This window comes from Protopterus annectens, chromosome 10.part0 (assembly GCF_019279795.1).
Source record: "Protopterus annectens isolate FY-2018-M chromosome 10.part0, PAN1.0, whole genome shotgun sequence".
Taxonomy (NCBI): domain Eukaryota; kingdom Metazoa; phylum Chordata; order Ceratodontiformes; family Protopteridae; genus Protopterus; species Protopterus annectens.
In genome coordinates this window covers 213,461,183-213,533,271 of record NC_056744.1, presented here as the reverse complement: position 1 = coordinate 213,533,271, position 72,089 = coordinate 213,461,183, and positions in this window count along the sequence as shown.

Here is a 72,089-nt window from a genome sequence, read left to right as displayed (position 1 = left end):
CTTTGCCAAAGTAGAAGATTAAAGTTTTACTCTATCCACTGTAAAAGTGTTTTGTACTGTGAAGCAGCCTGTTTTAATTATAAATAAAGGCTGATGTGAGCATTGCTGCCACTAAGCAAATCTAAATATTTTATAGTTATATTAACAGCTCTCAAGTGCACAAGTATGTTACAAATTTTCAGACTGACAAACCCTAACTTAATGTTATCGTAAAAAGAACAGATATTTTATCATTATCACAACTGGAATACTAAATATACCCCTTCAAGTAAATTTTAATTTTGAATACTGCCGAGACAAGTTTACCAATTTGTTTTATTAAATTATTAGTAGATCACATGCTCACATTCTATCACACCAAAAGTGGCTGTCCTTACCGCAGCCTTTCCAGTACTTCTACTAATTTTGGGCAGGTATGACTGAAGCAGTCACAGTTTAGCCACTACATTTTTACCAAAAGCTGTATGCATCACTAGCCTGCACAGTTTTACAATGGCGATATTTAGAAATCTTTAAAATCCTTTCTATCTTTCTCTGCAGTCCACATGGAAGCTTCTCCTCCCCCTGCCTGTGTGCTCTCTGGCTTTAGAAGGTACTCTGTAAGACATACAGTTGTATTTATTGCTGTTTACACTGCTAATAAGCACTGTCTGTTAGTGCAGATTTAACTGTGTTTGCTAAAAGTTGCTTTATCTGTACAAGCTACTGCATTTACTCCTAATACTACATTACAGTTTTTTTAAAAATGTTTTCTGTTCTGCTTACAGAGCGTAGTTAACTGTGTTTATTAAAAGTTTCTTTATACTTCCGCGGTGGTGCAGTGGTAGCATTGTTGCCTCACAGCAAGAGGTTCTCCCATTCGATTTTCGGCTTGGGTTGGGAGTGCCTTCTGTGTGGAGTCTGTATGTCCTCCCCGTGGTCAAGTGGGCATTCGAAAGACATGCGTTGAATGGGCATGCCTTTGTTGAAGGTTGGGCATTGGGCTGGCAACTCAACACCATAAAAAAAACAGCTGCCAATCATTAGCAGACTGGAGTTCTGCTGTGGTGACTCCTAACCTGGAAAAGCCGAAAGACTAACAACAACAACAACATTAAAAGTTGCTTTATCTGTATAGGCTATTGCATTTACTCCTATTGCTTCATTACAGTTTTTTTAAGAATGTTTTGTGTTCCGCTTACAGGGCTTAGATAACTGTGTTTGCTTATATTTGCTATTTCTGTACAACCTACTGCATTTACTTTTAGTGCAACATTATCTGTTTAAAGTGTAGTATCTGCTCTCCTTTCATGACTTAGTCAATTTGGAATACTGTTATTGCAACACTGGTTATTTCTTGTCTGTATTATACCTCACTTATCCTCTGATTCTCTAGGGTTTTGTTAGGTCTGGTCTCTCATGTATCTTTTTTTCCTTTCTTGGTCTAACCTTTTGTATGTGTTCCCCCTTATCTCTTGAAGCTTCTCCCGATGGGTTAAACACTCTGTGGTCATCCTCTCCCCAGCAGACTTGACCAGCAAAATACCTTGTGAAAGAGTTATAAATCTGCTTAAGCTACCTGCCTGAAGCAGCTCCAAAAACCAAACTAAAAAGCATAGCTTTCTAGCTCAACTGTAGGTGTTCCTTCTACTGCAACTTATACATACTTTGAATCTTTTTTTAAAACTATCTGCTTTTAAAAAAGTGAACTGCTCCTTGTTATTTAAAGTATTACTACAGGGCAGGTGAGCATACACACAGGTTAGTTTTTCTGGCTGTAGTAACTTTGGCCACCAGGAGGCAGCACAATGGCAGCAGTCTACCATATTCCTTGCTGTTTTAACTAACAATAATAACAATAGCTTTTAGTTTAATGTTATTTTAACTCTCAATTGTTCCAGTATATGTAGATTTAATGTTGCCAGACTCACTCTAGAGTGTTATTTAACCCCTAGTACATCTTCTGTACCATTTGTCTCCTGTTTTTAAATTTATATCTGCAAGATTTCCATCTTTGGCTTGCTCTCTTTTTACCTCTTCAACTCTGATTTTCACAGTTGCTTCCTTTCTAATTGTAATTTTTAGTGCTGTTTCACACTGCTGACTTGACCCTGTCAGTACTGGTTCCAACTAGCTAGGCCCCTGTGATATCCATCTCCAGTCTCCCTCCAACCCCTCTCCCAGTTTCCTTCACTTTCTTTTCTTTCCAGCCCCTCCCCCAGACTCTTTAACTTTGCCTTCCTTCCTGTGGTGCCAGCTTTACCTCTATGAACCACTCTAATCCTTTCCTTATACCACTGCTAGAACATCCCTTGACCCCTTGCATACTTTCCTCTGAACTTACCTTCCACTCCACTGATTGTTTTTTTTTTTTACCTTGATTCTTCCTTCCCTTGGTTCTACCCACTCCGTTTGCCCTGCAGGCTCACTCCGCTCTCCTACCCTACCCCAAATCTCACCCACCCAATACCCCTACACTTATACTTAGTTAGCCACTCCCACCACTTCCACCATCCAATCCAAACTACCCATCATACCCCCAAAATCCCCTCCCACAGTTCACCCAGTAAAGTAAGCCTACCCTTCAGAGTTTACTGCCAAAGACAACTTATCCTGAAAAACTACCAAACAATTAACCTAAACCATAATATCTTACTCAAATAAACTAACTTGCCAACTTAACTCACCCCTTACTTCTACTCTAATAACCATCATAACCCTCAAACCTCTATCCCCACTTACTCAAATAATACTTCTAATTATCTTAACTTACTTAGACTATATCACTAAACCTACTAATGCAAACCATTCTCCCCATTTCACATCACTACACTCTCCTCTACAAAGTACACATCTACTGTTACTCGTATATCTCCCAGTCTCTACCCCCTCAACACTAGCATGCTCTTCCCCTATAGACTCCTACCTAACTCTAAAAACTGTTCCCAAATACACTAGTCTAATGTCCACAAAACTCTCTACCTGTATACTACATCCCAAACAAACCAAATACCTCATCCATCATCTTATCTCTATCCTTCCCTCCGGGGACATCCACCCAAACCCAGGCCCCTCTACCACACTGAATCCACCCCTCCAACCCTAAACCTGCAGGCAACAGGTAAACTCTTCCACTTCTCAGCTCTAAATGCTCAGATCCTATGTAACAAAATTCCAAACCTTCATGCCTGGCTTCTACATAACCATACCAATATTCTCTCCATCTCAGAAACCTGGCTTAAGCCCCACATACAAGATTCTGAAATAACTCCTCCCAACTACCAAGTATTAAGGCATGACAGAACACAATAAAGGGGGGGTGTAGCACTCCTTTACTAGACATCCCTCTTAGTCACCGCCTATACCAAACCCTTTCCCAAATTTGGCAAGGCAGAAATAATAGCAGCCCTAATCCACCTAAACAAGCATAAACTCATATTTGTTCTCTCCCTCTATATTCCCCCTGGAGACAATATCTCATCCCTTGAAGATATTCTCTCTTGGGTCTCTACCCACATTACACACGAAAAGATAATCCTGGGGGATGTGAACATAAACTGGGCCACAATCCAATCTCCCACTAATTCACTCAATATTAACTTGTATAACTTTACACAAATAATCAATTCCACTACCAGGCCTTCCAAGAACTCAATTACTGGAAGCACAATAGACTGGATTCTAGTATCCCATCCTCACTATATTTCTGATAGTGGTATTGTCCTAGACTCACTAGCTGACCACATCCCCACTTTTTCCCACTGCCTCCCCTCTTCCATACAACTAACTCACATGTTTATTTCCACTCATTGCCTAAATAACTTCAATTCTGAAACCTTCTCTAATGCACTAAAAACACAAACTGGAACCCATTAAAGACTCTTCTCCTAGATAATGCACTCTCCTACTTTAACTCTACTTTCACAAACCTACTGAACTCCTTTGCCCCTCTAAAATGTATAAAAAGTAACCCTGTACCCTGGTTAACCAAAAACACCTTAGCTACTATACGACTCTGTGACAAAGCCTGGACACATTACCATAATAATAAAACCACTATTGCACTAAACAAATATAAAACACTATGAAATAAAGTAAAAAAAAAAACTATTACCTCAGACAACAAAGCCTATTTCTCCACTCTCCAAACCAACCACACCACCAATCCCAAATTATTTTGGAAAGGAATCTCATCTCTCCTCAACCCAGGAAAAAGAAAACCCTTGTCCCAACCCAGATGCCTCTGACATGGACTTAGCCACCCAATTTAACTCTTTCTTCATAGAGTCCATTAGCAAGCTAACATCGTCCTTCACCAACACCTCTATAACCCCTCATCAGTGTGCACCCATCCCTTCCTCCCCTAGCATCCCTTGCTCCCAACCTTCACCTTTCTCTATCAATCCCATCTCTATATCCACCATAAAAAAACTTCTAAAATTAAAACCTGGTTCCATTGCCCCTAATGAAATTCCCTTCTTCTTCCTAAAAGTAGCCGCAGAAGCCTTTGCTCTCCCTATCAACATACTAATTAATTGGTCTGTCTCAGAAAGCCAGGTCCCCTAGCTCTGGAAGAAAGCCTTTATTATTTCTCTCCATAAAGGTGGCAACAATAATGACATCCCAAACTTTCACCCTATCGCCATCTTATCCCCTATTTCTAAGCTACTTGAAAAGTATATGTACCAACTCTTACCCTACCTCATCAATAATAATCTTTTTACCCCCACACAACTTGGCTTTAGACCCATTCATAGTACCTCCACTGCCCTCCTCTCCTTCCTAGAAACAATCAACAAAGCCCAAGACTCCGGTCACTTCATATCCAATCTTTTCCTTGACCTCTCTAAGGAATTTGACACTATTTCCCACAACCTCCTTCTTACCAAACTCTCTAAATTTAACCTATCCCCTTCCTCTACCCAGTGGTTCTCAAGCTATCTCACAAACAGGCAACAAGCAGTTAAATGGAAAAAAGCTACCTCACCCTTCCTTAATACATCCACAGGCATTCCCCAAGGTTCCATTCTAGGCCTCCTATTATTCAATGTATTCATAAATTAATTCTTCCAAGCCATCCCAAACTCCAGTCTCATCCAATATGCTGATGATTCTATTATAATCTGTTCCACCCCTTCCATCACAACTCTTAATAATCTAACACAAGCCACCTTATCTTCCACCGAACAGTGGATGCTAGACAACCATCTAGCCCTTAATGCAACCAAAACAAAACTTATGTTCTTCAATGCATCCAAAACCTTTTCCATAGAAAAACAATCCTTCATAATTACCAACAAAAATAATAACCCCCTAGAACTAGTCTCTGACACAAAATTACTAGGAGTTATCGTTGATGATCAACTAAAATTTGACAAGCATCTATAAGCAAATATAAAAAAAACTCCCAAAAAATTAGGTATGCTTTACTGCCATAATTGCTTTATCTCTCCCACCACCAGGATTACATTAGCTAATGCATACCTCATCCCATCCCTTTTATATGGTGCGTCTGTCCTACCCAGCCTACAATCTTCCCTCAAAACAATACTCTCATCTTGTTATAACAAAATAACTAAATTTGCAGCAGGTCATGGAGCCTCTTCCAACCACTGTAATTCCCTTCACCAACTAAGTGGGCTAGAATTACCATCACATATACCTAGTTCACCCAAGCACACAAAGTCATTCATAACCCATCTCTCTGCCCCTCCCTAGCAAATACATTTGAAATGCATAGGCCAGATAGACTCCTAAGATCCAATTCCAAAAACCTAATTAAACTGCATAAACCAACACGTCCTGCTGGGAATCACTGGAACTCTCTCCCTTCTTCCATCCACACCATCAGCAGTCTCTCCTTGTTTAAAACCTCACTGCACTCACACCTTACTTCACAGTGGAAATGCTCTTGCTCTCATCCAACCTAATTCTGACCACACTTTCTTCCTAACCTTCCAGACTTATTTGTTGCCTGTCACTACCTTCTAAAGTTCTACAACCTTGGGATGTATTCAACCAACAACTAAAAAAATTACCTCATTGCAATTGTCTAAAAAAATATATTACTACTTATTGAATTAACCTGATGTCATTTTGCTAATGAAAATCTATTTTTTTATTTCTGTATTATGTAAACATTTATTTGAATTGTATGATATGAATTTGTACTACCCGAAATATGTATTTAACATTTAATTGAAATGTATATTATGGATTTGTGCTTTTTCTGTACTATGTATTTGCATTTCTCTGGAGCTTTTCTCCCCAGGACTCCATTGAAATCAACCTCCTTGTAGCCCAATGGACTATCCTGGAAAACAAACTGCAAATAAATAAATAAATAAATTGTTTATATACCTGAGCAACATGAAATAATTTATGGGGGGAACTCACCTCCAGCTGTAAGTGTAAACTCAAAATATGACACGGATATTTCTTAATAATGGAAACTTCTCTATTTCTTGTTTGCTGATTTTACTTTGATCTTTAGTACAACAATTATTATTACCTGATATATTTAATTTTTTCTTTACTTTTTGTCATAGCCAGGCGTACAGCACATATTCCACAACATATACTGAAAATTATTAATGTTTATGCAGTAAGTTGTTTTATCATTTCATCTTTTACAAATTAAATTCCATATTAAGCATGATTTATGGCTATGTGTTTGTTGAATGTCATTATTTTTAGAACATACTGTTAAATTAATGATCTTTTTTTTCTTTTTCAGTAGTGAAAAGGTATACTGCCCAGAAATGTGCACTTTTTTGGTCTTATGTCTGGGCTTGTAGTTGCAAAGACAGACTTACCTTCTGGAAGTTGGGGTACAATTCTAAAAATCCAAGCTACGCCTCTGCCCTACTGCTAAAGATTTTATAAACCTGATTGACCATTATTTTCATTTGTACAGATTGTTAAAGAAATTTCTGCCAAAAAGTTTATGTGACACAGTTTTTGATGTCAGTCTTTTTTTACAAAGCAGCTTTTTTATTTTATTATGACTGAGCAGTTATCTTCTACTTTTGGTTTTCCATACAACTTTGGCAACATATTTTCCTTTAACCTTACATGATATTTCTTACCCGTATCTGTTTATCCCCACTTGACGTAATTCAGTTCCTGATGTACCTGCTAACTGTAGCATCCTCATTCTAGTTTCTAACAAATGTCATCCCTGACCATTTTTGTGACCTGTTCTGTATTCCACACATTAAGCACAAATGCAATTCTTCCTTCTTCAAACTGAGTTTATCACTTTAGTAGTATGGAACACTATTTCCATACTAGTAAAAGGCACCAAATCAAATACCGCACAACAAGGATAAACACAGGACTATTTAGACAAGATAATAAGTAAAAAGTAATAAATATCATAAACAGTCTGTGAACCGGCAAACAATAATAACACTTCGAATTTGTAAAAGAATTATTTTATAGATAAGCGCTTTCACTTAGAGCTTCGTCAGACCACTGAAACAAAATTGGTCACAGATTCATTCAAATATAGTCCACCACCCATTCAAATACAATTACTACGCACATACCATTTAAAAAAAAATATTACTTCTGACATAATATAAGCAATGAAACAAGCAAATATAAGTTAAAAGTTCAGTGCATCTAGATAAAATTAATATACTTGTTATAACTGTATTAAAACCATATGTATAAAAAACTAGATAAACATCTTAAACAACTCTAGCTATATAATGAAAAATATAAATATATAAATGTACATAAAAAATTCTTGTACCTGTTTGATCATTCATAGAAATGCATGAATAAAATATCTGGATATTCAGATACATCTAAAAACAGATACATGTCCCTACAACAACCTATACCTCATCTAAACAAAAAACATATTATATAAAAGGTGTATACAAATAAATAAACTACAACTTTCTTCTCATACCAACAATAGATAAACCCTTAAAAAGTTTTACGACAGGGAATATATCTTGCAGAATCTATTAGCCATGAACATTGAGAAGCCTGTATTTCAATGTTAACATAGACTATTGCATATGTAAGTCTCCAAAAATGCTGCATATGTAAATCAATATATATGCATTGCATAAGCTAAACTCAAGAAATATATAATAAACACTCTTATACCCTAGGATTGTGGGAAAATACTCAAAAACAACATATAGGTAAGCTCTTACAGAGTATTCATAACAGGCATTACTTCACTGTAAGCTTCCTAGATTTCAGGGTAGGTTTAATCAAGGCCCTTTTGTTTAGGCCTTTCCCCCTGTCAGCTCTCAGCTTCAGTATCCATTTAACTTCTCTACTTTCTGTTAGATTCCTTATATCACCTCCACGCACTGTGGATATAATTTTATCAATAACCATAAACCTAAAGGTATGATCTTCTCCCATTGTCATAACATGTTTCGCTAAAGCATTATTCATAGACTTAATCCTAATATTATAAATATGTTCTCTTATTCTATCCTTAAACATACAGTCTGTTTTACCTACATAATATGACCGACATGCACCCTGATACCGGCCAGCACTTCTCCTTTCATGTTAATGCTAATTGCAAGGATATGCATGTTGTATATCTTGCTACCTGTTCTATATGTCGGTCATATTATGTAGGTAAAATAGACCGCATGTTTAAGGATGGAACAAGAGAACATATTTATAATATTAGGATTAAGTCTATGAATAATGCATTAGTGAAACATGTTATGACAATGGGAGAAGATCATACCTTTAGGTTTATGGTTATTGATAAAATCATATCCACAGTGTGTGAAGGTGATATAAGGAATCTAACAGAAAGTAAAGAGTTTAAATGGATACTGAGGATGAGAGCTGACACGGGGAAAGGCCTAAACGAAAGGGCCTTGATTAAACCTACCCTGAAATCTAGGAGGTTTACAGTGAAGTAATGCCTGTTATGAATACTCTGTAAGAGCTTACCTATATGCTGTTTTTGAGTATTTTCCCACAATCCTAGGGTATAAGAGTGTTTATTATATATTTTTTGAGTTTAGCATATGCAATGTATATATATTGATTTACATATATAGCATTTTTTGGAGACTTACATATGCGCTAGTCTATGTTAACATTGAAATACAGGCTTCTCAATGTTTATGGCTAATAGATTCTGCAATATATATTCCCTGTCCACAAATGCCTTTGAAAATTCTCACTAGGATTATAAATATCAGACCCCCACCTACTAAAATAAATCATATTATTTACAAGGGTTGATCATATTTCACAGATAAGGAAATCATTCAGGTCTTCCAGGAAGTATATGAGGAAATCTATGGCCCCCAAATCACCAGGCCTTCAAGACTCTTTCCTAAATGAGTTACATTTTCCTAAAATAAGTAAAAATCACTTTAATTTATTTAATTATTTATTTTATTTTATTTATTTAAGGCACCTATAACCAGAGATGAAATCTCGATGGCTATAAGCAAACTGAAGCCAGGGAAAGCCCCAGGTCCAGATGGTTACATGTCAGAATTCTACAAATCCTTCAAGCAAATACTTGCCTCCATTCTGCTTAAAGTTTATAATCACATTATTCAGTCTGGCATCATGCATCTATATCTTAATAACTCTAAGACCATTTTTATACCTAAATCTAATGACAACATTACTAGCACAAATGACTACCATCCAATTGCCTTAATTAACATCGATATAAAGATTTTATTTTCTATCTTAGCAAATAGACTAAAAAGCATATTACCACATATTATTTCACAGGACCAGCTTGGTTTCACGAACAATAGGCATGTATGGGACAACACTTTAACCATTGAAGCCATAACATATATAACAAATCTCGACAAATCCCCCAAATATGCTCTTTCTGTTGATGCCCAAAAAGCTTTTGACCGGGTAAACTTAAAGTTCCTCTTTAAAACCCTGAAATACTTCTCCATCCCTGATGAATTTATCAAAATGGTTAAAACCCTCTACACTAAGGCTTCCACTTCCCTAAATATAAACAAAAAAAACTCCATACCAATTCAGATTATAAATGGAACAAGACAGAGTTGTCCGCTCTCACCCTACCTTTTTAATATTTATCTTGAAGTTCTATTGTTAAATCTAAGTCAGAAAACATTCCACCGTTCAATTTACTTATATAAAATACAAGTGAAATACACTGCCTTTGCAGATAATTTAAACATCTATTTAGAACTTCCCTCAACGGAACTTGAAAAAATTCTAAACTCTATAGACAAATTTTTGCAAATCTCAAATTATGCCACTAACCCAAACAAATCAATAATCTTTCCACTAAATCCCCTCGGACACAAAGAATTTTTCATTCCAGAAAAATCAGTCAAAGTTAACTATTCCCTAAAATATTTGGGTATAACCTTCGCTCACCCCCAACAAGAGCTAATAAAGTGTAATTTGTACAAAACTTGGACTAAAATCACTGAGCATCTCACAAGATAGAAGAGTTTAAATCTTTCTCTTCTCTCAAAAGTAGCTATTATAAAAATGAATATTCTCCCCAAACTTCTTTTCCACTTCTTCACTCTTAACCAAAACATTCCGAAAACTTTTTTTTCAAAAATAAATGTTGCACTAGAAAAGTTTATATGACACCCTAAAATGTTAGAATCAGCTACAATAAACTTATACTTCCCAAAGATAGAGGAGGAGGATTGGCCCTTCCGGACTTTCTGTCATATTACCATATAATTAATGCCAGTTGTATTATACACATTGCTTTCTACAATCAAACAAGGACTGGAACCCCTTAGGGATAAAAATGTACAATGCCCATATAAAAGCGTCTAATCTCAATCCTAGAGGAATTCTCTTTCTTAACAATAAAACTCTTAAAGAGCATAAAATTCATCCTATATTAATAAAAAAACATAAATGGGTTCCAATCACTGATAACTTCCCTTGGCTTGCGACACTCCCTAACGATGGCCCAACCAATTCATCTTAATCCAAATCTTAAATTGGGTAACAGCATGCTAAATCTTGATAATTACCATCTCATTAAGAGCTGTACAGTCTGGGACTTCTAGTCAGTTAAAGACTTACCATTTAATGAAGTCATGCCCTCTTTGGCAGTAAACAAGAAATACTATATAATAATTAAACAAATATTTTACCTAATTTCTTTGATCACTGATACAAGGTCAGCTACCTCCACAGAGTACCATCTTTATCAGTCTCTAATAACCCAATTTCTATCAAGGTCTAAAATGCTTTCCTAGGTCTATAGTCTAGTAATAAAAATAAAACACCAAGACAAGTTATTATTCTCTAAATATTGGGATGGAAAAAACAAGGAAATTACACGTAGCCAAAAGCTTGATGTGGTTGATGCTACAATAAAGTTAACCCCTTTCAAAAAACTAATTTATACCCAGTTCATGATAAACAATAAAGCATATCACACTCCAGCATTCCTAAATAAAATTAACCCAAATACTTCACCTTTTTGTCCAACTTGCCCTAATTCTGTTGCAGATATACTCCACAGTTTTTGGTCCTGTAAAAACGTGTATAAACTCTGGTGCTCCTTAAGAGCACGACTGGAGAAAATGGGTTACATGAAGTCAACTCTATCCTGGGAAATGGCGCTATTAAATATCTATCCAGGTTCGTTTAAACCTGAAATTAAACATGTCCCCGGGATTCATGAAGCTTGCACCAGGCGCAGGCATAGCGTAGGCAGTATAATGCCAAATATGGCCGTCAAGTGATTCAAGTACGATCCAATTCCACGTGCACTACCGGCGTACGCCAGAACTGCGCAGCCCCCGGCTTAGGTATGCTAATCACTCCATGTGCAGTGTCGCACCATGCAAATGAAGGCATATAATGATTCATGAAGTGGTGCAGGCATAGCGTAAGCCCACGGAAATATAAACCAAAAAACACGGTTTACATTTTCCCAAACAGAACATCGGAGCTATGGAAGAGGGCCAGGCCCAGGTATCACAACGTTAACATATGCCAATGGCAAAATACACAGCCAATGGCATAAGAAAAGATGCACAACACGTAAATAACAACATTTAATGTCATGTCCACAGTAACGCACAGCACAACCGCAGGGCATGTGTGTGGAAGCTGTAACATAAAGAAATAATATAAAAATGTCATAAAATCGCAACATAATAGAAATCAGGTTTACAGCATAATACACAATGGTAGGCATGGAACACCACAACCAAGGTGCAAGGGTTGCTGAGGGCCTGCGATAGTGTTCGGCACGGTAACTATGAATAAGTAGTCAATGCCATGCAAATGAGGCAGATAATACTGAATCGCAAATGTCCCGCCGGTTAAAGGTTGTACCATACGGTGCAGCGGTATAACACTGAGGAGTGGCTCAGAGGAGATACATGACATCAGCAGAGGGGTGTACCACTGTAGCAGTAAGCACATTGGAGCAATGCAAATCTGGCCTGTCCGCTGCTAAGCAAAGCTGCAGGACAGGGGTGGGGAGGAAGGTATAGAATCGTTTAGCTGAGAGCACACATGGTGCCCAAAAGCACATGTGTACGGGGATGAAAACGTGTCCGAAACCCAGTAATCGGACGCACGAGCCACAAACAATAGCACAAACAGGAAGGTCAGGGGAAGAAAAGAAGGAAATGCGGAAGTAGGATAATTGGAGTACTAATGAGCAATCAACACCAATCAACCCACGATGGCCAATCGACGGCAGCTGACAAGTCTGCTTGCAGAAACCTGCAAAACAGGATAGGGTAGGCATTGGAATGCAAAGAAAGGAGGGGAGGTATTGGATTGCAAAGATAGGAGACCTGACACAGCAGAGCAAAGCAAACTGACAGCAGACCGGCAGTAGCACACATAACGCAAGATACGCCAGGTCCAGGAAAGTACAAATGAAAGTAGGCTGCAGGATGCACGCCAGAAAATGGTAGGTGCAACATGCAGAAATGTGAAGGGAAAGTCAAGAGGTAATCCACGGCAGGCAAATGTAATTCAACACCAAAGGCACCACAATAGTAGTTCTGGCAGTAAAACACATAAGATACCCTGTAGCTACGATTGTACATACACACCCTATGACATCATCGGTGTTCACAGCACAATAGTATAAAGTGTGAAAGCACCCAACACACACCTGTGTATTCCCAAACACTGCACCATAGGTGTAAACACACAGGGAACTTTTAAAATGTACATGTTGGGAGCTGCCATAGCTGTGATTCATCAGCATGTGTTAGAGACTGACGGTGTTGTGGAGGATGATGCCGACAACCACCGCAGGCCTTGGAGGAGAAGGAGAGTGTTCAGACCAAGGGTAACCTACCAGGGGCTACATGACCTATAGATAGTAGAGCGTTACAGGGTGGACAGGGACATCTTACAGCAAATAGTGGAGCTGTGCCAGCCACGCCTGAGAACCAGAAACAACAGAGGGGAACCCACCCCAGTGGACATGAAGGTATGTGTAAGCCTGCGAATACTGGCCACAGGTACCTTTCAAAGGCCAACTGGAGATATAATGGGTATCTCACAAGCATCAGCATCCAGGGTACTACATCAGTTCCTGGATGCCATGTTACCACATGCCAATGAGCAGATATACCTCCCCCGAACTTAGGAGGAGTTGGCCAGCAATATGCGCCACTTCCACCGTGTGGCACACAACCCGGAGGTACTGGGTGCGATAGACTGCACGCACATACAAATCAAGTCACCACCCGGTGAGCATGGTAGGCACTACATAAACCACAAGGGATTCCACTCCATCAACTGCCAGGTCGTGTGCAATGCCCAGGGCATTATCATGGATGTGTTTGCTGGCAGCCCTGGAAGCTACCATGACTCCCATATCTGTCATGCCTCACAGCTGTATCAGGTATTTGTCAGGGGGGACATCCCACATGGCCATCTTGTGGGGGATGCTGGCTATGCACTGGAGCCGTGGATGATGACTCCCATCAGAAATGCACACACACCCATGCAAGAACGCCATAATGAGGCACACGCACAAACCAGAATCATCATAGAGCGTGTGTTCGGGATGCTGAAATCACAGTTCGGGTGCTTGGATACATCTGGTGGGGCCTTGCAGTACTCTCCAGGCACGTGTGCACACATTGTCATAGTATGTGCCATGCTACAAAATATGATCCTGCGGAAGCAGCTGCAGCAGGGACAAAATAGTGAAGGCCCTCATAGCCCACCGCAATTGCCAAGGCCATTACAGGCACAGAGTGATTCAGACCATGAACACACTGTGCCAGCCCCAGTAGGCAGATGGAGGTGTGCCCAATATGCCTACACCTTGGCAAAGAGAGAACGTATAGCACATACTCTGACAGTGTAGGCCCCTATGGACTGACACCTCTCCACCTGCACAGACAGTAAAATGGATGGCACACAAACATGACCACCTGCAAATTGTTATGTATAGGTGGCCCAATGTGTGACTCCTACATAGGCAGCCCTCAAACATTGTAAACACAACAGCTAGTGGAAAACGGAATGCCAACACCTGAAGAGTACATGAGCCTTACAGCATATGGTGGTGCTGTGTGCCTGTCACGTTCCCCGCCAGATATATATATATATATATATATATATATATATATATATATATACATATAGATATATATATATGTACACATATGCATATATATAATACAGATAGAAAGGGCAATAGAGTGATATATGGTGATATAGATGGATTCAGCGATATCTGCAAATATAATAGATAGCTCAACGACATTCATAACACCTTGGAGGTACAAATAAATAGGATACCACCAACTATGGAATGTGTAACATACCGACATGCATAACCACGAGGCTGAAAGACCGATAGAACACAGTACCGGAACAGTACAGCCGCGAGTAATAGTATGATGATATGAAGGGACATTTAGTCACTGCTGCCGGTGTTGTGGTCCATGTAGGTACTGTGTTCAACTGTGTTTGTGAGTACACAGCACAGACACCACAAGGGATGCTACATGAGGGCGTTAAACAGAACAATTCCATACAACGTGCCATCAGTGGTAGGGTATGTCCAACAAGGACATGCCATAGCAGGGGATAGTATATGTTGATATACTGTCACAGCACGCATGTGTATGGGCATATAACGTTAATGACATATCTAAGGTGGTCCCACTGTGCAAGTATGCTTTGCATTATGGGATACTATGTGAAATATGTGTAATGTATAGTATTGTAGATAGATATGACAAATATTCTACACAGCATAACAGGCATATCATGCATACCACAGGTATTGTCTACTGGCATGTACAATAACAGGATACATATGGCTTGTAGGCATGGGACATTGTAATAGCATGATAGCTAATCTAAATGGAAGGGCTACCAAGTAACCATGCACAAAGGACATGTAATAGCTTCACAGGTGCATAGTGGGGTACTATGCAGTCTGGCAAGTCCATGTGTAAGCACAACTACAGTGTTCACACTAGTGGCACCTCTCTAGGATAGTGTCCTCTGAACAGCAGAGCCATGTGTCACCTGCACCTCTGCACAGTACAGCCACTGCAGTGATACCAGGCCTACACGTGTCTCCCAACCACCAAGGGAGGTATCACATGAACAGTGCTACTGAGTGTCCCTGCGTGATGTACATAGGACCTATGTTCCAAAGCATGGTGAGTGTCCTGTTTGGGAATGTAACCCTCAAGCACATCCCACTCATTGTGGCATGTGTGCACATATCCATGAGCATGTTGCTCACAGTGGCTTTTGCTTATGTCACGTATGAGGAGTATATCCATTAATAATGTTGTGGACATGGGCCCTGTCTGATCAGCAGAGGTCACCCCTGAGTATGTAGTATGCAAATGTGTACAGATGTGGTGTCCGTAGTGCAGCCGCATACTTAAACTGTCAGAGCTCAGTAAACATCATGGCGTGTTAATGTTGTGGTATGTAAAGCTGTAGCTGTTGTGTAAGGTACACCCTAAATGGGGTGGTGTACCCTTGAATGTGTGTAGATGTCTTGAGTTCAGAGGTACAACGGGTGTCTATGTAGCAGCTACATACCCAGTATAGATAGGTGTGGCCACGTAGAAGGATATCCACGCCACAGTGGCAATACGGTAACCACAGTAGTGGGTGCAACATATGTGTGTACTGCAAACATTTACAATGTGATATGTATGTAGGGGACTACCATCCATGTGATAGTCAGTGGGTGAATGGTGTAATGCAAAGGTGATGTGCATGCACCTTGTGTCATGCAGCTTGATGCCATGATAGTCATATCATGTATCTGTCACAGCGACACCCATATGGATGGAGTCAGTATTAGCTGGTGGAGCAATCATGGTGCTTTGTATGCAGGGATTTGAAAGCTAGGCAGGGAAAGTCCCCTGTGCTAGCCTGTTCCACAGGGAAGCATATACTGAACATGAGGGGCCCTATGACTGAGGACTGTGGTATGCCAAATGTACCTGATATGTAGTAGGTACTATGGTATGCTGGCCTCACTGTGTGTGTCCTGTCCATTAGCCACATTGCATAACATCCTGAGACATAGGGTATGATGTGCAGGTGGATGTGTATGTTGTCAATACCAGAATGGAGAATGGTGCTGAAAGGCAATGAGAGGACAATGTAGGATGTGTGGACTCCCATACCATCAGCAACTGCCCTGGTAACTGTATGAAAGGAGTTCACAATGTGTAGGGGCCATGCTCTGGCCCTAACAAGCCCAACCCGGGTGGCAGCAAAGGACGGGAGCCCAACAATGTCTCTGTGAATGACGTCCTTGATGATGTGCCCCATAGCCATGCAGAACAGTCCAGTCAGGTGTGTAGGACTATAGTCCCACTCGTGCATTGTGGTGCCACCTGTGTGTAGCGTGATAAATGCTGTTGTGTGCCATTCAGGGGCTACAATGTCTGAAACAAGGCTATTACTGAATATGGTGGCCTAGTGGGGAGACATGTCATTCAGAGGTTGGTGGACATCACAGCCTGGGACGTTGGAAGGTGACATGGGGCCAGTGTCCCAGGACATATAGAGTGTAGGTCAGTACTGTGTAGGTGTGACCACAGGGACACCACAATGTTCATGTATGGATTGTGGCCCTGTAGTGAGTGAGAGGGTGTAATGTTAGCATTGAATCCATCCTCCAGCATGTTGCCAACATCACCTGGGTCTGTAATGTTCCTGAGTGACTGTTGTATGTGACAGCAGATGTGGGTGTTGCCATCGACTACTGACATACCACCATAATGCCTGGTGGTACACCCCCAGAATGTGTGGCAGTCATGTTTACGTAGCTAGTCTTGGAGTATGTGATGAGGGACCCTGTGGCCCCACCACGACTGACCAGTGAGCCACCCCACACATGGGAATGTACACCACTGTGCAACAGCCTACACCTGTTGTTGTACATCATATGTCCATGGAACATGACCACCAGAGTGGCGTCTGTTAACTGGTGTGTACCATCATGGCTCTGTGTGGAATAGCATGATCCATGCAGTTGTGTACATGGTACTGAAGTGCACTGGGGTATGTGTCAGCATTTGTATGTGCATTGTCCATCTGCACGGGTGTCATGACGTTAACAACCGCTGTCAGCAGACGTCTATAGTAGGTGTTGTAGTACTCATGTACTGTGTATGCTGTGATGGGTGTGGTGCCGGGATGTGGCTAACAAGGTTGATTAGCATATGTTTGGAATCCACCAATGAGTGGATAACCCCAGGTGTGTAACACCAGTCACATGGTGGTAGTGTTCATGCCAAGGTTAATGTAGGTCTTGGAGGTGGTGTGTATGGGTTGATCCAGCAGAGCGGAGGTTATGACTCATGGATGTGTCGGTACATGAGTGGCTATCCCAGTTAAGTGTGGGGTAGTGTCAGTCACACATCAGTAGTAGCTGTCTGAGGCCCACTGTCCAATATACCAACAAAGAAGGTATGTTAACCATGGGGTATGATGTTGATTCTGTAGCTTGTTACAATGTGTATAGCGGTCCCGGACACAGTTAGTTGCATGTGGAGCACCTCTGATGCATTGTGCTAAGTAACTAGCCAGGATGTGTGCAAAACATAGTGGGATATGGGAACCCCTCAGCTGTGGGTGTGCCGGTCCAGGTATGTGCTGAAAGGTATGGTCTGGCTATAACCTGTCATTGCAGGTGTGCTCTGCAGAGCCTAGAGGCAGGTACCAGTCACTGCAGAGATGTTTGAGTGGTGCATTATAAGGTGTGCCTTGCCTGCGTGCATTACAGAGGAAGATGCAAGCATTGTGTCACATGACCCCATGTTGTGCCTGCCAGTTCCCGTTCTGCCGGTGACAGTTATTGGAAACTGTGTAAGACAGGCAGTATAGAAGCAGCAAGAGCCTTACATGTGAGCTGTACTCCCAGGGCTGACAGGTGCAAGTCATCTGTGCCACAGCATTGTGTTTGACCAGGTCAGTCAAAGCGGACAGATACCAGATGCCTGTGGAATGACAATAGGAGCATAGGCAACTGTTGAAGTGACACAGTCGGTTGTTGTGCAGTGGTATCATGTCCGGACGAATGCAAAATGCTCCCCAGGGCGTGGCCCACACCCTCAGGGCTATAAGACTGGTGAGCTATTGCATGTCCCTGCACATGTAGTCTGTGAAGTGGCATCACAGGGCAGTTACACTAACATGGAGAATGACAGTCACATCGTACCTGGTGAGGTGTGGCATGGGTGCATAGTTATGTTGCAGAAGCAGTTACCCGACAGCAAGATGTAAGCGACTATTGCCTTGTGTAGCCTGCTGTGTGGAACTGCAGTGTGGAACTGCAGTGTGACTCCCTACAGAGTCACCTATGACTGGTGTGTTGCGAATGTTATAACTCCCTATTGGCTGTATGTGATGGGCACACATGAGTCTGCGGGCTATAAGCTGGTGATGCTGTCTTCCATGATGGGGGCTACCTCTGGTGCCTACACTGAGTATGGAGACGTTCTGCACAAGTTGTCCTCGTAGGTGTGGCCAGTGGTGTAGATCATGTGAGACTATGTGATGGGTGGGGTGTGTTGCAAATGTTACACATCCCCAAATGACTGTCAGGTGCAGTCAGGGTTGGTGACAGTATTACCCCCAGCCATAGCTGTCAACCTCCTGTCCCCAAAATGAGGAACATTAGCCCTCATAATGTGTGACAAATGGGCAAAATGTGGAACACTTACAACTGGCTTACTAACAGCTTCAACTAGGAAGGGCATATGATGGCTAAAATAGGCTGGCTTTACGTATAAAAAAGATATTCTAATGAATTAATATGATTCCCATCTATTTAGCCATGGCTAGCAGGTAAACAATTTCCAACAATGAATGTGTGACAGACCCTTTCAATGTGGAACCTTGAGGAACATGCACCTTTTAAGACCCCAAATGAGGTACGTTCCTCGTAATGAGGTACAATTGAGAGCTATGCCCCCAGCACGGCTGCAGAAGTGCATCCCCCACAGGCTGTAGTGTCGTATGTTGGGAGGTGAGCATTGAATGTGTACATGAGACAATTGCTCTATTGCCACATGTACGACATATCCCTCATATAGACAGGCAATAGCACTTGTACGTGACAGTTGGACATGCCTGTATATACAACCATGTCCCACAGGATATGTGCGTTATGTGTGTACAACAGCTGTTGTACTATAAGCAAGCTGGGAAGTGTAGGACAGCCAGTGTACCTGTGGGAAATGGTGTGGAATGGGTGCTATAGTAATCAGTAGCTCATGACATGCTCACAAGTTCTGAACAAGTGCCTAGCATGACCATACAATACAGATAGGGTGTTGGATAATATCAACCCACAAGTGGTGATGACAGTCATTATGGGTGGCACCACACTATACCCTGCTGAGTATGGTGTGCATGTCCATGAACCATTATCACTGTAGATGTTAGCAGTATAGATGTACAAGAGAGCACGGATATTTGATTACAAATACCTTTGTATGTCACAGGAGTGTTCCTCCAGTGGCCTGTTGACAGACTCACAACTACAAAAGGTGCAAGAGTGACATGTGCACATCACATCAGTGCCAGCTACAGTAGAACAGGGTTAATGTGTTGTACCCCACCCTCAATGTAGCCCATACCACACAGACAAATGTTAGGCATCTGTGTATGTAAGGCTGTGAATGGCCATGACCTATCAGTATAGCTGTGTCAGTGTTGTGAAAAACATACAGAATGGGCTGTGTGGGTGAGGTGTGTGACATATGTGCACAGTCTGATGGATGATACCAGCATTGTCACCACTAGGTGAACATCCCTGTACCCATAAACTACTACCTAGGCTGTGGTCAACATTATGGACACTGTGTAAGGGATGGTGCTGTGCAGTGCACCCCCTGACTTGGTGACATCTCCAGGCCCCTTAGGTAGTCATATGAGGTACCCATGTCATGTCAGGGTGCCATCCATGAGCACGGAGATCACTGGACAGGCATATACAGCACTGTGGTGACCAATATTGGATCACATACCACCTTTAAGGGGTAATGGCTATGCATGGATGTGTGATACCAGCCTTCACAATCCTCACCTCCACTATGCAGCATGCTGTCTACCTTGCAGAAAGACATTTGCTACACCTTGATGATGGACTTGCTACATGTCCATATCCTGATCTATAAGACATATGTCATGGACAGCCACCATCCTAATACTAGGATCGCCACAGGCTGGACAGATTCCTCTGCCATATATGTGACATACTCCCACCATACCATGCAACCCTGTCCATCAAAGCTGCACATGTCATCCCAGTCATACATGGTGTGATGGCCGCATGGTAGATGTACTATCAACTGACTGGATCAGTAATGTGGCACTGATGCACCTTGCGGTGGCATAATGGCTGTCTGTTACAGCTTGGAAACCGTGCCCGCACATGCTATGGTTGATAACCATCCCTGCAAATGTCGTCTGACTAGCCATTGTCCCATGTCTATCACATGTGCAATACAGGCGATCCATGGCAGGATGTTGAACAGTTGTACAGTGTTGTGTAGATGTATATGGCAAAACACATGCATGTACAGGTGTCCATGCGTATGTGTGCATTGTCACTGCTCAAGTCCATTACGGCTGTGTCTGTGTTGATATGTGACATATACACAGCATCCAGGTCAACAGCATTACCGTGGACACATCCAGGCATGTGCAGATAGGTAAGAACACAAGTGCAGGAAAATAGACATGCTCACAGCAAGACAGCATTTACATGGAGTATGAACACTGTAATGAGGTGACACACATATATGGTGATGATATCCAATGCATAATGGGTGTGACATGTGTGTGACATAAACACGTCAGTCATGTCAGTGTCATGATGCTTTGCAAAGATAACTGTGCAGATGTAGTAGATGTCATAGAAATGTATTGCAGCAGTATCTCTGTACATCTTTGAAACTGTGACCTGTCACCATCATTATGTCTTACAGATAATTCCCCGTACATGCCTCCCAGCATACAGCCGCCAGGAGGATGATGTCCTCATCCCACAGCTCCATGACAACTATGACTTGTTGTTCAGCCATGTGCCACAGCATGCCCAGCAGCGGGATTATCTGTGGCAGGATCTATGCAGGAGGGTGAACGATGTGGGTGGCCATAACTGCACCTACCAGCAGGTGCGCAGGCACTGCACGGACTTGATACGACATGCAAAACAGCGTGCCACTGCAATCTCCAGGGAACAAGCTGGAACAGGTGGTGGGCCACCAACTCAGCCCCCACTCACACACACCGAGGAGCTACTGGCCAGTCTGGGGACACCCAGGGAACAGCATCCAGAAACACTAGCTGCCATCATGGAGGTGGGTGTCTCCCAACCAATGAGCCTGGAGTTGCCTGGTAAGTCAGTACTGCACATATGGCTATTATATCCCATGTAGTTGCATGTGTCATTGTACATTATGTAAAGTAACAACATATGCAAGGTATGTGGACACACATGCTGCATACTACAGTATGCTACGCTGTGTATGCACACATGTGCATACTATATGCTATTACACAGGTGAATGTGTTCACATGCACAGTGCAACCTGTGGCTGTCATACAGTCATGGATAATGTTCATACTGGTGTGTCACCCCTATACAGGTACCTCTGGCATGCCACACAGACATGAGTCCGTTGCAGGTGAGACTGTCATCGGTATCAGGCATGTTACAGTGTAGATCTATTTGCCATGTGGCCAGTTAACACTTGCACATGTGATGTTTGTTCCAGTCACGATATGCAGGTCGCATCACCCATCATTCACACAGGCCACCCATGTGCAATATATACAAATGAAATGATACATCGACTTGAAACCACAGTACTTGTCATTGCAACATGTGTGGTCAGCTGTGCATGCAACGGTGGAGGTGTTCTACAATGGAGGCATATGTAGTTTGCATTGGAACAACATGTGTGGTACTCACACAGTACCACACAGTGAGCTGTGATATGGGCAGCCCACAGGTGTCACCATTGTGTCATATGCCCCTGCATTGGGTGCACATATTGTGATGTGCCACCTGACATGTCCCAGACACGTAGTGTTCTGTCTGCAATATTGTCACATTATTGCATGACCTATACCCCACATACCAAACATACAACCCGTTGTCTGCATAGCCCTGTGGATTGTGACATATCTGACATCTATGGGTGTATGTCATATGGGACAACACAGACATGTGAGATAGATGATCATCACACACAATTGGCCAACACATGTGCACACATGGCCATGGGGGATGGCCAGAGACATGTAGCCACAGAGTACATGGGATGTGCATACACCCTGTTTCACATTGTCCACACATGGTCCAATTATAGCCTTAGTTGACCGATTATACAGTTGATGTGGTACACTGGACAACCTAAAAGCCTGTGCACAGCTACTGGAGGTGTCACTGAAGTCTACCATATACGATCTGTTAAACATCACGGCTGTGTTGCAGTTATGGCTATGCAATGTGTACATATTATGCATTCTACAGCAACATAGATGCCTCATGATGCCATGCAATGGCACAGTGTCTGTACTTCACACTGTATAGCAATGTAGACGGCTCACACTACCCTCCCATGCTCATGCACATTTGATAAACATGCATTCTATCTGTAGGGCGTACACACAACACTGCAATATGAAGGCCATTATGATGCTGTACATGTGTCAGGACACCATTGTGTCAGACATGTATGCATGTTAATGCACATGTCAGCAGATTACATGTCAAGGTCACGTCAGCCATGTGTACTGTTATCCTGTTCTGGGCCACATGGTGTATCACGGGGATGCATGCATACTACCATGATTGTGTGAACTGCATGGCTACTGATATGACACCTGCTTGCTGTAGTGTGCACCCCAGGGAGGTATGCTTACTAACACTATTAATGTCTGAGCTGCATGCCCTCTGCTGTATCGCAGGCATGCTGCATGCCATCTGACAAATCACATGCATGGTGTGTCTGTGTGTGTCTGTGTTGTGTGTGTGTGTGTCTGTGTTTGTGTGTGTGTATGTCTGTGTTTGTGTGTGTATGTGTGTGTCTGTGTTTGTGTGTGTGTGTGTGTGTGTGTCTGCGTTTGTGTGTGTCTGTGTGTCTGTGTGTGTCTGTGTGTGTGTGTCTGTGTGTGTGTGTGTGTGTGTGTGTGTGTGTGTGTGTGTGTGTGTGTGTGTGCATGTGTGTGTGTGTGTGTGTGTGTCTGTGTCTATTGTACTTTACAGTATTTCTTTGCATTCACAGGTGATGTAGGTGCGTTACCCTCCTGCGGTCCATCTGATGTTAGTGTCCCCACAGATACTAGCGGTGATGAACATATGCATGAGGTACAGGCAGGGTTGTCAGGGGCTGAATCTGTGCCAATGGTTACCATCCCAGCTATGTCCCCCTCTCCCCGCACACAGTTCTGCTGCCAACACATACCGCATCACCAGTGGCCATAGAGGAAGGACAGTCAGCGTCTGTTAGCATGGAACAGGAATGTGTGGTGGCTACAGAAGGTGTGTCTGCACACCATGGTGTCAGTGTAATGACTGCAGATGTGCCACACAGGCATGTGGCCAGTGCTGCTCATAGGAGGACCTCTGGCAGACATGCACCTGCAGGACAGAGCGCAGCAGCTGGTATCACCAGATGCATGTTCCAGACTGTAATGGCTGCACAGGCACGTGCTGAATGGCAGAACAGAGAAGGGCAGAGGCTGCAGAGGGCTGCTATCCATACCCTAAATGACAACATCCAGGCATTGGCAAATGCTCAACAGCAGATTGCTGATGTTCTGGATAGGTGATTGGGTGAAATGGTCGGAATCCTTGACCGAGGCATGGCAATCCGCGAGTGGGAGCTGTCTGTGCTGGAACATCTGGTAGGAGTGAGGCGTAGGCCATGTGGACGTAGGCCAGCAACACCACCTAGTGTAGGCCAACATGGGCGTGCCACCTCACATGCCCGCTCCCATAGTGGCGGTAGCAGTAGCAGTGCAGCTGGTGCTGCGCTGTCAACACCAGGACACAGTAGGCCACGTGGACGTGGCCCTGGACGTTCTCAGTGGGGACACGGTTCCAGCGGACATGTGTCGTTGGACAGTAGCCACTCTGTACCTGCACCTGGTAGTGCCCGTGCAACCCCAGGCAGGCACAGGTCACTTGGCTGTGGATGGACACAGTGAGCTGCACAACCTGCTCTGTAGAATCTGGGGCTGTCAATTATACCCCATGTAGGCCTCACAAATGGCAGAACTGTGTACACACATACAAGCACACAGCAAACACAACTGTAGGGTTCCACAACATCCACATGCATTCTGAACAGACATGTCCAATCAACTCACCGGCCCTTACACACACACATGATGTTATCCATTGGTGCAGCCTATGCCCCTGGCAAACATATCACCCTGTGCATATGATGAAGCCTGTGCCACATCCCTGTCATCCACACCATCGGTGCGGGGTTATGCACAAATATTCTGATGCACAGGGTGAACAGAATAGTGAGAGGTGTATGTAATATTACCTGTGTATGCATAGTGAGGGATGTGTATGTTGCAGTGGTTGTGTGTGAATACTGAGAGATGTGTATGTGACATAGGTTGTGTATTGTCGACATGCACCGGTCATACCATGTAGTGCAGGTGCAGCATGCATTGTGATGTGTTCACAGTATGTGTCTTGGTTACATCTGTAGCACCATGTTGGTTGTGATACCCTGGTTCCCTCCTATGGTGTACTTGCATGTGCCTACAGGTAGCAGTGTTTGCAGTCCCCCACCTGTAACTGTGGATTACTCACAGGCACATCTGGCAATATCAGCATGCTACATGTACCCTCAACCTGACTGTTGGAAACACCATGACACAGATGTCCGCACATATACTGCACCTGACGCATGTGGTCAGTGCCACAGGCTACACTGGACAGAGACGTGACATACATAGCAGGACACATTACAGGTATGGTGACATGGTGCAGGGGTTGTACACAGCGGTGTGGCCAATGATGATGTGAGGTGTCACTTGGTAGCTGGAGGCCACACTGTGCAGCAGTAGGACCCTGTAACAGTATGGGAACATGGCCACATTCACGGGGTCTACACTACTATAACGCACACCCCATAGTGTGCAGGTGGGGACCCTTGCCTATGTGGTCATCACCCTCACAGTACTATGCACCCACACAATGTGTCACAGAGAAGGAACATGCACAGGTAGCCAGTATGACTGGGACCTATGGCATCAACAGGGTAGTGCACTGCATCACCATTACGGGTTCGTCACCACGTGGGGTTAGTGATCATTTATCACCGTATATTAACATACACCCTCACACCAAGCACCAGACATACATACAGACACGCACACACTGTGGTGACCACACATGTGTATACGGACAGCCGATGTGTGTGATGCACCACATTGGCCGACGTCATGCTTCCCACACTGACGTATGTACAGATCTCTACAATGGTGTACAGGGATGTGTGACAACTGTGACATATTCCCCACGATATGTGGCATCTCTGGTCACACATTCGGACACACATGGCAGTGCTGGGAATGATACACCTGCCATATGATGACACGTTTGATAGACATGCAGCGGTATTGATTGCATTATGTGTACCAACGCTATAGCTGGCAAATGTGCTTCTATATGCACACGGGAGGTTGTAGGTGTTACAGGTGCCATGTGACATATAGTTGGTAACACCTGACCGCTGTGTATGCATTATGTCAGCACCGTCACGTAACAGCGACATAGCGTACTGTTTGCACATGGCATGATAGGATGGTGTGTGACACAACTGTGAGCCACCCCATGCACACATACATCTACACAGGTGGTTCACCACGTTATGTACACAAATCCCTCCATACGTGCTGTTTGTATGTCACCGTATGCAGGTGTCAATGATGGGTCTGCATTGCGACTGCATGTCGTAGTTAGGTGCAATTATGTTACGGACATCGGCCACTGCACATGCATGGTTGCTGCATGCACAGTACAGATGTCACATGTGTCTCCTGTTGCCATGTTTGTATGCATTGCTATTGTTGGACATGTGTGTTGACATACATAACACATGGACTGTGGTATGATATCATGGGTGTCACAGGTGACCAGTACAAGGGTGTGTCCCGGTCAACATTGCTACCCCCTGTAGTGTGAGCATTCAACAGACATGGACCCACCTTCCATTTGCATGTGTAGCATTGATTAGGCCACGGTTATGCACGAGGTACATCAAAGGCTATGTATGTATGTGTTGTGTGTGCAGTCCATGCACACATCCACACAATCACATGTATGACATATCCAGACATGTGTTCATTGGTGTACAAAAACAGTCATGTGTCACAGCTGTGTAAGGGCCGTGGTATGTCTTGAGCCGACCTGTTCATGTATACTGGTATCATTGCAATGCATAATACCTGTTGGATCCCTGTTGGTACATGTGTACTCTGCACAGCTGGTGTACACCTCTGTACAGCCCAGTGGTCATGTGTCACATGGTGTTGTGGTACTGTAAGGCTGTGTAGTGCTGCACCGACGACATGGTGATCACTTGACAGCTACAGTGTACACTGCAGTGTGTACGTGTGTGATCAGCACCTGTGACAGCTGTGATGGCAGCTGTGTGTGTACAGGTCACTGCATATGTGACCGCCCTGTGCATGAGGACAGTTATACCTTACTGTGCCCTTCTGTACTGTGCCCTTCTGTGTGTACACTCCATCTGCATGCACGACAGGCCTTTGCAACAACTAAGTGTGTGAGCATGCCCAGTATGCTGTTGTGTAGATGGACACACAGTACAGTCCATGTACGCAGTTGTGTAGATGGACACATGGTACAGTCCAATCTGAGACCTTCCGTGTTTACACTCCATCTGCATGCAAGACGGCCCTTTGCAACAGCTAAGTGTGTGAGCATGCCCAGTATGCTGTTGTGTAGATGGACACACAGTACAGTCCATGTACGCAGTTGTGTAGATGGACACACGGTACAGTCCAAACTGAGACCTTCCATGTTTACACTCCATCTGCATGCAAGACAGCCCTTTGCAACAGCTAAGTGTGTGAGCATGCCCAGTACGCCATTGTGTAGATCGACACACAGTACAGTCCAAACTGACGTATATTACCAGGTGTGCGGCCATGGCCAGTGACACCTTGTGTTGGTGATGTTCCTCTGTGCATGGGCATGGCCGTTGACATCCTGTATTGCCATGGTGGTCATCCAGGCAATGGATGTCCGTCTTCAACGTCAGGATGGATGCCTACCGAGTACACACTGGGTGACTATCTGGAAGGGTGTACTGTCTGTGGTGCGTACTGTGTCTATGTATTGTTGTTGTAGTGCTCCATACATGTATAGTTGCCCTGAGTACACCACTGCCATGTGGTTGTATACGTCTACCATGGGACAGTACTATGTCGGATCGTACACTCTCTCTACAATCCCTGCCGGCATCCTGGCATTTGTGGATGTTGACATGCGCCTAGAAGAATGCCTGTGGGACTGCTGTGTTTAGTAATCTCGGTAGCGCATTCTGTAAATGCGTCATGTGGTAGTGTGATAGGGTAGTTAGGTGTAAGTTCGATTCCCAGCCCTGCCAAGTGTGTGTGTGTGTGTGTGTGTGTGTGTGTGTGTGTGTGTGCATGCTCCCGTCGGCCTGGGGACTCAGGTTATGCTTTTAGATGCTTTGCACCACAGATATATCCTGCTGACATCTTTGCCTTTGCGGATGTTGACACGCACCTAGAAGAATGCCTGTGGGTCTGCTGTGTTTAGTAATCTCGGTAGCGCATTCTGTAAATGTGTAATGCTGTAGTGTGATAGGGTAGTTAGGTGTAAGTTCGATTCCTAGCCCTGCCAAGTGTGTGTGTGTGTGTGTGTGTGTGTGTGTGTGTGTGTGTGTGTGTGTGTGTGTGTGTGCATGCTCCCGTCCGCCTGGGGACTCAGGTTATACTTTCAGATGCTTCGCACCACAGATATATCCTGCTGACGTCTTTGCCTTTGCGGATGTTGACACACACCTAGAAGAATGCCTGTGGGTCTGCTGTGTTTAGTAATCTCGGTAGCGCGTTCTGTAAATGCGTCATGCTGTAGTGTGATAGGGTAGTTAGGTCTAAGTTTGATTCCCAGCCCTGCCAAGTGTGTGTGTGTGCATGCTCCAGTCCGCATGGGGACTCAGGTTATGCTTTTAGATGCTTCGCACCACAGATATATCCTGCTGACGTCTTTGCCTTTGCGGATGTTGACACGCACCTAGAAGAATGCCTGTGGGTCTGCTGTGTTTAGTAATCTTGGTAGTGCGTACTGTAAATGCGTTATGCTGTAGTGTGATAGGGTAGTTAGATGTAAGTTCGATTCCCAGCCCTGCCAAGGGTGTGTGTGTGTGTGTTTGTGTGTGTGTGTGCATGCTCCTGTCCGCCTGGGGAATCAGGTTATGCTTTTAGACGCTTCACACCACAGATATATCCTGCTGACGTCTTTGCCTTTGCGGATGTTGACACGCACCTAGAAGAATGCCTGTGGGTCTGCTGTGTTTAGTAATCTCGGTAGCGAATTCTGTAAATGCGTCATGCTGTAGTATGATAGGGTAGTTAGGTGTAAGTTCGATTCCCAGCCCTGTCAAGTGTGTGTGTGTGTGTGTGTGTGTGTGTGCATGCTCCCGTCCGCCTGAGGACTCAGGTTATGCTTTTAGACGCTTCACACCACAGATATATCCTGCTGACGTCTTTGCCTTTGCGGATGTTGACACACACCTAGAAGAATGCCTGTGGGTCTGCTGTGTTTAGTAATCTTGGTAGCGAGTTCTGTAAATGCGTCATGCTGTAGTGTGATAGGATAGTTAGGTGTAAGTTCAATTCCCAGCCCTGCCAAGTGTGTGTGTGTGCATGCTCCCATCCACCTGGGGACTCAGGTTATGCTTTTAGACGCTTCGCACCACAGATATATCCTGCTGATGTCTTTTCCTTTGCGGATGTTGACACACACCTAGAAGAATGCCTGTGGGTCTACTGTGTTTAGTAATCTCGGTAGCACGTTATGTAAATGCATCATGCTGTAGTGTGATAGGGCACTTATGTGTAAGGTCGATTCCCAGCCCTGCCAAGTGTGTGTGTGTGTGTTTCCAGCTGCATGACAACAGTACATTGCTTTTACAGTATTCACTCACCATAACATCTGTGCGGCGTCTTTGCCTTTGATGCTGCTGTCTACAGGCTAGACGTATGCCTGTGTGATTTCTGTTATCTACTACTCACGGTTGCACGTTCTGTCACTACGTAATGCTGTTGTGTGGTACAGTGGTTACATTCGTGTTCTGCTCACAACCCTGCCACTTGTGTGTGTGTGTGTGTGTGTGTGTGTGTGTGTGTGTGTGTGTGTGTGCGTCTGTGTGTGTATGTTTGTATCTATATATATATATATATATATATATATATATATATATATATATATATATTTTTTTTTTCTGCCCATAACTCTGCTCTTGCATGGACAGCTGACTGTTTCATGTATCACATATTTGCATAGCTTTCACATACCAATGGGGTATGTTGCAAATCCCAACATTGTCCATGCAACGTCCGTGTTACAGGCGGTGTTACACGCCCTTACAGGCGTTTGCTGTATAGCTTGGCAGACATCTATCCTTGCTGTACTCTCACTCTACTGCACCGGAGGCTTCATGTATCATGGCCTAGTTTTGCTGTGTGTATGTCTATTTGTGCTGTGTGCATGGCTGTGGGTATGTCCCACTATCATCATTTGTAAAGGTGACAGCCCTATAGGTACTTCATGTAGACTGCTGTGTCATTTGACATGTCAGCACATACCTGCGGACAGTACTGAACGTCTTACTGCAGCGCTTTTCATACCTTCTGCGTTATCTTGCAGTCGATAATGCTGTTTCCTCACACATGTATCTGTTTCTGATCATACCACTCCACCTCCTAGAGCAAACATCTGGACAAAGCCTTAACTGATAGTGGGACACATAGGGGCAGTATTGACATGTTACTCTTACAAACGTAGATAGTTGACACAATAATAGGTTTTGCATTAGTATGACTTTTCTGACGGATTTGGTGTCTTAAACTCACATTTGTCATTATTTTATGACTTCAGTTATCAGGAATTTGTCAGAATGGTACTGATGCTACGTGGAACACACCAAACATATGAGGCAGAACTCTGCACATTCTGCGTAAATCTGTACAGTTGCGGAGTATGTGTCTGATACAAGATATCAACTTTCTGACACCAATACACACACTGTATGGTGGCATCACAGGCCACATGCCATTACATTTATATTGCAGGACACACCCACCTAGAGGGTTGTATTCCTCACACAGGCCAACAGCTGCTTATCCACACTAATTAGTCTATCATGTACCGTATGTGTACGCCGGTATTTGCGCTTTCCGTCAGTGGCAGAGCTCACGTACGAGTATGGGGGATGGGACATTGTAATGGTGACACTGTATGACACCCTGAGGGACACATTTCTTTTGAGTCTATTAACCTTCCACATTGACTTTCACAGGGCATACATTGTCATTCACATTTTTCGGAGTACATGCGTATGATTTGTACATGTTTTGTCATTTGTCCTGATGTCTTTCTTCTCACCTGTCCACCTAGTATCACTAGTTCTGTACATGTATTTTGGACAGGTTACCTTCATACCCCTAACCTGTACACATTATGGGTAAACGCCCTGACGTTTGACCTTTGCTCTTGTTACATTTGTCATAGTAATGTGCCTTTCTGGTAAATTACTGGCAAGGCATTACGAACTGTGCGGTTAGATAATAGTGACTGACATTTCTATGTCATGATTAGTAACACTCATAACATTCATATTCCTGGCTACGCTAGTATTCTATCAACGTTCTGACTTTGTCTGGGGTATATCTAATATAGTCCCTATTTGTATTTCATGTACTATGCCTTAGTGCAGCTGTCTTATTCTGACAGTTTGCCAGTTATGGTTACCATCTTGGTCGTACGCATGTCCATCCATGATAATCGCCTACATGACACTGATATAGGGCCCTACATATTCTCACAATGGTTTACGCAATATCCAGTGGATGGTTTGCCCCATTATTGAGAATATAGGCGTGTGCTATACCCACATCACTCCCATGGGGCGGGCCTACTAAATCTCTGCCAAACAACACCTAGGCCCATTTCTGCATACCCATGATTCCCATACCTGACACCCCTCCACAGTACCCATTACACATGTTTAATGTGAGCGATACTGAAGTGTGGAGACACTTATATGCACTCCCCACTCTCCGGATATCAGTTCGTACGTCATACATTCTATCGACACATGTCATTACCCTTGCACCTGCTACTGTTGAATGTACAGCTATATCGTATTTGCTGGCTGAGGTCACTTATTTTGCATCAATGATGGTTGATACTACGTATGGATCAATTTTTGGGGTCCTGCAATGGACACCTATATGCATGTTTAAAGTGTAGAACTTGCTGGACTGTCACTTTCTGGCCAATGGTTTGGAAGGCAGCGGTTTATTCACCTTTCGTGCATGTCTGTTTGTCTACCCATATTAGCTATGCAGTGGCCTATTTATGTACATATGTCATATCTACAGGACATATGTGTGTTGTGTATACATATATACATGTACAGTCCTCATTTCATAATTTGCTTTGGTTTACATCTGTGGATTATGTGTATACACATATATCTATATCCATACCATACCTTTCCACTGTACAGATTGTCGCAGAGTGTACAGCTGGTTGTCTCTTTATCTTCGGTGTGTTTTGCATAAACTTGTGTCTATCTGGCAATGTAGTGGCATTTCATTTAAGACTTATGTTGGGAAATACTGGCAAGCAGTTCAGGTTACGACTGCATACCCTTCAGGGAATCCATGCTACTGACACACCCGTTATTCTATCCACTTTCTATGTTTGTTCTGGCACATATCTGGGGTTTGTCCCTATTTGTACCGATAGTTTGCATGCCTTTGCCCGGTTTCATTCTTTACAGGGTTAACAGGTTTGAGCCATGTATATCTAATGTGGGGAAAACAGCATTCATTTACTATGATGTGAGCAGATCACACACGCACAGGCGCACTTGCATTTACATGTTGTGGGATACATCTGTTTAATAAATGTGTGCTTGCGCGGCCTTTCATACGTCTGACCGTAACACTTACTCATCTGTAGTCCAGTTTACGGACTGGTGTGAAACACACGGTTCACCTTTACGTATTTAACTGTGTGTACAGCACGAACGCATTCATTACACTTTACAGGGATATCTGCAGTGGTCGTAGGTCAACCGGGACTGCATTCACATTGGACGGATGCCGGAAACAGTATTCTGTTGCTGTTCTGCTTCATTGATATGCATACCCATAGTACTTAGCTACATCAACATACACCTCACCGCTTCACTTACAACACAGGCATCCATTCCCCTGCTGTGGGAAACGCGGTACTACATATTACACATTCTGTATTGCCTACCGCTGTGGACCCCAGCTGCATTGTTAATCACTCCGAGGATATGCAGAACACCAGGGTATATAGTCGTATCACATACACGTTTCTGATTGTCAGGGTGTTCATGTAGTGATCTGGGTATGGGCTTGTCCACCTGGTGAACGGAACTTCCCTGGCCAAGTTCAAATGTCAGATGAAGCATGTGGACAGGGAGCATCTCCCTATTATGAACATTTTACCTGTATTTATAGACACGTGTTTGGGCACCTATCAGGAGCTTATTCTGTTGGCTGTACATATTATTGGTGGAGTTGTTATGGTCCATACTCCATGGTGGGGGGGGGGTTCCCATTCACATTTGACTATTACCTGTATTCATTCATACGGGGATTATTTTCTTGGACATGTTGCGACTACAGGTATGCAGTTGTACATTACACAAATGCCATGGCTTGTTACTGTACATATGTACGGACCATACCTCTTGACCTCTTTGAGCAACAAATCTGCGCAAACCCTACATGATGGGGAGAGTAAGAGGGGCACATTTTAACTAGTTTCCTTACAAGCTTATAACGTTGATAGAATATTTACCGGACAGATCCAGGTTGTCGGAGGCACACAACACTATGAGCCAACACTCAGGTCATTCTGCGAATATCTGGACAGTTGACTGATATGGTACGAACCTCTGTAATACGCTGCTGTGTTCTGGCACAGCAGTAGCTCGGCATTAGGGACAGATGTCGGGACGTGCTGGCAGACAGTTGAGTTTCAGACTTCATACTCCGGACATTAATGCCATTGTGCAAACTGTCATTCTATGATATATCTATGTTTATCCATCCACATGGATATATTCCTGCTTGCACCTGTTATACATTCTACGGATCTCACTCCTCTGAGCTCTCCATACTCTTGCTCCTCTCTACCCTCCAGCTTAACCAGACTTAGCTGACACTCACTTGACTCCCAGTATGTCATTGTTGTACATTTCTGTATTACCACTACAAACTCTGGATTTGCACTGTCTTATTATGCACATGTTATGCATGTGTATTTCCTGACTGTATGCCTTTTACTCTTGTATTTTACCTTTAACATTATGTAGCCTTTAATTCCTTGTATTGCTTGTGGGTCTTTTCTACCCGGGCCTCCGCTGTTACTGGGCACTTCTTCGCCCAGTGGACTTCCCGGGTACTCAGACTGCACATACATGGATAACTTCTAACAGCTATCTTTGCATATTGTACCTGCTGTTGTACCTTTGTCTCACTTGTAGTCATGGCTCTGTCCAGATATCTAACTCACACGGGTTGTCAGGTATGGTCGGTCACGCCGGCACACACTAGGTATCCCTCGCACTTCATCAGGGTTCTCCTGTTAATGTCGGGTGTCTTCCTCACCCTTCTGCCATTTGCCACTATGCGAGTGTGCAATATATTCTCCCGCATATTTGTGTGGGGACACGTGCGTCATGGGAAGGTGTTTTATCTTGGGTACTGGGCTATGCATGACCACTCAGGTCTGGACAGTGTCTTGGACCTGTACTTCACGTTCTGGCTTGTGTCCAGATATGTACAGGATTGGACATCTTGTCGTCATACCCATTCTACTATTTACACAGGTTACTTATCCCGTAAGGGATATTCCAGAAATTGGACCATTCCACACAGAAACGATATTGAAATGTATTTTGGCTTTATGAAAATGTGCAGGGGGTTTACCATGCAGGGAATACATGGTTTGCTATCCTGACACTGCCTAGGGTGACAATACCTACTACATATGTATAGGGGCCAGTATGTGTAGCTGTGTCTGCAACGGACCAGTGGGCCACGTACGGGTGGATTTGGTGGACGTTCTGTTATGGGGCTGGGTTGTGTGATGTGGAGGGTATGCTGGGTAGCCCATTATGCAGCCAGGTGTGTTGCATTTGTTATGGCCAGTTCCATCAGGACCAACCTGTGGGTATGTGACGGTGACATATCTATACATTTTGATCGCACATTTACATGATACATATGTTTGTGGGATTGTGTTCTACAATATGGCCTGTCTGCTCATCTTGCAGCTGTTTCTCCATGTGTTTGTGTTTATGTCCACTTCACCCGCTGCCCCCTCCTATACCTCTGGTTCATCTTTTCTGCATACGGCACAGTATCGCCTTTGCGGGTTTTACCATTACCCATCTACCCCTCACATGCAAATTACTCACATCCGATAGCTCACTACTTTTGTTGTTGGGCCATGACAGGGCCAGAGTAGCACATTGACTGCCCTACAGGTGTCAGGTACCTTTAAGGTTGTGTGGACTACCCTGCCATGTTTACTTCCCACGTGCTATACCTCACACACATAGGTACACGCCCATACTTCACTTTCGTTACTTAGTTGGTATACCCGGGTACTACCCATTCGGCTGTGTCACATACTAGTTTGGCTTCTACCGATGACTCCCGGGATTTGCACACCTGTTGTACTCATTGGGGGGATGGCACCTTTTCCAATGTCCATGCTATTCCTTCCACATATCCGACTGTTGTGAACAATGCCTCCCCACAGTCTACGGTACTGTTTCCACCTTTTCAATTGGCCGCAATGTAACATTTGTGGTGGACACAACACATTTTCCACGCCGACACATACCCATGGTCAGTTCGGCAGATAGAACTTACAACTCTTGCCTATATCTAAGCTTTAGTCTTGTAGCATTTCAGTGGCTTATTCTTTTTCTTATGACATTTATGTAATATACGTGTGGAGAACAACTGTTTAATGCCACTGTTACATGACGTCTGAGGGATAATTATGTCCTATAATCTCTGCACATTTGCCATGTTTACATGCTTGTGTCAGGACACATCTGCCCGCAGCGGTACTGTCGCTCGCAAAGTGGGACAGGTGGTATTCTTAGTCGATGGTATGGGTCATACTGTTCCTTTCGGCCTACATGTGTCCTTATTGTTGTAAATGTTTCTATGCTCCTGATTCATTTACATGTGTATTCTATTCCCTATCACATTTGTTATGTGGGATACAGACATACCTTTTGTATGTGACTATTACATCCCTTGTGGGATATGATTCGGACATGATAGTCACTACATATATCTACTTTTCTCCTCGTGTATTTTGAAATGGACACATCTGCACAGCTATGTACCCTCCCTCACATTATGGGTCAGCTGGTGACCCTCTCCATTGGGCTGGACGTACCTCCTGGCAGCGCCCTAGCATATGATATGTTTCACTTCCACATGGTATAGCTATAAACACTACGTTGGACCACAGGCAAGTGGTTTTTCTGTCATTTGTTCAAGGGTAGGGACCTGTTATTCCCTATCGTGCATTTGTGTTTGCTTCTTCATTTTCTGTTCGTAGGGACTATCTTGCATGCTTTGTATACGTTTCAATCTCCACGGACACTGATAGGTGCGAGTATTTCTGCAGGCGGACTATACTATTCAGCAGTTTCGGTTGCTCATCGACAGCCGACATTGACACGCCTCCCTCCGCAACTTCGGTACGCCCCATGCACTCACGCACGTTTCCTATGCACGTGGCTGTGGCAGCTGCATGCCTTCATTAATATGCATATGGCGCTACTACTCCATATATACACCGCACGGCTGGCGCAAGCCTTACACCGGCCTTGCGCCGAGCTTCATGAATCCGGGAGAGTATAGTGACATTGTGCGCGATACTCAAAACTTACATTGCCTTAAACCGGCTATACAGAGCCAAAATATCCTGGAAAGACTTCCAATTGATGGCTGTAAAATATGTTTTGGCAAGTAAACTAAAAACTACAAGCAAGAAGTTAAGTTACTTTCAGAAATATTGGAATAACCTTCTAGATGTTCTTAATCAATATCCTACTTAGGTTGCTCCCCTTTTCTCCTCCTATTATCTGTAAATATCTCTTCTCTTCATTATTTATCTCCAGCAGAACCCTTGAAAGACTACAATTATCGTGACCCTTTATGATATCTTTTCTTACATTTGTGCAGGCAATATATTCTAGTTTCCTTACACTAATTCCCTAGCACTTAGTGACAGTCGCTTGTATATATGGTATATAGTTAAATCAAATAGGTTTTAGGAGTACTGATATACCTTCACACACCTGCATTAACAAATACCTCCCAGCAAATCCTGTCTACACTTTCTTTTTTTTTTTTTTTTGTTTTTACTCAGTTAAGTTTCCTATTTCACTTGATTAAAAGAAGCTAAATAATTATTTTTGTTATATCAGTACTGAATGTACCTGTTCTTAAGCAGGAGTGTATGAAGATTTTTCACTTATCTGTTTTGAACCTATTTGCATTGTGTGAATTATTGCTTTGTTTTTGTATTTGTGTTTTTAAAAATGCTAATAAAAATCAGTTTGCAAGAAAAATATATATTCCCTGTCATAAATTTTGTTAAGGGTTTATCTGCTGTTGGTATGAGAAGAAAGTTGTACCTCTGGATTTACTAATCCTCCGTGTAAGACTTAATAAGTCTTACTCAGAGGCTGCAGTTGAACGGATTGACGTCAACGTGCCATGAATATTCATGAGGGCATGCTGACTCATCTGTAACTCTTACACGGACTGAGTAGGAAAGCAGGGGGCGTGTCCGACTGCCAAGCAGTCTAAAAGTCCACGCCCCTGCAAGGTTTTAAAAAGCATAGTGTCAACAGACAAAAGCGAGTTCGCTCAAATGTACTTGCACCCAACACCACACTCCCTGACACTGTAAACTCCCATCACAGTTATAAAACGTAACAAATAAATTTTATTTTCTTTAAATCCACGATATAGCTGCCCGTATTTGCTCTTGTTTGTGCGGGTGTGCCCATTGCTTAACCACAGTTAGCAATTGTGACATTGAAGAGTATATAAGAACTACTTATGCACATTAATCCAAATAGCAGTAGCGTAATGGTAGAGCGTATGCACAAACAGGAGGCATTCATAGTTCAATTCCCACCACTCCCCTTCTTATTTATGTTTTAAATCAGTATTTGAAATAATACCAGACATATATGATTAAAATATTATTAAAAGCAGTGAAATGGCTAATGTATCAGTGAAGAAAATATATATTTTTAAAGGATCCAGATATATAATAGCCTGCTCTTAAGCAGCGCTTTACCCAGCTAAACAGAGGTGCCCATAGTTTAATAGCGCTTTACCCAGCTAAACAGAGGTGCCCATAGTTTAATAGCGCTTTACCCAGCTAAACAGAGTTGCCCATAGTTTAATAGCGCTTTACCCAGTGCAATGTGTTTGTGCGGACGTGCGCCTCGCACCAACCAGGGCACTGTAGGGCACCGGGGAGCAATGTAGAGCTAAGTTGCTTAAACGCAGCCACACCCCATAGCCTGTCTAGACAGTAATAAAATAAAAGAATGACAAGGTTCGAACCCAGGACCCTATGCATCATAATCAAAGTACAGAACCACTAAGCCATGACAACATAAGAGAAGCAGCCACTATTAACATTCATATACTTACGAATGGTAGTTTAACCATTACTAAGCAGGTCTGCAGTCAGCTGAGAATTTCACAAACCGGCCAATCACAAAAAAGTGCAGGAAATGTGGCATATTTAAGCCCCATAGGTGGAAATACTCACCATAACTGATTGTAGCACACATTTGCAGTCAGAATGGCAGGTGTAGGAGAGGGTTCAGGCTTCTGAGTGCAATGTTGGGGCATCGAGGAGTCCAAATACATGGTTTGGCTCCTTGTCCACCATCACGAGTCAAGACTCCTGCAGGGCCAGTTCCAAGGGACGGAGTACAAGGCAGAGGCTTGGAACTGGTTAGCTCATGACCTCACCAATGCCACAGGCATTCCCCGGACTGGTGAGCAGGTCTGTCACCACCATGCAGACCTGAAGAGATGAAAGCAGGACCCCCTGAACCAGTGGATACAGGAGGCCCGTGGGATGAAGGATGCCCCACAACTGAGTATGTAGCCATGGAATGCAGTATGTAAGAATTGATAATGGAGTATGTGTAATGGATAGGTATGTTTCAATATCCCTTCATTTACTTTACAGCTGCAGGTGACCATGTTACGAATCAGCAAGCCTATGCTGATAGGCTGCTAAGGTTGTGCCACCAGGCAGGTTAGTGATTATTCTGCATGTATTGTTACATAAAATATGTTTTGAGAGCATGAAAGAATGTGTTGTAGTCCAATAAAACAGCCATAGAATTGCCTGAATAAGTCCTCTGCATGTACTGCCAGATAAAAACGTCAGAGAGGCAGAAAAAGAGTGTAGTAACCCATTAAGAAAGGTAACATATGTCTGGAATAATATCTCTGCAGGCACTTTCATATAACATAAGTGAGTGAGCCTGAAAAAATATTGTTCTAACCTATTAATAAAGGTATAATATGTCTTGAATATGTCTGCCATAAACACCGTTAAAACAAATAAAGGAGTGAGCCTGTGGAAAAGTGTGCAATGTCATTAATAAAGGTCTAAAACCCAGAGTGTGTCTGTGTCACAGAGTCTGAAATATTATAGTACCCTTGCATTATATAAACAGTACTATTTGAAAATGTGCTGGCAACCCAGAGTTATGCAGCCCCATATAAAGTGGGTGATGGAAGTGCTAGTAGCTGTGAAACATATATACAGTCCACAATAGTCAGTTACTTGCTGGCATGAATAAGTAAACCTGGCACACATGTAGCATGTAATTATTCACCAGAAATGTGAGTGTGCGTTAAGAAGTGCAGGGTTCTGTACAAATCAAAGTGAAAATGTCATGTGAAAACATCCCAGATATGTAGATAAAGAAATATAAATGCAAACAAGAAATATGTAGCAGTAACACCTGAATCCTGGACAGTTAGTATGTCAGATATGGGTCAGGCATATACTGAACTAGCCAAACCCATGACACAACCTAATGTATGGTGGCAAGTGTAATAATACAGGTAGGGGATATACAACTGCAGTCACTGGGAATGTAGTGTAGACTAAAAGGTCATTATAATATGTTAACTGAGGTTTTTTCTACACCCTACTGTATGTGCATAAACTCTGCAATTCCACACCTCAATGGGTATGTGTAACCTTAAATATTTGTTGGGACATATGTCCTATTGTTTTATAAATATTTGCATTGATGTTGATGCATGTGCCCTGTTCAAACACCACGTTCATGGTGGCCTGTTGCTACCAAACATCCCTGCATGCTGTTGGAATATCCACTGTCGTTCAATATATGCATGTGTTATGCTTGCTGTTCAACTGTTGGAACCTTTGTGTGTTGGTTTAATGGGAATATTACTGCATGCTGTTACAACTAATCTGGAATGCTGCTGTTTATGTTGTAATTAAACACACCTAATCACAGAACTTATGGAAAGGCCGATCCCAGCGGACCCACCTGTCAATCCTCAGTTGGCGAGTGCACCTGGCACCAGCAGCTCCAGTGCCCAGCCCGGGCTCCCCTCCTCCGTTGGTCCTGTGCCACCTTCGGGTGAAAGCACTGCAGGGGATGGGGCTCGTCCCCCCCGTGCAAGCGTGGGCAGAGAAGGGCCACCCATTACCCTTCGAAGGGTTCAGACTGTGGTGCCTAGGGAGATCCAGCGTTCAGTCGCTGATCCCCTACACCAGCTTGAGGCGAGAGTGGCGCGTCTCTCGGGTGAGCCTGCCCATCCTACTCAGCCCCCAGCACAGCCACCCTCGGGACTGTGAAGGTGCAGTGGTGACTGCCCATGGTGGGGATCAGTTCCACTGTTACCATCTGTGGGCTCAAGGGCTTGCGATTTCCAAACATCCTTCCCCGTCACTTGTGTTCACCCACCCCATGTGTCAAACTCCGCCCCTGTATGTGTCTTGTTTGTCTTGTTTGTTTACCTCCCCAACCCACCTCCCCAAATATACCTACTACCTCTACCTCACATTCCACTCTCACCTGAAAAAAAAAACTGACACTTTAATATGTAAAGAACAGAACAAAGCATGTTTGTATCTTGATAAAGCTCGGTGTTAACTGAGCGAAAGCGCTTGATTTATTATTGTCTGTTGTTGTGGAATTAAACACTCATTTTTTTACTATTGCCTTGGTTTTTGGTTCCTCTGTTGGACTTTGTTTTATTTTTTGGTTCTATTCCTGTTGTCGTTAATTTTTTTTGAAAAAAAATTAAAAAAAAGGGCAATCTGTTCCCACAAAAAAATTACGCCCCATACATAGCTGCCCAGTTCACACACATGTCCACTGGACATGTAAACTGATAATTCTAATTGGCAGTACAACATATTTTGTTGTCCTCACCCCTCTCTCAGGGGTGGAAGGTTTCAAATTTCACATCAAATTTCATACATATGCACAGCTGTTGCTGGTAAAGAAATGGGCAGCTATGGACCTTCCCTACACCCATCCTGCTCATCCCGAGCTGGTTTCCCTACTGTCTTTTCCTCTATGTGCCCCCTTTTTCACTACTTTCCTATTTCCCCATTTTCTTTTCTTTAAAAGAAATTATCATGGGGGCTAGCGGGAGTAAGCACTTTTAAGCAGTAGGTAGCGGGGATGCGCAAGTGTGAGCTTGTGTGCACTTAGCTAAGCATCGCTAAGCATTGTGCAAACCCACTTACAACTGCCTAAAAGTGCCTTAGTCACTCTGTATGACAAGGCCCTTGTGCTGCTCAGCAGCAAAATAAAATACCCTTGTCATTCTCGAACCCGGGACCTTGGACACACCAGTCTGCATAAAGTGCTACTACACCACAGCAGATATACAATAACTCAGTGCTGAAAGCAATATATCATGCATTACCATGAGTGAATGTAAAGGGAAAATAGGAATGGCATAACACAAATCTTGTTCTGTGGGCCTTAACCAGCAGGTGTTGTGGAATTGCATGACATGACTGTGAAAAGAGAATCAGCCATGCTAGTAGGGAATAAGGTTACAGTAGCAGCTTACAAACCCCTCACAGTATCAGAGCAGGATAAACACTGGCATATTTGCATAGGTCACAGGCCAGACCTCCCAACAGTGACTGATCTACAGTGATGACCCTGATTTGTAAACAAATGTTAGCTGTGCCCCTCTGACTCCCTGTGAAATGTACTAACAGTAGGCAGATCAGTGTTGAATCTCAGTGAATGACAAATGTCAATAAGTGAGAGTAGACACCGCTTGCACATCAGAAAATGTGTAGTAATACATATGCTCTGAATCCCCCAAATTCTGAACTGCAAAATGTCTGAACTATATCACAGGTGTAACCCAGTTATATGTACCTTTCCGTGAGGCTGTTCAAATATATACGTGAGAGTATCTGAGGCCTGGAAGAGTCAGAAACACACAGGCATATCAGCTTGTCTGCTGTTACACACTCTGCAAATAGCTGTAGAATGAATCCCACAAGCATGCCTTTATGTAGAAGTACAACACAGAAATATCAAAGGATGTAGCCATGTACTGCTAGCAACCACTTGTGACAATGCCATTGTTCAGATGCTGAAAAGACTGCTGTGGTGCACAGTCAAAGAATACTAGGCTGACCTCTGTCTACCATCTGGATATGTCCACAGGTGGGAGCTACTCAGACAGACTACAAGCCTTCATAGCCTTCAAGCCTTCATAGACTTACAGGTACACAGCAACACTGCATGTTCAGTAAGATAAACATCACATGATAATAAATAATGCACTCTGCAGTTCTGCACCCCTACCCAAAGGTACTATATACCCATGTAGTCAGGCACAACCAAGTGTGTAGGTAGGCATACACAGTACAGAAATATGTCCAGTTGTCCTGAGCAGACTGTGCTAATGTCGACACAAACCCCAAACTGTTCAGAAGTGAGTAACGTACTAATGACAGTATAACAGTTCACAAACAGTGCATGTGCCTGATATTCATAATTGGTAGTACAACATACTTAGTTGTCCTCACCCCTCTCTCAGGGGTGGAAGGTTTCAAATATCCCACCTAATAAATTGCATATGCACAGCTGTTGCTGGTAAAGAAATGGGCAGCTATGGACCTTCTCCACACCCATCGTGTACATCCCAAGCTGGTTTCCCTACTGTCTTCCTCTTTGTGCACCCTTTATCACCACATTTCTATCTCCCTATTTACTTTTCTGTCAAAGACATGAGCGCGGGGGTTAGCGGGAGTGAGGACTTGTAAACAGTAGTGAGCAGGTTTGCACCAGTGTTGGCATGTGTGCGCTTAGCTTAGCATTGCTAAGATATGATAAGCTACGCCAAGCTTAGCTTAGTATTGCTAACATAAAATGAGCTAAGCTAAGCTTAGCTTAGTATTGCTAAAATACAATAAGCTAAGCTAAGCATAGCTTAGCATCGCTAAGCGTCACGCAAACCTGTGCAAACCCACTCACAACTGCTTAAAAGTGCCTTAGTCACGCTGTATGACAAGGCCCTTGTACTGCTCAGGAGCAAAATAAAATACCCTTGTCAGTCTCAAACCTCACTCACCAGTCTGTATGATGTACCACTAAGCCACAGCAGATATACAATAACTTGGTGCTGAAAGAAATATAACATGCATTACAAGGAGTGAATGTAAAGGGAAAATAGGAAAGCCATAGGAATACATTGCAATAAAGAAATATAACATGCATTACAATGAGTGAATGTAAAGGGAAAATAGGAAAGCCATAGGAATACATTGCAATAAAGAAATATAACATGCATTACAAGGAGTGAATGTAAAGGGAAAATAGGAAAGCCATAGGAATACATTGGAATAACTACTGTTGTATGCCAGTTAATTCCCTAATCCCAAAAGAAAGTACATACTCCCATGTATCCAGTGTTAGCATTAGGAGGTGTGAGTAAACTTACACACTGAGAAGAGTGTACTGGAAGAAGCAACAGTCAGGTTTCAGTACAACATGCATTTACTGGCTACAACCCAGCCTCAGATATGAGACATATACCAACCTTCTGACTGACGCAACAGTGTCCACAGCAAACAAGCATGGTCCCCATCTTGCTAAACTGAAATGCCTATGCCTACTTAACCTATCATTTTATAGAAGTGTCCTGAAATCACAGTGAGAACTGCAATTACCACACAGCAGGCTGCATGCAATTACTAAATGGTGGGCACCAATTGGTGAAGAGGCCATCACATGCACATGTGCAGATACCTACAAAAGCAGCCTGTACTTGCTGTCCACACATGCAATAATATCATTGTAGCAACTGGAGAGAGAGAGCGAGAGAGACAGACAGACAAACAAACAGAGGCAGTTGGAGACACCAACCAGAATAAAAAAAACACAAACAGAGACAGTTGGAGACACCAACCCAAAAAAAAAAAAAACAAACAAACAGAGGCAGTTGGAGACACCAACCAGAATAAAAAAAACAGAGGCAGTGGGAGACACCAACCAAAAAAAAAATAGAACAAACAGAGGCAGTTGGAGACACCAACCAAACAAACAAAAAAAAAACAAACAGAGGCAGTTGGAGACATCAACCAAAAAAAAAAAAAATGTCAACAGGTACAACAGACAGAGGTGAGAAATACAAAGGTAAGGTATGTAACAGAGATGTATTTGCTGGCATCTGAATGATGTGGCTGAAGGGTACTCCACATACTGTGAACCCTCCATATGTGGTAGCAGTCCATATCTATATGTATATGCAGATGTGCATAGGGCAAGGGACATACTGCAACTGTTAGTGAAGGCTGGACATACATATGTATTTGAAGGTTGCTATGTGCACATATCTATGTAGGTTGTAGTGTGTGGCATTGAAAACAGCAAGCAGTGCAGGTATATGTCATGTGGTGGTTAAATGCTGTGGGACTGAGTTACAGCCAGTAAGGTCTGCTACAGCTATACGGCCTGAGGACAGCGAAATGCATTCTGCACAACACTGCAACATTATTACATAATTGTATGTCTCACAACTGTTTCATAATTGATATTCCCACCATGAAAGGTGGGCAGTATATGTGCCTATATGTGCATGTATATGTACAGCAATGGATGTTTACAATTATGTGTGTGTATATATATATATATATATATATATATATATATATATATATATATGTGTGTGTGTGTGTGTGTGTGTGTGTGTGTGTGTGTGTGTGTGTGTGTGTGTGTGTGTGTGTATATATACATATATGTATATATATATATATATATATATATATATTGATATATATATATATATATATATATATATATATATATATATATATATATATATATATATATATATATATATATATATATATATATATGTAGATATTTATATATATATATATATATATATATATATATATATATATATATATATACATATACATATATACATATATAGATATATATAGATATATACATATATATATACATATATAGATATATAGCTATATACATATATAGATATATATATAGAGAGAGATATATAGATATCTACAGATATATATGGACAGCACAGTATGGTGTATGTTCACATTCCCTGGTAACACTGTCTTGTATGTTTCCTGTAGTCTGCACAGATTACATACCTCAGGCATAGGTATCTGTAAGTAGGGGCACACAGTAAGGTACACAGGAAATGCTCATCTGTGTCAGCATGCATTTGTGTGTTGTATGAATGTCTGATGTGTGTGTAATGATGCCTGTACCATGTCCGCAATCACATGTGTGTTGCAAGGTTTGCATGTGTACCTAGCAACATGTATACTCTGTTACAGCAGTATGCCAGCTATATTAACAACTGTGCACATATGTTATGTAGGGGTATGGCATCAACGACTAGGGTGGGTTACTGGTTATACTGTAAGTGTACTTCACATTCATTGCAATGGATGACATATTTCTTCATGCATTAGCTTGATATGTACCCCCATGGCAAGGCTATGCATTGGATCCCAAACACTGTGCCGAGTACTGGTGTATACTGGTTTGTTATATGGAATGTGGCAGGCACTGTCAGCCAGTTGTGGGCTGAGCACTGATATGTGGTATTGAATGTGTGTATCCTCTGACAGACAAACAGATGCTATATATGGCAGTTAACTGATATCTGTACTGTATAATATTAAGTGTGCCACATGACTTGCTCACACATATCGTTTACTTGTCTTCCAGGCTAATGGCTCATCAAAGGAATCCCTCCTACACAGCCACAGAGGAACAGGAAAACCACCACAGCCTGGTTCAGCACTATACCCTGCTGTTTTCCAGGGCCAGCCAGCACCAGCAGGAGCATACTGCACTGTGGCAAGATCTTGTTCGGCGGGTAAATGACATAGGCATGCATAACTGGACATATGAGCAGGTACGCCATCACTGCAGTGATTTAATTAGACATGTCCGGCGGCGTGCATCTGATATCCATAGACAACAGCTTGCCACAGGTGGTAGGGTGGCCATGCATCCCCCCCTCACCAGAGTGGAGGAACTGCTCCTAAGTGTGGTGGCTCCTGGCCTACAGCAGCAACAACATCACACATGTGTCATCATGGAGGCTGGAGCCACCCAGCATGGTAACATGGAGCATGCAGGTAACATGCCCTAGCTGTAGACTACTGTTACCTGTATTGTTAGATTATGCATATGTGAGATGTGTACTGTGTTTAGCAGTTGTGCTTCCTATTGTGTGCAATACTGATACTGTGAATAGTATCTGTACACCTATGCCTGTTGTTCTACTGTAGTTTAGCACACTCACAGTAGCAATGCCACAGTTGTGACCACTGACAAACTGTGTCATATTCTTGTAGGTCCCTCTGGTGTGACAGCAGGGCAGACGACACATGCTGGTGAGTGTGTTAACACTTTAAAGTTGGTATTGAAATGTGCATGTCATAGGTGAGGTGTAGGCCATGTACACATAACACACCTGCACATAATGCATGCTGTGCATGTTGGCTGTGAGACATTAAACATCTCAGTAAAGTCAGTAGCTGCCTCAATCACATGCAATGCACAGATCATCAGACACAAATGTGGCAACACTGTACTGCACATTGGATAGGCATAGTTGACACACATGTACACAACATAACACGTTTGTCATACGCAGTACACCTCAACATGATACACATGTTGTAACCGGATACCCGCTGGCAGGTCACACTTCAGTATCCCACATGTCATCCACACACCACACATATTATACCTGAGGGGTAGGAGCCTAGCATGGGGCTGTGCAACACTCTTCAACACATAACACAGTCATGTTATGCAATGCTCCCTATTGGGCACCTCACACACCCTTGTGCAACGTGGCTGTGTAATTGTGAACTTAGCCACGGCACTGCGGTTCAGGTACAGCATGCTAGGCGGTGGTCAGGCACACTTTAGTGGCCTTGAGTGACCACATGATGCATGATGATGATGATGATGACGATGACCCCATACAGTTATAACAGCCATGTCCAGGATTGGTATTCCATCACGTACACATGCACCACTCATCCCGTGTGTGTACATAGCATGCATGTGCTACACCTGTGTCCACAATTATCTGCTACAGACACAGACACTGCAATTAGACATGGAAATCCATGTGACACACAGATAACACATGCAGCCATGGTATGTATAGCTGTGAGTGATGGTGCACAGGAAATTGCAGAGCTTATAATACTTGCACAGAAATGTCGTGTCCTTGTACATATTGTGTTCCAGGGTGTAGGCAATCACTGAACATGTACACACATGCACCACAGCCATGTACACTGTCATTAACTATGGCTGTCTACACTCACACTGCATGGACTTGATCAACACTTATTCTGCATGCTGACACATGTGACGCTACTGTTTGCCTTGTGATACTGTCACCCACCTTCAACCACTATTGAGTATGTTTTGGATTGCTGTTATGTGTGTGTATCTGCTGTAGTGAGGAGTGTGCATGTGTTCCTGTGTTCCTGTGTGCATGTGTGCATGTGTGCATGTGTTCATGTGTTCATGTGTGCATGTGTTCATGTGTGCATGTGTGCATGTGTTCATGTTTGCATGTGTGCATGTGTTCATGTGTGCATGTGTTCATGTGTGCATGAGTGCATGTGTTCATGTGTGCATGTGTGCATGTGTTCATGTGTTCATGTGTTCATGTGTGCATGTGTGCATGTGCAGACTGTAAAGTGTGTTTCCTGTCTTCCTCTCACAGGTGCTGAGTTAGGGGGTTGGCGAAACCAGCAGGCGACCTGAAGCCACTGCCACTGATAGTGGTGATGATGACACATGTATTGTGGCACAGGGAGATTTGACAGGGTCTGTCATTGGTCCAGCAATCGACAGTACACAGCGTTCAACCCCATCTATGCGCACACTCATACTGCCATTACATCCCTCACCACCAATGGCCATAGGCAAGGGACAGCAGACAGTTGGCATTGACCAGGAGAGTGTGGTACCCATGACACTTGCATCCTCTCACAGCAGCCATAGCCGTAGACCCAGAACGGTACCACATAGGTGGAGGTCCAGGAGTTCTCAGGGGAGCACCACTGGTCATATTGCCTATGGCAGGCGTGCCCTCACAGGTCTTACAAAGACCACTATGTTCTGGGCTATAATGCAGGCTCAGGCATGTATGGAATGGTACACCAGGCAGAGACTTAGGGCACAGAGGGCACATTACACCGCTATCAATGACAGCATTCATGACCTTGCCAGTGCCATCCGGACTTACACCGAGGTCATTGATAGACGTTGGGGGGAGACAATAGATGCCCTCCACAACATGTCTTCCTTGAGCCAGGACCATGCGGGACGGTTGCGACATTGACGCGGATGCATGCCAGCAACAGCAACAGCTGTCAGTGGTCACGGACAGCCCACAGTTCACAGCCGCTTCCGTAGTGGCAGTACCAGCCCCAGCAATGCTGGTGCTGGCCTGTCCATTGACCGTCCCAGTAGACCACATGCACGTGGCTCTGGCCAGTCCCAGCAGGAACATGGGTCAAGTCGTCATGCCTCTGCCTCTGATGACAGTACCCAGTTAGGGTTAGTACCCGATACTGTCTGTAGCAACCCTGCCAGGCACAGGTACTGTGTGCGTGGCCAGAGACAGTAATCTGTACAGCCTAGCAGGCACAGTCTGTGGCTGTCCCACAAACCACCGTATATGGCAGCCACATGGTGGAGCTGTGTGCATGCAGACTCACACACATTAAGCAAACAACTAGGGCTCACACATACACACACATTACATCAACATTGGCCCATGCTGTACTGTTGTCCCTCACACACACACACACACACACACACACACACACACACACACACACACACACACACACACACACACACACACACACACACACACACACACACACACACACACACACACACACACACAGAGACATGTCGATTGGATGGGTCAATGTCAGGCTCTGGCAAACAACAAAACACCCTGTGCATATGATGACACCTGTGCCACCTCCTGTCAACTGCATTATTGACGAAGGGACAGGCTAACATGGTGCTGATGCACAGGGTGACACTATAGCAGTGTAGCAATAATAGCAAGTTGTCAACAAGGAAGTGTAACTACATCCTTGTAGGTATATCTGAGCAGACATTATGCATCAAAGCTCTGATTGTCAATGTAGAATTGTTTACACCACTGTTAGGTCTGAGTATGTATTATCCACCCATGTGCCACTTGGCTGATATGTGATGTGTTGCCAGCATGTGTTAGTGAGTGGACAGTACTTGTGTGATGTGTGCAGTACAGATTAGCAAGTGTACATCTGTGAACATGGTGGGTGCGCACTGTCTGGATGTACATGCATAGTGGACACATGGGATGTGTGGCATACCCTGTTGTACACATTGTTAACATCTCATAGCATCTTTCAATGGCCAGTATGCATTCTACTACAGTTATGTACTAACATGGGTAGACGTGTGTATGACATGGGTTGACACTATGCTGTGGGTGATACCGTTAATATCTGTCAATGGTTTGTGGTCTGGTAGTATACACAACGTCAACAGCATGACTATAAGCAATCATTGGACGATGTCCTGACAAATGACGTACAGTAGTAGGGAACCCAGTATCAATTGGATCGTTCCAGTGCTACACTATAACACTAACCAGTGGTAATGACCACCACCCATTACTGTGACCACACCTGTGTGTCATATAGCCCCCTTAGGTACATGCAGACACACTAGGGATGTGTCCATCCAAATCTAGGAATGCATGGATTGGCCTACAATGCATTCCCTGGATGGGACACATATCCTACACAAGGGTATCATACAGACAGATATCTGTTGTCTGATACATGTTGTATAGCAGTAAGCCAACTATGGCATAGTCATCCTCATGTACTATACATACTATCCCGTTAGTACCACACAGGTGGTAGCCCTCAACATGTATGTTGGGTACCATTGTGTACATACAGACCCATGTTATGTCATGTGTCCCTTGCTATCCACATATCCATAGGTATTGTGGAGTCCCAAGGTGTATCACATAAGACATTAGAGGCCTGAATGCATATCCACAAGGCAGTCATACACCTATAAAGACTGTCCATTTTTGGCAGACTTTGTTGTGTTTGACCATGTCTGACATATACCCCAGGCATATACCCTCACTCACACTACTCTTAAGTAACTGTCATGGGTGCGGGTGCCATAGATGGCCTTGGCCACAGAACACGACAGTGGATGGCCGTGTCACATACATACATATGTGACCTACGATCTGAGAAGCAGCGGCACAACCTGTCAATGGAAACAAGTGTATTCATGTAGTATGCAGGCTTCACATCTATGTACTGATTGAGGGGACATGTACACATATATATTTGCCACGCAGATACCTGATGTGTGCAATGCACTTACTGTTGTCATCATACTATGTCATACCATGGTAAAAGCAAAACCCACACCGCATTGATCAACAGTGTAACACACTGTCAGCATTTGCAGGATTCAAACCCCTATCTAACTATGTTATGACACTAGAGAGAGGCACATTAACACGGTGCCCTATTTGCTTTACTGGCTGGTTTTCCTTCTCCTGCTGTATTTGTAGGATGGTGACATCATCAAACTTTCCAAAGAGGAATGTACCTCTTTTGGTGTGTTTTCACAGTCTCCAAAAAGGACACGCCTTTCAAAGACAATTGCACACACACACACTGTTTTCAGGATTCAAACCCCTACCTAACTATGTTATGATACTAGTGAGAGATGCATTAACACGGCGTGCTATTTGCTTTATTGGCTGGTTTGCCTTCTGCTGTATTTGTAGGATGATGACATCATCAAACTTTCCAAAGAGGAATGTACCTCTTTTAGTGAGTTTTCACAGTCTCCAGAAAGGAACACCTCTCAAAGGAAACTGCACACATGCACCCCCCCCCCTACACACACACACACACACACAGTTTGCAGGATTCAAACCCTACCTAACTATGTTATGATACTAGAGAGAGAGATGCATTAACATGGTGCGCTATTTGCTTTACTGGCTGGTTTCCCTTCTCCTGCTGTATTTATAGGATGGTGACATCATCAGACTGGACATGGTGATGTGTGTACACTTTATTTTATGCCATTCCAGGAATGGTCCATGTGGGTCAGCAGGTGTCAACAGCTTGAACAAGACCTCAGAATCCTTACCTTGTGTGATCTATCTGTGGTCACATTGACATTCCGTCATATGTCAACACATATTTATGCACAGCTTGTTGGTTTTGTGGATACTACATGTCTGGGATGTTGATAAAGGGCTATTCAAAGTCTATGTGACACATGTGTAGATGTGTTTATTGATGAATGTCCTGGGTGGCTGCCTTGCAAACAGTCTAGCATGTTTGGGAACGATGATCCGCACATGAACATACCACAGTTGGTAGGGTTGTGTGTATGTCAGCTTCCAATAGCTCTGTTTATGACTGCAACCATGATGGACTCCATGACCTTGCAGATCAGACCTCATAGGCGTACTGGACTTGACTTCCCATGGTGTGTTGTGCACCAACACTTGTGGGGAGTGCCATATGTAGCTGTGACACATTCAACGGTTCCACATCCTGTGTAGGGGGTGAAGCTCAGCTGGCTGTTCAGGTACATGATCTGTTTGTTCTGTAGTTTGTGCATGACACATATTGGGAATCAATGTATTCCACCTGCTGCCATGCTTTTGGCAGCGGGGGTAGCTGCTCATCCATTCTACATGTGATATTTCCTGGTATGTTGATGTGGACTATTGTCAGTGGGGGATGGGTATGTACATATGGGCCTATCTGTCATGATGTCGGCATTGTCACTCAGGTACAGTTGGCCCTGACTCAGGACATACATGGGTGTACATTGATATTTATGACATAGCTGAAGGAGGTGTCATGATTCAGTCTGGACTCCATCTCAGCTACTCTTTACAAAACACCAACGAACATGAGCACTAATCCCTGTTATACTCTTTTACACGCTTAACACCCTACTGATCCTTTGTGATCAGGCTACAGAGTATGTCATGATAATATCCTGGCATGTCCAGGGGTCGGTTTTGTGTGTACTCTTCAGTCCAGCTGGTGGATATTGTGATATTGACACAATGTCTCATCTGCCTCATGTACACGGACAACCCTCTCCTCCTCCCGACAAACTCAGATATATGTGTGAGCTGCACCTATATAGACATACAGGGAGCTGAAATCTCTCGACCCATGACTGGCACAGTCTATCAGGTGGTGAAGGTAACCACACACACCACATATCAGTCTCACATATCCTCTAGCAACAGCACTCAAACCACATTAGCACACATAGACATACTTGGATGCTGTAAATGTACTCTACCTAAGCAGCAGAGACCTCTAAAGCAGAGACACACACACCTGCTACCCCACTACAATACCCATGTATCACAATGTTCACAATGTCAGTGTGCCACACAGTCACTGCCCTTCGGGCTAAACAACACACCTAATACACTTGTAATAGGCGGCACTTATTGTCAGATACACTGATGTACCACTCACCTGCCCTAACAAGGGAATAGTCACTTTGGGCTGTCTGTTGGGTGCCAGGATCTGCCGCATAACACAGGCAGTCAGGTCACTCCAAAGCAAGTACAAGACTGGCACCATCATTGTCCATGCTGGTGTGTATGACCTCAGACGTTACTCCCTGGACCACATGACATGATACATGGAGGAACACTCTGATCATGTAGAACAGGCCAGTATGACCCTGACCTTGTCTAGCATCTTACACCCACCAATTATGATGTCACAGTATATGGACACACATATCACATTTAACAGTTGCCAAACAAATTTGTTTCATTCATAGGGGATACAGTGTCTGTCAGCATATGGTGACATGCTCAACATGCCATGTAGCTTCACTATGGACAGCTTGCACCTGTCACCCTTGGACTTTGGAATGCTGGCTAAGGCTCTTGCTACCACCATAGTGCCTTTTCTAAGCAGGGCTGAGAAGACAAACCCACCTCCATAGACATTACAGGTTAAATGAAACTAAGGGTAATGCTGCTCAACAACAGTTGTGTTAACCTCATATTGTGGCCACTCAGGACTCTCCTCAGTATGGAGGATAGCAATATCTGTGCACTGACAGACACCTGGTTCAGGCTCGCTTATGCACACTAGCACTACCAGGTTATGTTTCATACCATGCTGTCTGACAACAAGACTTGGAACAGACAACACAACTAGGGGGAGTATCCATATACATCACAGATACACACACCTCCAGAGGTTAGTAGAACTGCACAAAGCATCACAGACCATACATATACAACTACCATTGTGCAATACTGCCTTTCAGTTTGTTGCCTGCTACAGAACACACTCCCAAACTCAGGAACCACACTCGGCTTTCGTGGGAACTATGGAGAATATGAAGGTCTCCACAAATACCATTATATTGTGTGACTTCATATACACAAATATTGACTGGGGATACTACTCAAGCCCCGACACCCTCACCCAACAGTCGCTACAATTTGTGGACTCATATGCTATGGCACAACCAGTCAGCACAGCCACAAGGAGGAATACATATTGGACCTGATCATCACCAACATGGGGACTCTGTGTTCCTCACCAATGATATACCCCTCATTGGTAAGGTCAGAACATGCATGTATCTCACTGGACATACATATACCCTCCACACACCCATCCTGGGTAATCTTGGTGAACTTTTCATGAGCCAACATCTCACTTCACCGAAGCAAGGTGGTATCCTTCAGAGATCCTGAGACAGTGGCATATACGGCTCACACTGCTGCATCCTTTACATTTACATTCTATGGACAACTAGTGAACTGCATGGATTATGCTATCCCAAATAACAACAGGTCCCACTACAACAATGGCAGGGTACCTGTCTGGTGGACCCCAGCCATTAATAATCTGTACAACATCAGGAGGAAGCTACTACATGATACAGCACAATCCCAGACTGGGAAGGCATCTGTGATCTGTACTAGCAGACAGCTACAATCACTCATGGACTTTTCTAAGGGCCGCTTCTACCAGACAATTGCAACAGACACGTAGGACTATCACACGGCCTTCTTCAGTTATGTCAGGAACCTGGGTGGACACTCACTGATATGCTGTGAGTTACTGCATGCTGACTAAACCTACCCTGAACCCACTGGCATTGCCTACATCCTGGCAAACAGGTTCAGTGCAGATGTCTCTCACCCATTCCCACCTAAAGAGCAACTATTCATCCCAACAGAGTATAACCTCCCTGACATCACACAGTAACAGGTGAATGCTGCCCTCCCCACAGCATACATCACAGTATCAATGTGACCAGATGGTGTCCCAGCCTGCATCCTACACGAGCATCATGACAAATGCAACCCTCACATTACATCACTGTTCAATATCGGAGTTACCACAGGATATGTATCCAAGGAATGATGTACTGCGACAGTGGTCCCGCTCCACAGAGTTGGTGCCACAATGGACCACAGACAATATTGCCCTATAAGCTTATGTAGCCTGTTCTGCAAAGCTATGGAGCATATTGTCATAGGACTCATACACATAGACATAGGGAACATACAGACTCTGTGTCCTACACATTTCAGCATTGTTGTGGGCAGATCTTGCCACTTGAACCTGTCTGTATTCTTTAAATGGCTAACAGGTCCATTGACATAGGGACGGCTGTCCACACAGCCTACCTGAACCTTGCAAAACCCTTCAACACAATAACCCACTGGGCCATTATGCATAGGCTCACCAGCGTCAATATGGACATATATCTCACACAATGGATTGATACCTAGATCAGGGATAGCACCCACATGGTCAGAATTGCAGGTGCCATGTCTGACTATACACCAGTTACACATGGCATCCCACACAGCTTGGTCCTGGGATCTCTCTTGTTCAGTATATATTTGTCTTACGTACAGGCTACCACAGGGGGAATATGGCTGAACATGTTTGCACTTGACTGCAAACTGGGTGCCATGATCAACTCTCCAGCTGCCAATTGCATACTCAATCAGGGTCTCACAGAGATGGATGACTGGTGCCTGAGCCATGGCCTACAGCTAAATGCCATTAGTTGCATAGTCATCCCCTTTGGGAGTAACAACATGCCCACACATTACCACATAGGTAGTACTCCATTACATACGGTAGGAGTTGTTAGGGGTTTGGGGACATGACTTGTTCGTACTGTCACCTTTAACATTCATGTTGCCAAAGTGGTTGGACACACCTTCTATGTGGGCCACCTTATCCCATATGGTTTCACATCTAGATCGAGTGAGGTCATTGTGCCCCTATGCTCATCACATCCATGCTTGGTTACAATTCCACATTTGGGGTGTACCTTACCTGACACCTGCAGCAACTGTATTGGCCACGGAAGGTCCTCACCAAGCAGATCTAGGGACTCACACAGATGCCCTGCATAGTTCAGATGCAGTAACTCCAGCTCTACTCAGTCGCTTACCACCTACTCAGATATGATGTGTGCCTGTTGTTTACAGATATACCCAACCCAGAATTACTGGACATGCTCCACCTCAGGATATGCAACTCCCTTGGAGCTACACACTCCAGGGATGTATACCTCAGCACAGATGTTAATAGGACATTGTGGAGGGACAAATTCTTATCCCAGAGGCTCCACTCACTACAGAATGTAATCCCAGTTTCACATAGGCAGAGCCACCCACTGACCACCTACTGGAGACATCTTGATGACTGTATGGGTGATTATATATTTACCCCTGGGATATCTTCTGTGTCCCTGCTAGACAGAGGCACACTAGCCAAAATGTACATGGGCTATCTTGTGTGACCTACTATTCACACACACAGTGTAGTAATCTGACAGGGTTGCAAATGCCAAACGCACTCTGGCTAGGCTTGTACATGCCCTAGGGTAGATAGCCTAGTATCGACCTCTGAACCTATGTTAATGTTCAAGATGCACAATGTTTATTGCTGATACTGTTTGCAGGTCTTTATCATCTTTGCTTTACCAGTTTCCATGAACAACTTCGGTATCTGCAGAACATATTTGATTATGACAGGGTTCCACTATATTATAGATGTGTCTGTTGTCATATAACTGTGTGCACAGGGCAGATTGCTGTATAGTGACAGGTTCCTTTGTTAACACATGCAACTGATAGATATGCGTGGACCACTGCTGTACTCAGACATGGCCTAAGTGTGTGAGCATGCCCAGTTCTGCCATTCCATGTTTTGTTGCCTGACATTTGTCTCATTTATTCAAGTGTGTGAGCATGCCCGGTGTGACCCTTCAGTATGTTGCTATCTGAGGTCCACCACATTTGTTGATGTGTGCGAACATGACCAATATTAACATTTATACTGTGTGTGTTGGAAGTCAGGTTCTGTTCTCACTGCAGGACTCACCTTTGTGTCATAACTCAACAAGGATTATGCTGTGCCTGCAGGGTTTCCATGGAATACTTTGCATAGACTTATCAACATTCCATCATACAGGTGGACCACGGCAATACTGTCATGGTTTAGTGGATCAGTACTTTGGCTATAGTGCACAGTATCCTGGGTTTGAGGCCCATCACTACTTTATATTTTCATACTGAGCAGACCAGACTGCTTAAGGGCCTGTTATGCAAATATGAGCATGTTGGCTTTTGTTCAGCTATGCCCTACTTAGACCAGGCTTGTCCAACATTGCTCAATATTCACCAGCATTGCTGGACGTTGCCCAATATTACTGAACATTGACCACAGTTGTGCTAGTTGGTGTGTGCGATTTTGTTTGCATATACTACATGGTGGTAATTGTTGTTTAGCACTGCTTTATATTGCTTAACACGTGGCATTCATGCCTTAGGTGGTGCTGCAGGGCTGCCTATGTCGGATGCACATACTACACTCCCTGCACATGTTTGGAAGCAGGTAGTGTCAACTTAGGCATCCCTTTAACTTTATGTGCGAGTCAGAGAGAGGTATCATTTCCAGAGTTCCTACTGAGCCAGTGTATATGCTATGCATTGCCTCTTTGCCAAGGCCAAAGCATACTGGGCATGCCTCCTTCTGCCTACTGGGGCAGGCTCAGATTGTTCCTCCTCTGAGTCACGCTCTGCCTGTGATGGCCTTGGCAATGGTGGGGGCTGTTTGGCCCAGGCCTATGCTGGTCCTGCTGCAGCTGTTTTCGAAGGATCATATTATGTAGCATAGCACATACCATGGCAATTTGGGTACATGTAGTTGGCGAGTACTGCAAGGCTCCACCAGATGTGTCCAGGCACCGGAACCGTGACTTGAGCAGCCCAAACACATGCTCTATTACATTACGTGTTTTTGTGTGTGCCTCATTATGGCGTTCCTGTTCAGGTGTGTGTGCATTTCTGATGGGTGTCATCAGCCACGGCTCCAGTGCATAGCCAGCATCCCCCACTAGGTGACCATGTGGGATGTCCCCATTGGCAAATGTCTGGTACAGCTGTGTCAGATGCCAGATATGGGAATCATGGTAGCTTCCAGGGCAGCCTGCACACATTCATTATTATGCCCTGGGCATCACACATGACCTGGTAGTTGATGGAGGGGAAGCCCTTGCGGTTGAACTACACCCTACCCCGCTCGCCAGCTGGTGCTTTGATACGTATGTGCGTGCAGTCTATTGCACCCACTACCTCAGGGTATTCCGCTATTTGCTGGAAGAGATGAATATTGCTGGCCAATACCTCATGGGAATTGGGGAAATATACATGATCACCGACATGTGCTGACATGGCATCCAGAAACTGGTGTAGTACCCAGGATGCTGATGCCTGTGATATCCCCATCATATCACCAGTTGGTCTCTGGAAGGTACCTGTTGTTAGTATTCTTAGGCCAACACATACCTTGGTTTCCACTGGGATGGGTTCCCCTCTGTTGGTTCTGTGTGTGAGGCGTGGCCTGCACAGCTCAACAATTTGCTGCAGGAGGTCTCTGCCCACTCTATAGCGCTCCACTATCTCCAGCTTATGTAGCCCCTGGTAGGTTACCCTGGGCCTGTACACTCTTCTCTGTCTCCTCACTGTGGGTTGTCCTGCAGCATTGCCATTGTCACCACCCTCAGCATGTTGCATATGTCGCCTTATAACAGCAATGGCAGCCCCTAACATTTCTTTGTCTCAGTAAAGCTTTTTCAGTTTTCACTTCTATTAGCTTACTGCAGTGTCTCTTGTGAGAAACATAATGGACTGTTGTTTACAGAGTTTTAAGTGCTAGGCTGGGCTGGGCTAGTGTACTGCCTGTATAATTGCCTGATTCTGATTGTTTTCACCTGCTAGCTCTGCTAGTACTCCCTGGTAGCTTCCTACTATTTGTTGTGCTTCCTTTTCCTTTCTGTTTCCTCAGGGGGGGAGCACAGCGCACACAAGCGCAAACACGTGCACAGCTGCTAACACACGCACACATGCTTACACGGACTAAAACTTGCTTATTCGGGTTAAAATGCGAGCACACCAGCGCAAACATGCTTACAACACCTTAAACAGCCTTATACATGCTTACTCTGGCTTAAACGCGCACACTCACACTTACACTGTGCACACTGTCTTACACGGGTTTACACGCGTGCACACGCACACATACCCGCTCAACAAGAAACTTTGGTGTTGTGCAAGGCATACACCTCCCATTTCTTGCCTTTCCCTAGCCTACCTGTTGACACACCTCTTTCCATGATGTATAAATGACAGCTGACACATGCCACTCTGCTCCAATGAGCTTCACTTCTTTCATACATACCCCCCTCGTGATGTCACCTATCTTCTACTCTGTTACTCCCCATATCCTACTCCTACACTCCACTGACTGTCCTCATTTGCTATGTAAACTTGCGATTCACTATCCTAACACTCATTTACATAGGATTGCCTACTAATGCTTGGCTACATGTCTTAGACTGAGCTTCTCCCCTTAGCGACCGCTACTCGGTGGCCATGTTGTCTTCAGCCTGCCATTCCCTTGCAGTGTACATTAACAATTTCTATAAATTCCACATTTGTGGGTTTTAATTTTTAGTATTCTGGATTTTAGAGCACAGGCCGTTTGTGCAGTGCTGCGCTCTGCTTAAATGTCGGAAATCGGCAAAAAAAATATTTTTATTTTTATATTGCATCAGGAAACATTTCCAATGGCTGTATATTTGGCCATTGGCATGCTTCCTGCACTGGATGCAACCTTTATTTGGAGCTGTCGCGGCTCAGTTTTGCTATTTGCAGAACGGTACTCAGTTGTCAACTGAGTACATTTCTGCAAATAACACTGCTCTTACTCGGACAGGTACGGGTTTCTTGAATCACAAATCTACCTCATTTGCATGCCTTTCGCCTGCAATTGAAGTAATTTGCATATCCCTGCCCGGTCCGTGTAAGAGCCGTTTTAGGAGCTCTCTTACACGCCCCTACAGGTTGTTCCTGGATCGCTTGTCGGACATGATGGCTGCATGGAGTCTTACTCTACTCTTAGACTCCATGCAAGCCATTGTGAATCCAGCCCGTAGTTTATTTATTTGTATAGATCTTTTATATAATATAGTTTTTTGTTTAGATGAGGTATAGGTTGTTGCAGGGACATGTATCTGTTTTTAGATGTGTATGAATATCTAGATATTTTATTCATGCATTTCAATGAATGTTCAAACAGATACAATAATTTTTTATGTACATTTATATATTTATATTTTTCATTATATAGATAGAGTTGTTTAAGATGTTTATCTAGTTTTTTATGCATACAGTTTTAATACGTTTATAACGAGTATATTAATTTTATCTAGATGCACTGAACTTTTAACTTATATTTGCTTGTTTCATTGCTCATATTATGTTAGAAGTCATACTTTTTTAAATTGGTACGTGCATAGTAACTGATTGTATTTGATTGGGTAATGGACTATATTTAAATGAATCTGTGACCACTTTTGTTTCAATGGTCTGACAAAGCTCTAAGTGAAAATGCTTACCTAATTGCAATAAAATAATTATTTTACAAATTCAAAGTGTTACTATTGTTTGCCACTTCATGGACTGTTTATTTCCGTACTGTTAACATTATAATTCTCGCTGCCTTTTTTTTCCCCAAAGGTGATAGTTTTCTCAAGAGTTTTCTAGATCTAAGTATTGTTTCCAAATGTTTCTCTTTCACTGTGGTTTCTGCCATTGTGTGCACACGTATACATTTCAGCATCTTATCTTAACATATTCAAAAGCTGAACAGATCCAACTCATGCAACATTTCAGGATGCTAATTCCCTCTTCTCTGTTTGCCCTTTACTTGTGGTTCCTTTAATCCATGGAAATCTATGCCTTCTTACTGTACTTAAAAGTTGCCAGAACTGTACCTTTTTCTATTCAGTTTGTTTTGTCATTTTTCATTTAACTGTATCTGGCTGAACACACTTTTTTTTTTTATTTGTGTGCATGTATGACAGGAAGCTGAGAGCCAAAAGCATTAAGCTTCAGGTGTAGTTTTTCTATTAATGCTTGGATTTTCTGACTTGGATCAAGCTTTAAACCTCTGATGTCATTGTTCAGCTCTGGAGCAGTAACTGCTTGCAGCATTTATGAAGGAGCAAAAATAAATATGATGCATCCTTACTTAATTTCACGTCAGCATTAAATGTCAGTGTGTTGCTAAAATGAGATCATAAGAATGAAACAAGTAAGGAAGCAATACTTCTCAGCTTGTACAAAGAGTTACAAATCTTAATGATAGGCTTTATCTTCTATGTCAGTGACAATGTCATGGATCTCCTAGACCCACTTCAGAGTAGGATAAAACCTGTATCAGGCATGTTACATTTTGGGTGATTTCCGTCTAGACTACTTCATATGCCTTCCTTTCTTTATAGTCTTTGAAAAGCTGTTGCAACTCATCTTATTTAAGATTTGATGAGAAAATACATGAGTCTGATGACAATTCAAAGGATGTAAACAATATGGTGGCTCCTGTGACATGGCTAAGCTGACCCATCCTTGAATGGCAGGAAAGGGAGCTAGACTGAGTTTGTTAGGAGGACAAGACTGACCATCCTGAGGGGGACCAAGAAAGCTGGCTTGGCATACCACTTGGGCAACACTGAGTGGAAGTCATGGGTAGTATAGCCTGTGGAGTCTGGACCACAGGGTCATGATGTTGTTGTGTAGCCACATAGTTAAATGGATAGTCAAGCAGAGAAGTTTGCCTGCCCATCTGCCACATAAGACATTGGTAGCATCCATCAGAAGCTGCCATGGATTGTTTTGAGCTCCAGGAGCCAGGTGAAACACAAATGTTTACCTGATAGAGGGCCCTGCTATTGGCTATCAACTCCAAGAGGAATGAATGGGCTACATGGATTGCAGGAGTCTGAGGTTGGCAGGTAGAGGAGATAAAAATGCCATGAAACCTATTTCTTGAGTACATGGAACTTAATCACAAATAGTTCAGAGATTATCATATACTAATAAAAGCATTTCTGAGTACGATTCATTTTTATTTATTTTATTTTTTTTGGGTTGTTGTTTACTTGGTGTCAAGGCAAGTGGTCCAGTCTGATAACTTCTGACAAAATGATAACTGAATTGGCATGATAGCTTTTAAACCTTAAGAGTAAATGCAGCCAGTGCACCTTCTTAATATCTCATTCAAGGTCCCCTCTTCATCTTTTTAAACAATATTTTATGAAGACTTTTTGGTTGTCTCTTCCCTCATATAAGTCAATGTGTTGATTGTGAGGACATTATTCTTGGTATTAATTTAATATTATTATTGGTATAAATTTAATGGTTTCATCAAACATGGGGGTTTCTCATGGCAGATACCCATGTTTAACCCTTTTGTCTACCAGTGATTTTATGCTAATATTATTGAACTGTTGTTAGATCACTTTTGTGTTATCCCCTATCAGAAGATTTTTATTTTATTTTATTTGTTATTGTTGTAATCAAATAAAAACACTTACATTTCACTCCTACATGAGAGATGTGCCACAGATAGCATCAAAAGCTGAACTACTATCTTCATATTGAAAATCTGGTAAATGCATCACAAATGGTAATATACACCAAGCCCATTAGTCATTACCCCATGATGCATTTCTAACAGAATAATAGCAACGTGACTTGGCTTACAATTTCATATGCTATACAAGTGATGGGAAGGTTGATATATGTGAAAAGTGTCCAATAATTACTGAGATATGTACCCCAAATCATGACAATCAGGTGAAGTATTTGCTCTGCACCTATAATATGGATTCATTTTGTTATTATTATTATTGTTATTATTACTGAAAATGCACAAATTAATTGTTCTTAGGGAGTTTATGGTCCTTTCTTAATAATATTATTTTCTTGTGGGATTAACAGTTGGGTGAAGGTGGCTAGAAGAAGCAATATAAGAAGATACTTACATATTGAATTATAGCAATGCTGTTATTTTTTCAAGTGGAATACATAAAAACACATGCAGCAACTCTGTACAGCCTGTAGGTCACCTTTGAATTGATTTATATTGCCACTGTTTTACAATCGTTGACCAGTTGGCAATAATGATTAAGGTATTTGTCTCCTATCCACAAGTACAAGGTGCAGTCCTGACCACTGACCAATTGCAAGTATGGAGTTTGTATGTTCTTCCTGTGTCTCTCTAGGGTTAATTCCACTTCCCAAAAACATACAGAGGGTTTTCACCTAAAAACTCGCCCATTTATGGAGTTGAGAGCTGCAACACAGGTTTTAGATGATGCCTCTAAGGGGGAAGAGTTGTATATACTAACCTCTTTCGGAATTAACTGTGAAGCACAGTATCATCAAGATGAGAGAACATGGATCACAGATTGAGCATCTTATCAGGGCCATCCACTCATTGGTATAAAAATTGGCTCTAGGTGTTTTGGTCATCCTGACTAATGTCACCAAAATGCTCATAGGTAGTTACTGATGATAAGTAGGTTGAAGAACCTGCCTACTCTGACCTACACCAAGGACCCATGCTAATGGTGGGAGGGGTGTATGTTCCCCTTTTAGCCAGTGTGTGCTTGACATAAAACCTAGCAGCCCTGGGTTACTAAGCTACTGGCTGGCCAGTGTCCAGTTGCCCAGCTTGGGTTACCTAAGTTAGCTCTGTTAAGTGAGAGCTGGACATAAAATGAATGAACCTGCCAAACATGAACTGAGAATTGCTACACTCAATGTAGGTTCACTGACATGATGCAGCTCAGAAGTGGATAACATAGTGGTTGCAGAGGTGGATGGAGCTCTTATGAATCCAAGAGACAAGATGGGAGGTCAGTGTAACTAAGCATCTTGGTTTGAGATCCAGATTAAACTGCTAACTGTTCAGGAAGATCTCAGACTAGAAATGGGGTGGGAAATGTGAGGGAGAGACTTCAGAAGACAGTGGGGGATGTCATCAGAATTAGTGAGAGACTCATGGCACTCAGACTCCCATGTAAGGATAGGGTAGTATTCATAATCTCAGCCTATGCCCCACTGCAGGCTTGTGATAGTCAGGAAAAGAGGGCATTCAGCCAGAAGTTGCAGGGCCTACTAGATAAAGCAGGACAACATGAAACTGGTGTTGGTAATGGGTGATCTGAATGCACATATGAGGACCGACAGAACAGGATATGAGGATTTCCTAGGTCCAAATCAGTGGGACTACTGGAATAAAGAAGACATTTTAGATTTCTGTCTGGCAAATGGCTTGAAAGTGGCCAACACATGGTTTATAAAATGAGACAGTCACAAGAACACATACAAGAGTGGCCAACATGCAGGTAGACTTCTTTCTAGTAAAGAAAGGGCACTGGGGTAGAACCAGTGATTTCAAAGTAATCTCCAGTGAAATAGTTGGTCCACTGAATAAACCACTGGTTGCCACAATCAGCTACAAACAGTGATCAGACAAGGCTCTAAGGTCAAGATAGACTCGGCTGAAGACCTAGAAGTTGACTGGAGAGAAAAGCACAGGAGTTCAAAGAATTACTCAGGGCTTTAGCACCTCAGGAAGAAGAGGAAATAGGTAGAGTTGAAGAAGAATGGCAGCACAGCAAAAAAGGATGTATGAGGACTACGGAACAGATATGCAGTTTGAGCCAGATAGGGAATCAAGATACATAAGGAAATCTGGTGGTGGAATGCAGAAGTCCAAGGAATCATCAAAAGAAAGAAGGAGTGCAGGAAAAAGTTGGAGGCAGAAAATATGGACCAGGCTAGGATGGAATACAGGGTGGTTAACAAAGAGGCTAAAAAATTAGTTACAGAAGCAAAGTGCAAGGCATCAGAGGCACCCTAACAGATTCTGGAGAGTGACTCAGTAAATGGCATAAGGAAACTCTATGAGGTTGCAAGCCAAAGACAGAAGGATAAAGAAGATACTCTGACACCTTTCATAGTGGATGCCAGCCTGCTCACCAGCCCACAGGTCATCAAAGGCAGATGGAAGGAGTACTTCCAGCAGATTCTAAAAAAAAAAACCCTCAGAAGCTGTACTGCCCCAGACACAGCCTGTGATGAAAGAAGAGGAGGAGGAGCTCACCTATGAAGAAGTAAGGGCAGCACTGAGGAAAATTAAGCCAGGGAAAGCAGCAGGCTTTGATGAAGTCACAGCCAATATAATAAAGATGTTGGGTGAGATGGGGAAAAATGGCTCCTGAGGATACTCATAGCAGTGTAGAGATAAATGAGTATCCCAGATGACTGGAAAATAAGTATACACATGCCAGTGTACAAGAACAAATGGGATATCCAAAACCGTGGACAGTACAGAGGTGTCAAACTCCTGTTGCATTGTATGAGACTCTTGGAGAGGGTGATTCATACATGAATATGAAGAGCATTAGAAAGTAAGATGGAAGATGAGCAGTTCAGATTCAGATCAGGATGTAGTACAACTGAACCGATGTTTGCAGTGAGGCAGTTAGCAGAGAAGAAGCTAGAGACGAGGAAGGAGTCCAATTGGGCATTCTTGTACTTGGACAAAACATATGATAATGTTGCAAGAAAGCTAATTTGTGCAGTCTTGTGATGGTTTGAAGCCTTAGTAACACTTGTAGAATTGGTGCAGGCTATATTCAAAGACCGAATGACTCAAGTACAGACAGTGTTTGATCTCAAAGAGGGGTTCCGAGTGGAAGTGGGTGTGCATCAGGGTTCAACTCTAAGCCCACTGTTGTTCATACTGGTGATTGTCTACATTAGCAAACAAGTCAGAGGGACAAGTCAAAAAAGTTGCTGCATGCAGATAATATGGCATTACAGGCAGACTTGGAGCAAGAACTTCAGCAAAGGATAGAGGAATGGGATGTTGAACTGAAAGCTCATGGGATAAAATTGAGTAGCTAAGACCATTGTAATGACAGCAAGTGGGGGAAATCTGAAGAAGCTGAAAATTATGGTTAACAGCTTCAAGTGTCTAGGAGGAGTGGTTGTGGAGAAAGGAAGTCTGAATGAGGGGATTCAAAGCTAGAATCAGAGGGGTTGTAGCCAGCTAGCACATAGTGTCAAGTGTAGTTTATGACAGGAGAATGCTAAAGAAGCTGAAAAGTAAGGTGTACAAGACAGTGGTGTGACCAGTACTGTATGGTTCAGAAACCTGGGCAGCAATGGCAGAGCAACTGAAGAAGCTAAAGGATTCCTAGTTCTACTATGAGGTCATGGAGATGAAGTGCCTGAGAGGGATAGTAGGATGCACTCTGTAGGACAGACAAAGAAATGAGGATATCAGAGAAGATGTCCAAGTAGCTACAATTGCAGACAAGGTGAAAGAGAACAGATAAAGGTGGTCCGGGTACATGTACAGAAAAGCAGAAGACAATCTGGTAAAGAAGATTTGGTACAGACACGAAGGCAAGAGGAAACACTGGCATCCAGCAAAGAGTCAGTGGATTGTGTGAGAGAGGACCTGCAACAGACAGGTGTAAGTATTGAAGAAGGTAGGAAAGTGGCATTGAATAGAGAGAGATGGTGACAGTGAAAACAACACCCCATTCCCATGTATAAAAAATGGGAAAAAGTGGGCTAATGATTGATGATGATTTGCAACCATAATGATTTCTGTGATGACCATTTCTGCCCAGTTGAATTTGAATGTGTGCTCTTTATTTCTTCAATAGCACATGTGGTTGACTTTTTTACCCGCCCCAAGACAACAAGGCAATTCTTGGCATATGTGTTTGACATTTATAAGTGCAAACACAAAGGAGTAATTGCGCTGTCTTGGAAAATTATTTTATCAGCTGCAGTTATTTCAAAGAAGTATGTATAAGCAGCAAGGCCTTGGGGCACATCCTCAATATTAGGGGATGCAGAGGGCAAATTCCCTCTTCATTTGCAGTTTTTTATTTCAACACTTGCACTTTGACCTTCAGTCAAGCTGGTACATTACCAGTCAATCAAATTTTGAATCCACTGCTCATTATCAAAATAGACTTTGCTTACATGGATCTGATGGAATATTAAGTCGTCAAAACTATTTTCAGTTAAAAAATGACTTAAAATAATTTTTTGCAGGGATGCAAACATCCCAGCATCCCTTAGTTTGGTGGCTGTATTGGCCAATGCTGGAATGATGTACTGAAGTACAAAATGGTGGCAGCTATCTGCTTATGAAAGCCTTGCCTTGGGCAATATGCGTATTTATTTATTTGTTTTCATCTGTTGACTGGGGAAGTCCAAGTGGGTATATAACCCATTATTAGCAGAGGCCCATGGAGAAAAGTTCCATTGGTAGACTATAATATAATATACAATGTAAATTAAGACAGATGAAATTAAACTCTAGTATAATCTCTGACAGTGCAGTATTATAAAATGATAGACAGTGGTAAATTGAGTTGGTCCACATTACATAAAATAAAAATAATAAATAAATGTATACATTCACATGGGTACAATGCATTTACATGGATACAATTACATCATGCTGAAATGCAATATATTATATACAAGCATTTGAATGAAACAGCTACAAACATGGATATACATGGGTCAACATATAAAAAACATGCATTAAAGTGGGAGTTGGACAGGTTATTTAGGTTGTATTATAAGTTCATAGCTTAGCACTAAGCTAACTGCCCTTGCAAACCATTTTAAGCCTGGCCAATTATCCCTTGTGAGACTCAAACCCCGTATCTCGTGTTTGCAAGGCAAACACCTTAACCATTAGGCCACCCTCCCAACACATTTCACTGTATATACAAATAGTAAAATAAAATTTTGTAGAAAAAAATGTCAAGAAAACATTAGGCAGAGACTTGATTTAGTGAAATCACATTTAGTCTAAAACAAGATCAAACACTTTGCTTTGATAATAAGTTTAATGCACAGGTTCAGAAAATACACATGGTATAAAATAAAACTGCATGTGTTTTGTAGGGGAGCAGGCCACTTGCACCCCACACAGTGATTTCCTACAAAAAAAATGATCACAGTTCCCTACAGTGTTAACTACTAACAAAAACATTACTAACCCTATAAAAATTCAAAGAAAAACTCAAAATCAACAGCAAACATTATACAAAATCCATATAACTAAATGACTTCTCAAAATGCAACAAGGAAATACGTCCATAAAATGTATGCAACTAAGTGTAATTCTACCAGATGTGCAGAGAGAAAAGAAAAAGTTCTGTCAGGTTCAAAGTCTAACAATCTCTTAAATTAGAGAAACTAACAATGTAGACAGAAGTACACTATCCTCCTCAATCAAAACCATTTTCAGAAAGTAATGTTTGATGGAATCTGTAATGGTGCTCTTCATTTTTAGCATTATCACATTCAGCATCCACATCATTTAAATACACCATTTATGTGTCATTCAACTCATTTCAGAGTCATGTCACTTACATGGCAGTACTTGTAAAACCATGGCCTGTGAAGTTTCTGTTTTAGTCATAAAAAGTTAAGCCTATTATGATTCTGCAGATATTAAATTGGAAGTCCAGCAGTTGGCTAAGAGGAGTAAGAATCTGAGTTGTTAACAAGCTACTTCCTGTGATACAGCGTTTTAGTCCCTCAGTCTTCATTTGCCTACTTTGTGACTTTGAGCAAGTCACTTAACCAGACAGTGCTTTGGGGGATTTGGGCTAAGCTCATTAATGGTTGTCTGTTGCTGCATGACTAGTAATGACCTATGACCTATATGATGGATGCAAATACACAGCACCTTCATTTCTTATGAAGTATGTCTGTTACGTCATCACTTGTATACAGTCCTAACTGTGTTGATTCAAGCACCTAAAAATGAATATTTAAGAAATATCCTACATAAACAACACACAAGAGATCAGTTAGTGGCCTCTCTTTTAAACACACACACACTTATATACACACATACATATATGTATATATATATATATATATATATATACATATATATATATATATATATATATATATATATATATATATACACATATAAATACACATGTATAAATGCGCACACACACACACACACACACACACACACACACACACACACACACACACACACACACACACACACACAGTGCCTGGTAGCCTTCCTACACACACTCTGCAAATAATTTCTAATCTCAGAAACTGGCAACAGTTCTATGGCTCACACTGGAAACTGGCTGTAATTCTGTGGTTGAAACTGAAGTATATATTGACTTATGGTGGAGTGAAGTTTATTTTGTTAAGGTTCAGATTGTTTGCAAAGGAATTCATGCAGGTTAAAGAAAATATCTTTGTAGTTGGGGTCAGGTTACATCCATCTAGTTTTCTTGAAAACACCAAATGCATAGGAGAGTTGAATGTTCAGTCCAGTAGCTACAGTGATATTTATTGTATCCCTGCCACTAACCACATTGGTAGTCGGCTCTGCAGTCTCTTGTTTTTTTTTATTCAATTTTAGCCAGTTGGCTACAAGGCATTGTCATTGTGGTAATTTTAAATATCTGCTGTGATACGCTCTGGCAGTTAGTTGATATGCTACCGTTCATCAGCAAACTAAACACTAGTCCTGAAGAGTCAGCCCTAGAATGAAGCATGACATTAGCCATGACACTGGTCTCAAGGAATATGTATGCAATCACTCTGAAGAAATTAAAAACTTAAACATATGCTTTGTCTATTCTCAATGATGCAGAATAACTCTTTGTACACTAAATATAGGAGGTACTGTAAGACATTTAAAAATATTGCTACATATATCATATTTGCTTTTGCTGGTATCCACCACTAATTAGCTGAATCTACTGTTTTTGTATTATCAATTAATTTATTAAAGCAGTTTGTGTTTTTGACAGTAATTCATTTTTCACATAATAAGGACTGAATATGTAGCACTTTACTGCCTTAGGGAAACTGGCTGAAAACTAAGTGCCTTTGCTCATTGCTTGTGCATCGCCATTTCAAATACATAAATGACAATACCTGCAGCATACCTTCCAGAAAATAATAAATGGATCAACAAAAAAGGTATAGCTGCATGTATCCTTTCACAGGTGGTGGTTTCTATAATCTGTGAGATTATAAACCAACAAATTATGTTAAAGATTATCTGAAGTACCCTTGTGCTTTGATGCAAATATACAGAGCATGAAATTTAGAAATGGAGATCTGCCATTCAACAGATGGTAACTAGAAGACTGCAGCCTTCCCAATGCAATTCCCTGAAGTTACAAGTCCTGGAATGTTGCAATATGTCTCAGCTCTTCTGTAAAATGCCAGCTCTATTTTTTGCCACTATTATTTTTCTCTTTTTTTTACATAGTTGGGCAGCCCAGTCAGTGCAGTGTGGTCTGCAAGAGGGGGATTGTCAACTCCAAAAGAAGTATATATATATATATATATATATATATATATATATATATATATATATATATATATATGTGTGTGTGTGTGTGTGTGTGTGTGTGTCTGTGTGTGTATGTGTAGGGGTAGATATCTTTATTTTTTACTTTTTTACATGTAATTTCAGTAAATGTGTTACCTGATGGATTTGACTTATCCATTTTGCCAACTAATGGAATGGAACAGTTTATGCCACCAATAAGTGTTCTGCCTAACTTCTGAGCCATATTGATTTGAATCAGAACATTCTTAAATATAGTTGTGACATATCAGTGAAGTCTCAGAGAGGATCAGGTCACGTAGGACATCCAAAAACTTTCAAATAGTGATATAAGAGACATATAGGTACCACATAGGAGCTTTCATGTTGAGAAGAGTAGAAGAAAGTTTGCAGGTAGTACCAAAAAGTGATGAGTTAATTTTAAAAGTGTAAATTGGCATCCAGTTATGTAGGAACCAGGAAAAAAAGTAGCTTGTCATATTAAAATTGAAAAAACAAACAAAAAAAAAACAGAAAATCTAGTAGTCTTAAAACTTCATCAATGAGCTCAGTCACAATACTTTCCAAAAATCATGAAATACAGGTTCTGTTCCAAAGCAACAAGCCTTTATTCATCAGACACGTGATCCTCAGTAACAAAAAAAAATCAGAAATACTTTGCAACGTTAAACATATCAGATTTTATATACTTAGAAATCGACATGGAAAATATATGTATTGTTTAATTTTAAACCAGCCTATTCCAGGCAAACAATATAAACAAGGTCGTAAAAGTGCATTTAAAAACAGAAAGTGCCCACCACCACACACTACTACTGATTAGATCAAACTAAATCCTAGTTAAAGAAAACACTAGTTATCTATTTGCAACCCACATTCCAAAATCAGTAATTAAGAAAAGCATAGCATACATATAAAAAGACTGACTTTTATCTAAAATCTGTTTTTGTTAACTAATGCAATAAAGCCTTCATCAAGTCTGTGACAAAAACTAAAATCATATACATAGGCAGATAACTAAAAAGAGCTAACTAGATTGATACAAGAAAAAACACACATAGCTCTCCAACCATAAACATTGGGCAGTATTCATGAAGCCTCCGTGTAAGAGATACAAGGCTTACACAGAGGCTGCAGTTAAATGGTGTGACGTCAGCATGTCATGCATATGCATGAGGGCATGCTGAATCACACCTAAGGCTAACACGGTCGGTGGAAGACAGTAGGGGGCGTGTCCGTAGGCCGAGCCCTGCAACCGGACATGCCCCCAGAAGAGTAAAAGTTCCCAAAGTAAACACCCACGACAGAGGCCATGGAAATGTGAATAAACACAACACAACACATGCCCCCACAGACTATGAACATAAAATATATAAATGAACATGTTATATATTTTTTTAAATCGTAAAGATGTTTGCCCGTGAGTGCGCTCGTTTGCCCGGGCGTGCCCGTAGCTTAGCCACAGTTATCAGTCAGTGGTAAAGCATATAAGAACTAAATATGCAAAGTAAGCCAAGAAGCAATAGCGTAGCGGTAGAGACATCGGCTGAAGAGCAGGCAGTCATGGTTCGAGCCCCCACAACATCAATTTTTATTTTTAGTAAAATAAGCACGAAACAAGTCCCTGACAAATATGTACACATATAAAATTATATTTTATGTAAAATGTAATGAAATAGTCCATTTATTTTGAAGAAATGTGAGATAACAAAACAATAAAAAATGTGAGATGTGCCTATAGCTGAGCTACAGTTTAACAAGGTGAGTGCATCTGCCCGTAGGT